General features: G+C 41.4%; 6 protein-coding genes across 7 annotated transcripts in view; 2 read left to right on the top strand and 4 right to left on the bottom strand.

Moving 5' to 3' along the window:
- Window positions 1-27,140: 27,140 nt before the first annotated feature.
- lrrc69 (leucine rich repeat containing 69) lies at window positions 27,141-29,029 on the bottom strand (the record flags this gene model as incomplete). The annotated part of the gene is given in 9 exon segments (XM_080862367.1): window positions 27,141-27,248; window positions 27,412-27,501; window positions 27,503-27,592; window positions 27,682-27,774; window positions 27,919-28,086; window positions 28,089-28,254; window positions 28,391-28,460; window positions 28,575-28,701; window positions 28,835-29,029. Coding segments are annotated over 9 exon segments (1,107 nt in total).
- A 275-nt stretch (window positions 29,030-29,304) lies between these two features.
- otud6b (OTU deubiquitinase 6B) lies at window positions 29,305-34,628 on the bottom strand. The gene is made up of 8 exons (XM_080862289.1): window positions 34,363-34,628; window positions 33,088-33,236; window positions 31,625-31,726; window positions 31,184-31,384; window positions 30,574-30,694; window positions 30,421-30,482; window positions 30,204-30,310; window positions 29,305-29,941 (listed from the first exon to the last, which is right to left on the bottom strand). The coding sequence occupies exons 1-8, from the start codon at window positions 34,430-34,432 to the stop codon at window positions 29,857-29,859; spliced, it is 897 nt and encodes a 298-aa protein (XP_080718415.1). The 5' UTR covers window positions 34,433-34,628; the 3' UTR covers window positions 29,305-29,856.
- Window positions 34,629-35,551: 923 nt separating this feature from the next.
- Window positions 35,552-42,974, top strand: rab5aa (RAB5A, member RAS oncogene family, a). Of its 2 annotated transcripts, none has more exons than XM_080864089.1 (6): window positions 35,552-35,712; window positions 38,950-39,167; window positions 39,398-39,549; window positions 39,665-39,787; window positions 40,272-40,365; window positions 40,794-42,974. In XM_080864089.1, exons 2-6 carry the CDS (start codon window positions 39,002-39,004, stop codon window positions 40,907-40,909), a joined length of 651 nt encoding a protein of 216 aa, XP_080720215.1. In that variant the 5' UTR covers window positions 35,552-35,712; window positions 38,950-39,001; the 3' UTR covers window positions 40,910-42,974. The 2 variants fall into 2 exon arrangements, with proteins under 2 accessions (XP_080720215.1, XP_080720214.1); XM_080864088.1 differs by having other exon boundaries at window positions 35,553-35,712; window positions 38,947-39,167.
- Window positions 42,975-43,128: 154 nt separating this feature from the next.
- kat2b (K(lysine) acetyltransferase 2B) lies at window positions 43,129-52,919 on the top strand. The gene is made up of 18 exons (XM_080864086.1): window positions 43,129-44,249; window positions 45,072-45,198; window positions 45,293-45,438; window positions 45,530-45,616; window positions 45,718-45,899; window positions 45,990-46,181; window positions 46,349-46,452; window positions 46,587-46,712; window positions 47,466-47,599; window positions 48,538-48,746; window positions 48,840-48,966; window positions 49,066-49,176; window positions 49,270-49,413; window positions 49,515-49,629; window positions 50,567-50,597; window positions 50,803-50,866; window positions 50,958-51,042; window positions 51,305-52,919. The coding sequence occupies exons 1-18, from the start codon at window positions 44,049-44,051 to the stop codon at window positions 51,496-51,498; spliced, it is 2,379 nt and encodes a 792-aa protein (XP_080720212.1). The 5' UTR covers window positions 43,129-44,048; the 3' UTR covers window positions 51,499-52,919.
- Window positions 52,920-53,010: 91 nt separating this feature from the next.
- On the bottom strand, window positions 53,011-57,242 carry sgo1 (shugoshin 1). The gene is made up of 9 exons (XM_080864087.1): window positions 56,765-57,242; window positions 56,017-56,225; window positions 55,825-55,868; window positions 55,672-55,733; window positions 54,580-55,446; window positions 54,320-54,451; window positions 53,960-54,130; window positions 53,555-53,738; window positions 53,011-53,463 (listed from the first exon to the last, which is right to left on the bottom strand). The coding sequence occupies exons 1-9, from the start codon at window positions 56,907-56,909 to the stop codon at window positions 53,304-53,306; spliced, it is 1,974 nt and encodes a 657-aa protein (XP_080720213.1). The 5' UTR covers window positions 56,910-57,242; the 3' UTR covers window positions 53,011-53,303.
- A 5,013-nt stretch (window positions 57,243-62,255) lies between these two features.
- The window catches only part of LOC308385125 (zinc finger protein 385D-like), a 16,794-nt gene continuing 12,909 nt past the window's right edge, over window positions 62,256-66,140 (bottom strand). The window contains exons 5-8 of the mRNA XM_080863899.1: window positions 65,483-65,731; window positions 65,215-65,396; window positions 63,372-63,473; window positions 62,256-63,029 (exon numbers count right to left, since the gene is read on the bottom strand). Of these exons, the coding sequence (XP_080720025.1) occupies window positions 62,787-63,029; window positions 63,372-63,473; window positions 65,215-65,396; window positions 65,483-65,731 (776 nt within the window). The 3' untranslated portion in view covers window positions 62,256-62,786. The remainder of the gene's footprint in view (window positions 63,030-63,371; window positions 63,474-65,214; window positions 65,397-65,482; window positions 65,732-66,140) is intronic.

The raw sequence follows: 66,140 nt of genomic DNA, 5'->3' as shown, positions 1-66,140 counted from the left end.
ACTAATTTATTCAAATCAGAATGTTGCATATAATTAAATTTTTGCTTGATGCATAAAGTTAAAAGATTAAAACTGATAAAACAAGTTAAAAAAAAAGAGACTTTTCCATTTGATTACATTTTGTATGATGGATTATGCAGAAAAAGTAGAATTGGGCTGAAAGATCTATCGCTTTATCACCTATTCAGGTTGTAAATCGTGTTTTTAAAAAGTAACTAAGTAACTAAGTAATTAATTACTTTTGAAAATAAGTAATCAGTCAAGTAACGGGATTACTTTTTGGGGAAGTAATCAGTAATTAGTTACTGATTACTTTCCTCAAGTAACTTGACCAACACTGCTAGGAAGGAATAAAATATAAGAATATAAAATATAAAAAATGAAATAACTGTACAACACAAATTAGAATGAAGGGTAAATTTAACTGGGAAAGAATAAGATAAAATATATAAATTAAAGTTGAAAATAAAATAACTGTACAACAAAATACACAATACGCAGTATAGAACTATATAAGAATGCATGAAGAAATATAAATAAATATATATATACACACACAATAACAGCAGCTGTACAAGTATTAACTGGAAATGAAGAATATAGTGACCAGTGTTGTGCAATCCACATTATGTCTTGTGCAGTGCAAATATGCTTAAAGTGATTTAAGTGATGAAGTGAAAACAATGTCCAGAATGTCCAGTGTGTGTGTAAGAACTATATGTGTGGGTCAGTACTGTGTGGTGGTGTGATTGAGAGACCGTATCGCCTGCGGGAAGAAGCTCCTCCTCAGTCTCTCTGTGTTGGTCTTTAGGGAGCGGAATCGCTTTCCTGACCTCAACAGAGAGAACAGTCTGTTGTTGGGATGGCTGAGGTCCTTCACGATCTTCCTGGCCTTGGTCCAGCACTGCCTGCTGTAGATTGAGTGCAGGTCAGGGAGCTCGGAACGGATGGTGCGCTCAGCTGATCGCACAACCCTCTGTAGAGCTCGTCTGTCCTGCATGGTGCTGTTCCCGAACCAGGTTAAGATGTTTCCCGCCAGGATGCTCTCTATGGTGCACGAGTAAAAGTTCCTGAGCACCTTGGAGGGCAGTTGGAAGTCTCTCAAGCGTCTGAGGTGGTAGAGACGCTGACGGGCCTTTTTCACCACGGTGTTGATGTGACAGGACCATGACAGGTCCTGTGTGATGTGAACTCCGAGGTATTTGAAGCTGTCCACTCTCTCCACTGGGCACTCGTTGATGACAGGGGTCTGGTAGTTCCTCTCCTGCTTAGTGCTGAAGTCCACTATCAGCTCCTTTGTCTTACTGACGTTTAGAAGGAGGTTGTTCCTCTGGCACCAGTTCTCCAGATTCCTAATCTCCTTCAGGTAGGCCGTCTCGTTGTTATCAGAGATCAGGCCCACCACGACGGTGTCGTCAGCAAACTTGATGATGGTGGTGGAGCTGGTAGTGGCCACACAGTCATATGTGTACAGAGACTACAGCAGGGGGCTCAGAACACACCCCTGGGGGGCTCCAGTGCTGAGAGTGGTGGAGGCTGAGACATGTCCGCCCATCCTTACTGCCTGTGGTCTGCCAGTTAGGAAGTTGGAGATCCACTGACACATAGATGAGCTGAGTCCCAGATGCTCCAGCTTGGTGGTGAGTGTGGAGGGAATTATGGTGTTAAATGCAGAGCTGTAGTCTATGAAGAGCATTTTAACATAATTCCCCCTTCTAGTGTCCAAGTGAGTGAGTGATGTGTGGAGGAGATGAGAGATGGCATCGTCTGTGGAACGATTTGGACGGTAAGCGAACTGTAGTGGGTCCAGTGTGTCTGGTAGTGAAGAAATGATGAAGTCTCTGACCAGGCGTTCAAAGCACTTCATCACTACTGAGGTGAGGGCTACAAGGCGATAGTCATTGAGAGAAGCAGGGTGGGGTTTCTTCAGGACAGGAACAATGATGGACTCTTTGAAGCATGTGGGGATCACCGACTGAGATAAAGAGATGTTGAATATCTCAGTGAACACAGGAGCTAGCTGGTATGCGCAGTCTCTGAGGATACGACCTGGGATGCCGTCTGGTCCTGCTGCTTTCCTGGTGTTCACTCTCATAAAGGCTCTCCTTACTTCATGCTCGGAGATGACGAGCACGTTTCCGGTGCTGGCAGTATCTTCCTGTCCGCAGCCGTTAGCGCCGCTAGCACTAGCATTGTTGGAGTCCTTAGCTGCAGCCTCGAAGCGAGCATAGAAAGTGTTCAGCTCGTCTGCCAGAGTCACGGCCGCATTCGTCATACCGGTTGTTGGTGCTTTATAGTCCGTTATTGTCCTTAGTCCCCGCCACAGGCTCCTAGAGTCACTCTGTTGGAGTTGTGACTCTAGTTTCCTCCCGTAGCGCTACTTCGCCTCTTTCACCGCCCTCCGCACGTTATATGACGTGGCTTTGTACGGGTCCATGTCCCCCGTCGTGAGTCCCGTGTTGTAGGCAGCGGTGCGGGATCTCAGAGCGTCGCGGATGGTTTTATCCACCCACAGCTTCTGGTTGGGAAACGTTGTGATAGTCTTTGTCTCCACGGTATCATCCGCTCGTTTCCCGATGAATCCCACAACCGCTTCCGTAAACACATTGACATCATCATCAGAGCTGTTTCTGAACATGCCCCAGTCTGCGTCATCGAGTGCGTCCTTTAACGCGGCCACCAATTGATCAGTCCAGCGCGCGATCTTCCTCTGAACCGGAACTTCCTGTTTCAGCCTTTGTTTGTATTTTGGCATGACGAAGATGGCGGCGTGTTCGGATTTGCCAAACGGAGGGCGGGATTGTGCCTTGTAGCCGTCCTGTGTGGACATCTCCTTAAAGCCAGCTTTAACAAGCATTTTTTGTTGTTGTTAAAACTAGAGATGGCACGATACCACTTTTTTATGTCCGATACCGATACCGATATCATAAATTTGGATATCTGCCGATACCGATATGAATCCGATATAGTGTTTTTTAATCAACAAAACTGTTTTTTTAAATATCTTGCTGCATTTTGTATAAGTTCATACTCAAGTTTAAAACAACAACTACACTAAAGCTATTCTGTTATACCTGTATGCAAAAAAAATGTTTCATAGTTCAGCAATACTGATCAATCTAATAAACTTAGACCTACACCATCCTCCCTATTCTGGTATTTTAAAGAGTACTTAGCGTAAATATTAAGCAACCTAACTAATAGGGTTCCAATTCCCAGCAACAAAAATAAATAAATAAAAAATAGGGAACCACCCCTCACACTCCACCTCATGATGCTTAATCGACGTAATCAACCTTAATTTGATGCAGTGTGAAAAAAAAATGCACAGAAATCAATTATTTTTCAAGAAATATTAAATAGATTCAACATCTTTCTTCAACAAAATTGCAGACTGCACAGATGGTACCTTCCCAAAGGAAAAAGTACTATAGCTTACTAGGGTATATTAGACTTAATAGTTACTATATACAGTAATTGACTTCTATTCATTTTACATCAAATTAAAACTTTGGGTGTCAGATAATTATTTATTAAAAGCTCGACATTTTAAATGAGAATAAGAAAGAAAAGTATGTTTTTGTGCCCCCCTTTCCCTGTTAATGCCCTATCGGCCCCCCTGGCTAAACTTTGCTAGATCCGCCCCTGCACAGTTACCAGCCGTCAGCTACGTAGAAAAAGATCCTCGAGTAGAAAGAAATATTAAATACATTCTAACAACAGCTTATCAAGCTTAAACGTGCTGCTGTTGTTCAGCCGCTGGTTTCCTCTTTCTGGTGCAAAGTGGGCCAAAAACAAACAAAAGAGACGGACTCGCAACAGAAAAGCCGATCAGCTGATCATTAAGCAGTTTCATGATTGAAGTAGCAGCAGGAGAGGCAGTCGCTTGTTAAGCTTAACGCAGGAATGCTTTACATTCAGAGATGGACTTACACACTTGCTTTACTTCTCTCGGGGATAACTTTGTCGGAGATGAAATGCTGGGTTGCTAGTGAAGCTCCACATGCTATCCAGACCACCGACAGGTCCCGCATGCCACAGCCGCTCTATCACGTGATGCATACTGCTCCGACGTGCTAACGTTCTGAGGTGAGTTACGGCGTGTTGCAAGTTTTGTGAGGTGCTTTCGTGATATTTAATGGATCGGATTACATTTTTTATTTTTCTCCGATATCCGATCCAGTAATTTAGGTCAGTATCGGACCGATACCGTTACGTAATATCGAATCGGTCCATCTCTAGTTAAAACAGCTGGTCTCCATAATGATGACCTTATCTTGGAGTAAGAAGTAGACCTTTGACATTTGAAAGAAGCAGACATTTAGATCCATTGTATTCCTGTTGTGTAGTTCCTAACAAACAGCACCATACAACAAATTAAATTCCTGTCCACTGCTGTTTCCACAGGTCGTGCACTTCTTGATTTTGTAACCCAGCTGGGTTTTTAGCCACAGCAGGGTTGAAGACAGAAGTGTAGGATCATGTCGGAGTACAGAAGTTCAAAGATTCACCGATTATACAGAGGGAGATGTTGCACCCGTCTGAAAAGATTAGACTAGTGAAAAAAAAGCTTGGACATGGCTGTGTGATGATACGAGCGGTGCACGAGTATGCTGGGGTCTTTAGGAGGGCGACTGGCTCTTTGAGAAGACACTGCTGCACTGCTGCAACAGATGAGAAGGATGAGAAGGATACCGTTAGGTCATATTCAGCATATCTTGAGTCATATTAGAACTATAAGGCAGCCGTTCCTGTCCTATTATAACATTGCGTCTAAAGTTCATACACAGCCAACTTTAGCTCAAGGTGTGCTTTACACGCTGCTAAAATGTGGAGTGGAGGTCTAGAAGTAATACACCTGCCAGTGTATATCTTCTGTCAGTACTTCACCCATTCAGTCTGCCCAAGTCACGTCTTGTGCCTCGAGTTTTCTTAGTTTATTGCGTGTTTTGCATCTTTGAGTGCCTGACAAGCTGAAACATGAACAGATTTGAGTGTCAGGGCTTGTATTAAAATATAAGCAATTAATTGCAGTTTAAAACCTATTTTTCTATTTTGTTAACTTTTAATTTGTTCAGCTGTCGTTTTTAAAGTGGAAATCCCAGGAGTGCAAAGTGGAAAAATAGTTATTTCTAAGTTCTCTGTAGCGAAACTCCAAAAGTGACTTCTTCATTTCTCCACACAGATGGCTTTTCGGTGGTTAATAAGGGGCACATTTCTTTTACTGTGTCTTTAAAATGTACATAGAAAACAACAGCTTGTTCCTACTTAATTGTGACATGATATAAGTCTGTAAATATTTTTTGTTATGATCTTTTATTTGGTAGCTTGCTATTATAATATTTCACACGTTGGTTCATTTTATTTACTAGACGCCACAGTCACAACTTAACGGTGCCCTTTGCTGATTGCACCCACTCAAGACAATGCCACCACATACTCTCAAGTGCATTTCTGAGGCATCCAAAATAAGGTCAGTGGTCACTTAAAATAGCTTCAGTGTTCATTTTCACACACGCAACCTCAATTTGCACAGTGCAAATGAGGAGAACAGGAAGTCGGGCAAAGTAGAACCTATCCAATTTTCAAAATAAAAGACATCACGCAGCCTAAACATGCTACACAGAGAAATACAGCAAATTAGACATTTCTTATAAATTGTGGTCCAACAGAATCTTTTTTTTTTTTGTAAACTAAGGAAAATGGCCTGAAAAAAAATTATGGTTCTCCTAGAAAAGATGGAACTTATTTCAGTGACCATTGCGGGTTTTTCTTACTTTAACGGAGAGTAACCATCCTGAAGAGTTTCTACAGTAAATGTTGATTGTTGATACTGAAACAGTATACTGTTTTACTTCTTGATCATAAATACAATATATATTATCAAAAACCTTTCTTATAATGTGTGTGATAGTGATGTCCATGTCATTATCTGTCTGTATAACATCCACGACTCATGGCATTGTGTTTTTGGGGTATTCCTTCTTTGCATTCTTGCGTTAACACCATATTTCAGGAATTTCTTGAAAATGGGAACAAATGTTTACATGGATTTCAGGATGAAATGATCAGAGAGTTCGTTGTGATCTTAAAGAAAATGATTTAGACTTTAGCCCGATTCATGAATGAGATATGGCAGCAACACCTCAAGAACATGTCTTAAAATGTGGTAGATATGTCCACTTAAAGGTGGGCTGATTAAATTTTGGTGGTAAAAGGTCAAGGTTAGTGTGATTTCACGTGGCCATAACTGAAAAATTTATAGGCCAATTATGATGGGAAAAAATTCATACAAATGAAAAACTTTTAATATTCAAAAAGTGAACTTTGTAGGACATCACAGTGATTTATTTTATAAAGCACCACATAGGGCTGTGACCATATTTACAGTTGGACTGACACTGAAGATTCTGACCTGCAGATTCAGGGCATCCTGGTAAGAACGTTCTCCTGGTTTGCTTGGCCTTAGCCCAAAAGCAAAAGTAGAAACTGCAGTCAATAATTTAGTTTCATAAGTATGTAAAGCCAAAGATTTTGTTATTAGAAGCTGCAGGCTAAAAAAAAAATAACATCTTAAGCATTTGCAATGTAATAAATCTTTAAATCAGTCTACATGCACTAGTTTAAATATAACATTCTTGCTTTAATGAAGGCAAATGTTATGTGTAAACATAACTGGGTACTGATTTTGCTTTTTCTCCACTCTTCCTCTCTCATTTATTAACACTGTTGCCAACAGAAATGTGTGTTATATCTTTCAGCACGGGTTCCTCCCAATTCAGCTCCAGAGCAAGAAAAGCAATAAAATGTTAAAAGCAAACCTTTGGATTCTCACTTTAACCACAAACGTATTTTTATTTTTAGAATAAAGTCTAAAAAGACACAAAACAGAATAAAGTCAAGGCAGTAATTCTAGCCCTATCTTAAATGACAGACTCTGACTGATGTGAGAAATCATATTGTGCTTTGTTTAACAAGTATGAAACACAAAAAGCTTCAACAATTTTGTGTTTTTAAGCAACAAGTTTGATTTATTGGAGCTGGTAACTGATGACTCGTAGGTGTGGATGTGAACATGAGTGGTTGCTGGGCTGTCCGTGTCGGCCCTGTGATGGACCGGCGTCTGCTAGCGTAGGCTCCAGCTCCCTTGCTACTCCCGTTGAATAAGCAGTTAAGAAAATGGATGGGAGGACTGAGGTGCTGATGTGAACTGGTCAGAAACAGGTGCAATAAGTAACTCTGCCCTTAGACAGTAAGACATGTGGTAAAAATTTTACTGACTCTAAATTAAACATATTATCTCCGCCTGCATCAGACTCTTGGAAGAACAAAGAGCAGCTGCTGCAAGTGACAAATGAGCACAAGTAGGTAAGAAAACGAAATGATTAATTTTCAGGGCGCCACACAGCCTCGGGTGGCCAAGTGTTGGGGCTCGCTGTGATGTTTAAAAGAGGACAAACAGTAATCAAAACCAGCTGGAGCCAATTTGTGGCCTTGTAAGCATTGATTATCATCCCATTAATATGTGACCTGTATATCTATGTGTTTATTAATACAGTGTAAGAAACGAGCTGCAGTGATTATCCAGTGTGGGAGACAGAGCATCTCATCTTCTTGAAAGACTAATCAAACAGCTGGTGTAACAGCCCCCTCTGCTATGCATTAAAATGTCACCAAACATAGTGACAGGGCTCAGTGAAGTGTTAAAACTAAAGTAGAAGGATATACATTACAACAAAGAAGTTACCGTATGAGCCTTTGGTGGAGATTTTGTTATGTGCTGCTCTAACACTAGTGCAATTAACCCTGAGCTAACCTCAGGTTTTTGCACGGCACGATACTGCCGGACGTCAAAGAGCTGGAATCAGGTCCCATTCAAAACAAATGACAGTGAAGCCACAAAGCAGCTCGTCAGCTCTGGAAGCTCTTCCTTTTTTACGACCTCGTCCCCTATCCTTATCTCTGTGTTCAACCACTTTGGAGTTGATAAAGCTCAGGGATGAGTTGGACTGCTGTGATATTCCTGCCACATTCTTCTACACAAAGTTCATTGTGACCAGAGCTCTTTTCTTCTTCCACCCACCACCCACCCTCATCTTCCTCTGGCTCTTTCCCTGTCTTTTCTCACTCTCTCTTATCAAGCCAGGCAGAAGCAGTCAGCAACTTGAATTAAGCGCTAGTTGGGGGGGGGAGCTGCTTGGAGCCGATAACAATACAAAATGGATTTTCTCAAACAGAGAAAAACAGCTGTCTCCATTATTTGAATGCTTCACCTTTCCCCGCTCCATTAATTGGCTCTTTGATCACAGGCAGAGGTGCACAGTGACTGATAAGGAGTAGGTTATTAGTAAAGTAGCCTGGAGGACCGGGAGGCGACCGGCCGTGGCGGGCTGCAGGAGATGAGATAAAGGCGTGGTAATGCCGGTGTGAGAGAGTGCCGGTGAGTGATAGGGCTGTGCCGCCTGGCCCTCTCGCCCCTGCTTGGTTCACGGGCGGAGGGAGAAAGACTAGCAGCAGGACGAAGTGTGATATAGCCGCTAATGCAGGATTGTGAATCAGCTCGTGGGGGATGGAGCGTGGGATTTGATTCTGGAACGGCTCGTTCCTTTAAGTGGTAGATCTCTCCCCTCCTGTACGTCCCTGAACTCACCCACTCCTCACAAAATCAAACTGTGCGACAGGAAATTTCCTCTGTGCTTTTCACATTGGCCTGATATGTGGTAAATATTACATCTATGATAGACCAGGAGGAAGAAAAATTAAGAGAGGGGGGTGACATTACCCCCATCTGAGGCCTTTAAAAAATGGGTGGCTCCTTTGATGCTGTGCTGAGCTAAATTCACTGCATTAAATCTGATGGAATTTTCACTATAAGCCTGTTTATGTATTTTCTCACACCCATGGACAAGGGGCGATTTGACACACTTCTCAGTGGAGGAAAGGAATCTTCAAGAAGTCACTATCGTATAATCCCCATCTCCCCCCTCCCCTCCCCCGACACACACACACACCTCTCTCCCTCCCTCCCTCCCTCTCTGTTCAAGAAATAGGACCGGAGGGGACAAGCAGGGTATTTGTGTGTTGTAAAGTGTGGTAAGAAAAGAGGGGAAGTGTTGATATTAAATTACCGAACACAAGGTTATCTAGTTCCTGCACATGGCTAGGCTGCCCTGGGCCAAGGGTAATCTGCTAATAGCGTTCACAACGAATGACATTATTAAGGAACTGGGCCCATGTGTCAGGCCTCTCTCTGTCTGTCTCTCTCTGTGTCTGTCTGCCGCTCGCTCGCTCTCAAACACACACACAAGGCAAAACAGCGGAGAGGGAAAGAAAAATCGCAAAAGAGACAGGGGCCAGAGATAGATGAGCAGAGCTGGTGGAAGAGATAGGAGTTGAGGAATCAGAGACGCAGAGAGAGGACGAGGAAGCGCGGGGAAGTCTAAAGGGTAAAGGATATGACGCTGAAATGCTCTCCTTTTATCAGCAGGGTTATAATGCCCAAATCGCAAAAGTTCAAAATGATTTATGACTCAGTGAAAGCAAATAACTCCAAACCTGTGAGTATTGTGTTGAGCACTGTGAGCTGCAAACCACTTTGGTTAAGCAAAGCCTGCATTATGTTTAGGTGATCCAGCAGAATGGGACAGAGAAAGTCCTTGCAGTAAAAGACAAAATCAAACACCAGTTCCACAGACACTCTGTATCTTGCTGTGCGCAGGGAACGCACAGCCTTACATCTCCTCAACGCTACAGTGTATTCAGCTGTGGAGGACAAAAGCAATTGCAGCTATCAATGTTAAGTAATGGCCTCCATACACTGCCCAGCAGGTGAAGTAGAAAAAATACACAAAGCCTCTTATGTCCCCAGGGAACAGTGAAAACTCAACACAAGTAGTCAATGAAAAAAAAAACTCTTTCCTTTTCATTTCTTTACACTCCATCCCACCTCCTGCAATCTCACCCTTAACCGTGACAGCATCCTGTAATCCACCATGTGGTTGTTCTGGTTCAAACAAACACAGTTGTTTCACACAGATGTAGATGTACATTCAGTTCATGCACACATGCTGATTCAGTGCACAGGTAGGCAGCTTGAACAGATCATACAGTGAACATATAGTAACTGCTTTTAGCCCATTTTCAGTCATACAAATGCTGAAAACAAAGTTCTGGTCAGTTAAAAAAAACAAGTTTTTTCTAAGGAATATAGAGAATCTAAGATATGTAAACAATGAAATTTGGACATACATTCCTGTACAACAGACTACACCGGAGATGGCCTCACATCTCACCTGGCTCTGGTGATAATAAGATACCCAAGATTCCCGTTCTAAATTCTCCACATGCCCTGAGAATCACCTATTTGGTGTCCACCAAGCATCCCTGTCAGATACCTGAACCAATTTAATGAGCTCTTCTTTGGCTCAAGTTTGAGATCCATCCAAATAACCAAGCTCTTCACCTGATCTCCAAGAATAAACCCAGATGCTCTAGATCTCTTCTTCACTCTTCCTCCACATGTGAACAAGAACAACCTAGCTTTTCTAATTGAAGCATTAACTTATCTCTAATCCAGCGGGCAAGCCACCCTTTGTCAAAGCTTTGAACTTGAACCCAAGAGCAATCTTGAGCTCACTGCTCCTCAGACCAAAAAGAAAAACCTTATCATTTAATTATTAGGGTTTTTATTCCAAAGGTTTCCCGCAAACTACAATTTTCAAAAGAAGAAAAATTCTAGAAACCAAGCAAATTCACTGGGAGCAGGGACATCAAACCCACGCTGGATCCTGGATTATGGAGGACATGATTAACGGTGAGCAAATGGCAGCCTGCCCATTGTACCTAGCTGGGCTTAGCCCAAACAAGCCACACAAGCTCCACCTCCTGTGGGAAGTAGAAGCCATAGGGGTGCTTTGTGAATAAAGCGGCAGTCAAAGGAGGCCTTGGTAGTCAAACTGGCTTCATGTTCAAAATCAGCTTGAAATAATTTTTAAAAGGAAAGATCTTAACCTTTTGCAGATTTTATAGTATCCATGGACTTTCCGTGACATTTCCAAAAGATAAACAGGACAAACAAGCTATTTAACTTTAGGAACATGCAGACCTTCCACCTGCTCTCAGTAAGCAAACATTTCTCTGAAACTCTTTGACATTGTCTTCTTGAGAATGAGCGAGTATGTGTTTTTACTGTTTGCACGTGTGGCTGTGTGTGTGTGGGCGGGTGTTTTAAGTGCCAAACTGAAGATCTTGCTAGGATGTGAAGTCAGGAGGTCTCTTCCCATGCAGGCAGCCAGTAGAGAGGAGGTGATTGATGGCTAATGAGGGCTGAACGACGAGTCGAGGCCAAACACACAGTATACTGCCTACTGTGGCTTTACCACATGATGGATAGCATGCTGGGATACAGTACCCACACATACACATGATGCAGTTCCAAGTGTGTGTGGAAAGGCTTCTTTGTGTGGTCTTAGTGGATGTGTCAGCATCAGACATGCATACTGATATCGAAAGTTGTTTTTTTCAGTTCGGGTAGTCTTGGGCGCATGCCCTTTATTTCACTGTTTCATGAACCAGCAAAATAAATAAATAAAAAATCATATCTGGAAGTTAAAACAAATCTTGTGGTACCTCTGGAGCATTTCTGCTATGTTGTATCTTGTCTTCAGCCCATTTGGTTATAATCTAAGCCCACTGAGCCAAATCACATCCAGAAAGTTCACCGCAACACTCAGTGGGACATCACAGCCCATCAGTCATCTCGAACCCCACTGTTTCCTGCTCAGTGAATCCATCCCCATTCAAAAATTCCACAGACCTCACCTATATACACAGTGTGAAGCCTTGTATAAACCCTGCAACATATGGAGCGCTAGGAAACCATGTTTTATCCTCCAGGTTGGCTCAGTGATTAATTGTTCTGTGTGGAGTCCTGACCTTGACAGAGTTCCCTGCATATCTAAGAAAATACACAGACAATGACACTCACAAGAGTAGCCCTACTAATTATTAGTTTCATCATTGCTTGTGATGTTTTTGTCCGACGGCTGAATCTATCAAATGTATTATAAACCATAAGATAGCTTACATTGTTTTTCCTAGCGACATCGACATGGCATTTAAAGAATTTTGTTGCTAAGAGATAAAATATATATATATATCCATCCATCCATTCGCTTCCGCTTATCCTTTTCAGGGTCGCGGGGGGCGCTGGAGCCTATCCCAGCTGTCATATATATATGTACCCCGCCAAATCTATATATATATATAGATTTGTTAAAATGCCTCAAATTAATAAAAATGGTTAACACTATTTTTTTTAAAGTGGCTAGAAAATAATCAACAAATGTCATAATAACTAATCAATCGTGGCTGTCTGCGACCTCAAGCTGAAGAAACTTGACATTATTCAAGTTACATCAACTCTTGACATTATTCAGCGTATTTAAACTTTCTTTTTCTTAATTGCGAACAGCAGTAGGGAGACGTATCCATTACTGTGATTTAAAGGTGATGGCAGTATATTTATCTGAAAGGTGCCTGCTGCTAGAACAAGTGCGATCAACCTTTTTCTGAGGCTTGAGACTTGAGAATTTGTGGTTAAACATTGGTTGCATTGTTCTGAGCCTTTTACCGCGTTGTGAAAGTGACTGACAGTTGAACAGTAAGCCACCGTGCCTTTGAGTGCCTGCGATGTATCTCTCTGAAGCCCAAATGAAGCACTGCTTATGCAACACATTTCTTTTGAGCTTTACCGCTTCTTTTTTGTTGTCTTTCTTTTGTGCGAATCGCCATGCTGCTTTCTCCTTTCAACTCTTGTCCGTCAACGGAGACAGTAGAGAGCACAGAGCAAAGTTTACGCTCGGAGGGAGAAGCAGCTGTGACCAAGAGGGTGTGATGAAATTGAGCTCACCACCACAGCAACAGTGAAGATTAGTAGTTCTGTTGCAATGGACAGGAAGAAGCCATAAGCACCCTTTACATCCCCTGGCCCCACTTCCATCCACCCATCCCTGGTCTACTGAGTCCCCAACTCTCCTTTCCCAGCACACTCTCCATGGCTTCCACAGCTGTTATGCACCTGGATGCTAGCCTAGAAGAGAGGCAGCAATGCATGCCATCAATCTCTGTAAGGGGGCACATGTGGTGTGTGCACACATGTGTGAGTGTGTGTTCACTTCCAGAAAGCCAAAGGACATGATGGGCGATGGTTTGTGGGTAAAACTGAATGACAGAGATGTAGTTTTGTGTTGTTCGATTGCCCCTGTAATCAGTGTTATTTAATCCTAAATAAAAATCACAACTATGTCTACCAAAGGAAACTTAAGAACACCATGTTATTGCATTAAAAAATGTCTGTATTTATTTCGAGCCTGAAAGCGGGAGGTAAGATGTAAAAATAATAAAACCCAAGAGTGAGATGTGGTTTGGCATCAACCAGCATACATGCAAAGGTTAGGGAAAAGAAGAAATGTAATTTATTGATCTGTATGAACCTCTGAGATACCACAGATGAAAGAAATGTTTTTAAAAAATATGAACTCCTAGAACTTTTAAATTCGAGTGAAGGTCTCAAGGTTTATAAGCCCGAGAATTGTGGCAACACGGGTTGCTACAATAATGGATGCAAAAGACATTCAGTCTGAAAACTATGAATGTTTACTGTATTGAAACGCTTTTTAAGGTCAGTTGGGAAACTTTTAAGCATCACAAAACAAAGTACCTCCTCTGCAAGTCTGCTGAGTGCATTGATTCAGATCCACAGTGAAACAAAGCAGCAGTCTAAATAGACTGTTAAAAAAGTTCAAATATAGGTTTGTTTAATCAATTTTAAATCATGCTTTTTATTTGTTTTTGTTTCTAATGTCTCTGTAAAGCACTTTGAATCACCTTGTTGTTGAATTGTGCTATACAAATAAACTTGCCTTGCCTTCCCTGGTAGCAGAATGACATGGGTGCTAAGCAACCCTGCTTTTATGCAGGAATATAAACAGCTGGCAACCAGTTCAATAGAGACCCCTATTGCAAATACATCACAGACGACTTGGAGTCATCATCGCACTGACTCTGAGTGTAACATGTTGGCAATTTGTCTGTGTTTATAAATTAGGCAGCAGTTATTTGCAACCCTTGACTACTTTTTCGGAGAGTGACTGTAGTCGGTTTACATGAGTCCACAATTTTTGGAGGCAAGTTGCTTCTTGTGAGGTAACTTGTGCAACTGCCTCGCAATTAAAAGTGTTTGTCCCAGCTATTTATAGCAAATGCACAAAAATCACCTGTTCATTACAGTTTGCTACATATTGCACATAATTCTCCAAGAACAACTGAGAAGGCAAAGCTTCAGGTTATCAAACAATGCATCTGAAATGCAGTCAGGCCGACTTTGCTGTGACTCAACGGAGAATGTTATAAACCTGAACCAAAAGAAAACTAAAAAAGGAAGATGTTGTTGATTAAATACAATTTAAAGTTGACAGAGGCTCTTTTAAGATTTTAGGATATCATAAAATTGTTCCAAAGTTGACAAAAAGTTGAAAAACCATAACAGAGCCAATAGAGTACTAATAGTGAAATACTTAATGAGGCTGTCTCTGTGGACAATACAAAATTAATTATTTCCAATGCCATGTATTAATAAAAATATTAAAATGTGATAGCGGCACTGCAGGAATGTCAAGCCAACATCTTAATTAAAAGCAATTTATTCCTGAACGGCTTGTTTGCAAAATCAATTTTTCATTCTAAATGTCACATTCCTCCAAGTTTTGCAATGCAGATTGGCTGAGATATTTTGTTGAAATGTACATGGGACTTCTTTGCTCTCCCATGGCACACAAATTTGATTGGTTTGAGACGGAAGGAAGATGGATGAAGATTGTCCGTGGTTTGTTGTCAAGGGACCCGGAGAGGTTGAAACGTTGCTCTATATCTGCGTGAAATGTCTATGATCAGAAATGGCAGCTCCCATATGGATTTGAATCCAGGCACAACTGGCATACTAATAAACAAACTGCACACAGGCAGGGACGTACTTAGAGGCTTGCACAGGCAACAAATGGAGGAGAAACACAGTCGGCTGAAAGAAACTAAACATCTTCTAATGGGGTCTTAGATTTGTGGCATGGTCAATTTGAATCTATGCTTATTTGCATATTTAGTTTTATGGAAAAAAAACACCAATTTTTTTCTTTCAAATTGTGAATTAAACCATTTATATACCTGTACTGAGGTTATATCTTATTATGCCAGTAAATCATGCTTTTGATGTGCTATGGATCTACTAGAAAGACTATAGCTAAAAGCTGAGCCCGTGTGCAGCAAAACCCAACTTTTGATTTCCCCTCTATTAATCTACATCTTACATTAATGTTACTAAATTGTTTATAAAACTAATTTTCATAGATCTGGCTTTACAGTGCTCCCTAGTCTGTGTGTGCTGTTTGCACCAGATTCCCCATAGGTCTGCAGTTGGTAGTACAGAATAAAGCAAATGATACTAAACTGTATTCTTCCTATGATTTCTTAATGTTATATGAAATACTGTTTCTTTATTTTATATATCAATTTGTAATCAGTTGACTTCCAGTTGTACTGAGAGTCAACAAGCAACACTCAGTAATGAAGAACATCACTTAAAAAAAACAGGAACATCACTCCTACGTACACCAAAGAGTCTTTATTCATATTTTTTTCTCAGGAGATGTGAAGTCAAACCAGAGCTGGCCTTGTATTTGATAGAAAGCAAGCAAAAGGACTCCTGTGGCTTGTGTCACTCTTTTTTTGTTGAATGAGTAAGCAATGTAAGGCGTTTGCAGCTTAACAGGTCCATGTCTGTTAAGCTGCAGAGACTGTTTTTTTTATACTTAGCTCAGTGAGAAATCGAGTTAAGGGGATTTAATGAGCTACTTGAAGCTGTTTTCACACGTGCCTTACAGCCCTAAACTTTGGACATCATCCAGTAGAGGTGTGTGTGAGAATGCAAATGTCTGTGTGATTTAATCAGACACTAAGTAGTTTAGTGATGGTATAGTCGACGCGATGTCTGATTGTGCCCATGTAAGGATACCTGAGAGCTGTCTGGTGAATTAAAAGCGCTTAAGTGGTGGAGCATGTGTGCTACCTCCTGCATGCTCTATCCAGCAGCACCCTCACCTCAACCTCCAGTACTTCCACTACTGAAAGCACAGCTGAAGGTGACTGTCTCCTGCTCATGTGACCAAGGACAAGTTCCTCTTTTACTGTCACTGGGTTCTGAGCACTGTTTGCATTTTGGAGGAGGACACAGCTTTTATACAAATGTCTCTGTGAGAATATTAAATTTAAGGATCTGCTAATGTCTAAAATCATCATTGCCTGTTGCTAAGATTTGGGCTTTTTACCAAAAGTCACCAAAAAGAAATAAAAATATCTTTAAAAACATTAAAGGTGATATAAGTCCTTTCACTTGACCATTTTAGCAGAATGTCTTTTTGTTTGTTAGACCACTTAACACTCACCTGTAAATCATTCCAGCATAAAAAAAAAAGCATCTAAGTCAAAGGATGAACCATTGCTGTGCTACACATAACAGATACTTTAATAAGGTCCAGATACTGGACCTTTAGGCACTTTGTTGCAAGCAGGCTTCACAAAAACACACACATATCCCAATTTTTTTAGCCCAATCTGTGAAAAATGCCAAAGATAACACACTTTGGCAGATGTAAAATAGTGTTTTTGCACCAACAATGTGATTCCCAAAGAGGTAGTAGCCAAAAACATGGTATATGTGTGCAATGTTTCCATAAAAAATGTGAGGAAACTGGACAAGTGGAAAAGAAAATGTGGCAGCCCTAAAAAGGTATCTCCAGCATGTGAACAGTATCTGAAAGTCTTCTCTTGAAGAAATAAGAGGAAAAAAATCCAGTAACAACCTGACACACGATCTGAGAGATGCATCTGACCCTTCAGTTGATCTACTGTTCACAGAAGCTTCATCAGAAATGGTCTCAGTGGATGGGTGGCTGTCAAGAGACTATTTCTGATGAATGGAAAGTGGGAGAAAAGGCTGAAGCAGGCCAAATTACACAAGTCCTGGGCTTAAAATCAGTGGCAACAGATCTAATGGAGTGATGAATCCAAAATTTTGGTTCAAATAGTTTGAACAGCTACTGACAGACCACTGTGAGCTTATTTCCTTGACCTCCCCACTCTGCCTGTCTGTCTTCCTCCTCTGACATCATATTTTCTTGCTACCACCCAGCTATTCTCCACTGTAACGTCTTGTATCTATGACTTCATCTGTTTATTTCCTTTTCACTATCACACCACAAATGTCATCTTGAATTCATCAATCAACTATTTACTAGTCTAATAGGCTGGACGCATCTATTCTTCGTCACTTCATCACTCCGTCCGTCTCAGTCTCGCTGTCTCTCTCTTGGATCTACAACAAATGTTTGACCAAGCTGTTCCCCACTGTATTATTCAGCACTGTGTGTGAGCCGGTATCATCAGACATGTATGCCTGACATGATGCATTGGCTCTGTTTAATTATAGAGATGCTGAATAAATATTTACAGATGGCCGATTCGTCTTCTCCAGCACAGGCCCAAAAGTGCAGCTTATGAACCGTCAGCTATGCAGAAGAAACTACTGTCATTGTTTCTATTCAGAGGCTGAGCATTAAAATGCATGCATGTTTTAAAACCAGCCGTATTCAGGTCTCAGGCGCTGCTGTGTTAACACATGCAAGTAGAAGCTGTTATGAGGATGAAATCTGTCGTTTAAACAGGTTCTTGAGGCTGTATTAACCTATAGAAGCATTGCTGTGTTATTAGCTTCAAAAGCTGGCAGGTCTTGTCAGATACGGAGGACCTACTGGCAAGGTGAAAGAGTAAATGGAATATATTAAAGTTTTAAAACTCTACACTGGAAATGATCTGACTCAACCTGGTGTGAAATCTGTTTTAACTTGACCTTTACTGCAATAACATGTCACTTTAACCCTGACTGACTATTTAAATTGTTGTAAAATTACCTTTGTAAGAGCCCTTTGTTAACTGTAGATTCTGAATTGCACCTCAGCAGGCAGATAACAGGAAATCACTGGGTATTAACATCAAAAGTTTTTAAAAAAGGAAAAATAAGACGAGAAACCTTGTTACATTCTAAATATTCTATTCATCTATAAAATGTTAAAACAATACAGTTTGAGAGGAGAAATTAGGAATTAAAATAAGGCTGGATCTGGAAGTCAAACAACCCCTTAACCCAAAGCAAAGTTATATATGATGAAGTATACAAATATAAGCAGTGTCAATCAGGTTAAATAATAAAGCAGAAGGGAAAAAATCAATATGAAATTGTTAACTTTTAAATTAAGCAACAAATGCCTGCATAGTGTCTCTAATTCTTTAGGAACCATCGCTTGATCAAAGGGCAGGTCTCGTGGTAGCTAAAGTGATCAAGTGGCTCTGTAGAAGGATGTAAGTGAAAGTACAATGTGGAAATATAATCCTCAAGAAGCTTGGAAAGACTCGTTTTTGCAAAGAATTTTGTGGGTACAGCAGATCAAAGGAAAAAAGCAAACCTCAACCCATGTTCGATCATTATTCACACAGTGTAGCGTACTATATACAAACATGTGAATGCTTAGCAGACCCGTATTTAGAAAATATGATACCCCTTTAAAGTGCAGCAAAAGTTTCCATTAGTTGCTCAAGTCGCACGCCAAAAAGTCTTTATACACCACAAAATTCTTCCTAATGCAGTCCAGCTTTAGACTTTGTGATTGACATTTATGTGAGCTCCGAGGTGCAGAGACTTGTATATCGCCTTGTTGTGCATGAGTTCCACCTTGGCCGCTGGGAGAGAACTACAGTAAAAGCACATTAAGCATTTCACATCCAAACTCGCTGGAGGGCTGCAGTGTTTCCTAATGCTCGACTTTTTATAGCACACATCAGAGCGCCTGTGTGCGTGCGTATGTAAAATATGTGCGAGAAGGTCCGCTTGCATGAGCGCCTACGCATGCTCTCGTGTGTGTGCGTATCGTTGTACTTGCCAGCTTGCTGGTGCTCCAAAGCCATCTGGTATCTGGTCAGTCTAGTGAGCTTCTGGAGGGCACCTGGCCAGCAGCTTGCTCACCTGGCTCTGCTAGCCCCTGCCAACCACCACACCTGGTCTGGCCAGCGCACACGGAAAGGGAACAGATTGCACAGTGCAGTTAAAAGTGCTCCAACACTAAAGCATGAAATATTGGATATGTTTGCAATTTGATGTATAATGTAGGATTTATAAAGAATACGTCTCTCTCTGTGAGCTGTTAAATATCAGCGACCACACAGATCTCAGTGATTTTAGAAGACGCTGCACACACTCCTATAAGATTCCATAATGACAAATGTCTACTTCTATCACATCTGTCCCAACAGTTCGTGCCAGACTGTGCCTACCCATCCATTTAGCATATGATGGCACTTCCTTCCTGCAGGTTGTCCTCTGCTATCAATTACACACTCCTCTCCCAGCAAGAAAGATGCTCTTTGTCCCCTGATGTACGCACACAAACAAACGCGCGCGCGCACCGCGGACACAGAGGGACAGACACCTGCAGAGTGTTTGTCACCTCTTCTGTTGACATCTGCGACCGCATGGCATTGTGGGAGAGACGGCCATCTGTTGTCGGCAAGGCTGGATTAGAAGGGGACAAGGGGGCGAGATGCATCATGCTGCTCTTTTCTGTTGGTCTGAGCTGTGTGAAGTGTTGTGCCGTGACGGCACATGGCGTTTGTTGTTTGAAAGTGAAATAATACAGCAACAGAAAAATGTACTTTTTAAATTATTATCATTTTTGTTATTATTATTAAATAGACTACAATTCCCCCTGCAAATGCTGCACATTTAAAAGTAACCGGAGCTTCTCTTGTGGGCATTACCACCTTTTTTTCCAGGAATTCAACATGCGTGCTAATTACACAAAAGCAGTGTCCTGTAAAGAATGTTTTGGATTCATTAAAACCACATTTAATGGTTGCTTTTTTGTCAAATTGTACTCCCTCCTAATTATCTTGGAAATGTTTAGCCCGCTTCACAGGGAGACAGCACATGAATGCTTGATTGACATGATAGTGACTGCAAAGTTTCTTCAATTATCCTGGCAAGGTTACGATGCCTGCCTCTTGTTTCACAGCAGGTCCTATTCTGAGCACAGAAGTACTAAACTCTACACTTCAGTAACCTATGAATTTCAAGCCCAATGAGATTGTATATAAAAGACAAACGTGGAGTTCGAACCATTTAAAAAAAAGATTTTGATATTTAAAACAGGTGGCTGATGTTTGTCAGTCAGTTGGAGGCTATTCAGTCCACTTTTGTCTATATTAAAGTACATCAATAACTACTGGATTGACTTCATGATTTTTCTTACAGCTTTGATCCTTGGAAGAGGAATCCTATACTGACTCAGATGATCAGTTATCTCACCATTTAGAGGCATCATCAGGTCAAAATCGTAATTTGTTATGATTCTTAATAAAATCATCAGAAATCGCATCCCTTTTAGCTGTGGTTTATGGAATGAGTAACAAAAAAGCAAATGTAAGGATGCTAATTGTCATCATGAGCATGTACTAAGTCACACGGGACTAAAAATAGGACGGCTCCCTGTGACTAGGAAATTCCATGGTTAAATTGTTGAATTGCTTTGCTAGGAGAGTAGTTGCAATGACCAGTTGTTTGTGCAGACGGTTGAGAGTGTTGCACGCTCAAAGCTCTGTGCAACCTCTTTGGACTGCAAGGCAAACAGACTTGCCTGCAGTAACTCTCAGAGAGATTAGCAAATGACTGGTTGGTTGAATTCTGGATGTAAGTAGCTGATGTGAATTTATGTCTACGCAGATGGCAACAAAACAGATGAAAAGTAACTGCTATCTTAACCCCATTCAACTGCAAACTGAAAGCAAACTAACTCCACCTTGTTGCAGTTTTATCACCATCTCGACTCACCAAAGTTGCTTTGAAGATGGCAAGTTCCTGCGAGTGGCTGCAGACCTGTTCCTCATTGCTGAATGGACCATTTCAAAGGCTATGAGATCTCAAGGTCATTGCACACAGTTACAGTCATTTAGGTCTTGTTGAGTCTCCCAACTGTTTTCCCTTTTGTGACTGTAGCATTAGCGTTCTGATGCTAGCATTTAGCTCAAAAGCAGCATCGTGCCTAATGTGCGTGAAGGACTGTAGGCTTGTTCAATATGATGTCGTGCAGAATTTTAGCCATCTTCAGTGCTGTATGGATATTTTAAAAGCAGGCATAATTACAAAGAGTTTAAATTCAAGGAATCATTTAGCCCAGACCTCAAAAACACTGACTCAGTTTAGGATAGTATAGAACCTGCTTATCTTAAAAACACGAGTTATTTAAAGTTAGTTTGAGAATTTACTGCAATTTGTATGAATATATGAATAACTATTAACGGTAGGGCTATGTCTTTTGAAAAAATGCGGACTTTACTTTGATGCCTAAAGCTTTTGCACAACACAGTACAATCCCCAGAATTTTTTCGCGCAGAGAGTCAGCATCTATTCGCTGTGCTGAGAAAATTCATTCATGTAATACCCGTATTTACAACATCAGGTTTGCTGGAAATACAAAACATATTGTTCAGAGGGATAGAAAATACAAACTGAGCAACCATTTTCATGACTATGTAAAATTCTTCAATGTTAAGAATATACATGGCATCTTACTGTTAAAACAAAGGCAAATATTTGGTTTAAATAGGCACGGATAGAGTTCACTGGCGGCAACGGTACTCTGAGCCATGTGATGTTGGGAGAATAAATTTGCTTCACAAGAAATGAAGCGTTAACAAACAAGCAACTTCAGAGGATGTGGTCTTTATCTTGAGGGATCGCTGCAGAACGAAAAACAAACACCAACAGCAGCTTTGGAAAAAGTGATACCCCGACAGGAACGAGTAACGTACGGCTGAGATAACGAAGACATTAACCCACATATTCCTGAAGGACGTTCATGTGTGCAGGACGTTCATTTGGCTGGCTGGGTTGTGGGTCTGCTCATCCAGCCGGCCTGCACACTGCAGACAGATGTTTGGCCAGCCAAGCCTGCAGCGCCACAGGCAGTGTGTGTTCTAGAAAAACCCAGAGCAGATGCTTCTACCTGGTGTCCCACCCACTTGCCGCTCCGCTCTTGTGGGTATGCTTCAGTGGCCATCACATGACCTCAAAGCCGGGTTTTCAGATTGCGCGCTGTCAGTCACACTGGTGACAAAGTGGAGCGGCTCTGGAACTGATAGATGTCCTCGGGTCGACTCAGCATGCTCGTCAAGGTGGATCTGACAGGCTGAATTCATTTGTTTTGAATAATGAAATCCGATAGTGACAATACATTAGAAAGTATAAGGTGATTAAATCTTGGAAAATTGCATCAAAATAAACATAAAAACACATCACATAGATGCTACTTCTGATAGCTATTGAGTAAGTAAGATCAAAAGATACAATGCAGCATCAACATCTCTTTCAGCCTCATTTTCCCATGTTGTTTGCTCCCCAAACATAAAAACAATCACCATCCCGAACAAACAGAAACACACAATCTTTGTCCCTCTCCACGCTCCCTGTTACCAAACCCGAGGAAACTTTTGAAGAGATTCAAAGACACTCAAGATTAAAGATTTATTTTTTCTTTTGATGTTGCTGCAGCATTTCTGTCTGATTTCTGCAGCAAATGCAGTCTGGTAATGGTGGTTGTTTTTGGGGTTTTTTGCAGTGTGGCTGGTGGTGACCCAGAACTGCCAGAGACAGGGAGCTGGCCTGACGGCTGGGTTCTTGTCTTACACCCCCTCTAATGAGGAACGGTTCAGTAATGGTATCACTTCCTTGTAACCTCCAAGGACAGACAGTTTACTTGCTTCATTTACAATATTCTATGGTGAGAGAAAGAAGAGAAAAAACAAAAGAGTAGTAAGAAGCCTGGATGGCTTTGTTTTGCAGCATTTCTTGACAGTCGGGTGCACTTCAAGTCTAGCTCGTCTACATTATTACTTTTTACTTTCTCGCCTGTATAAGGGAACTTCTTTTGTTGCATTATGTCGATTTGGATAAAGAGATTCTACAGTTATTGTCTTGTACATCTGGTGTCTTTGCCATTTTTTTCCTATTGCTATGCAACAATGAATGCAATGAAACTTTCTCCCTTTTCACCAAGGAATCTTTGGTCGCACTGATAAAATTTAAAAGTCAAACATGTCTTTGAATGTTTTGATTTGATGCGTAGATTCCAATAAAGCTTTGAATTCCAATAACAGCTCATTGTTCTTGCTTTTATTAACTGCTCTATCTCTTAGACTCGTCAGGCATATCTCAGTGTGCTGTGTGCATCAGTGCATCTCTCTCCCATCTGGTCGAGAGCCAGCAGAGAATCACACTGCCCCCTAGTGCCCGTACTCATTAGTAACACAACAGGATTGTTGGGGCAGCTGTCAACCAGACAATGCTCTGGTACTCTGCCAGTGGCTCGATACCAAGATCTGTCATGGGCAGCAATGCACAACAATAGAATCTAGTGATTGGAGTGGTGCACACCCCTGGCTATGACACCGGTCCACCGCTCGCTATCGAATGCCTGTTGTTCCCCTCTCTCCATTCACAAGACCCCTACTTCAGCAATCAGTGCTACACATTTCAATAGACCCTGTGCTGCTGCCCCAAGGAGAGAAGATGAGGAATCCACGTGAGCTATTGTCAAATAATTCTGGCAAAGACCACAATCTTGGCTTTGCTGGATCTCTGAAAATGACCGAATGACGGGGCATATCACATCGTGGTGTTTGTTTCTGGAGTGAGCTGGAAATCCTTTGCTTTAAAGGGAGCTATTATGGTCATTTCCAGTTCCACATTTTGAATGTTGGACACTGTCAAAGTAGCTTTGCATGACTCACAGTTAAAAGTCTTGTTTAAATTCCATTGGACCTAGATGCATCCCCTCAATTAAAAAAGCATCACACTTTAGCACCATTTAAAACCAACTTTATTCTGATTGGCTGCCCCTAGCAAACAGAAGGCTTCAACGGCAGGTGGGAGGGGCTTCTATCCCTGAGAAGATAAGATTAAGGATATAAACTCTGAAGCCAGAGAGAGCCGAGAGAAGAAAAAACAAATCTGAAACTGAGCATTTAAAGGAGTCTGATTACTGGTACAAACACTTATTATTGGCTATGTTTAATATGAGCATCCACCATTGTAACAATATGACAGAAACTAAGCGAAAGCATAATATGTCCAGTTTAAGCATAATATATTTAAGATACTAAAAGGTGGGGATTCATATACAGAAGGGATAATAGTAGTGATGTATTGAGCTTTAACACCAAATAAACAATTAGTATCTAATCTTATATTTCAGTTTACATATCACTTGTCTTTCTGGCCCCAAGATACAATGTAAGCTCAAACATCCAAAGTAAATGCTCCAAATGACAAGACAGACTAAATACCTCCAAACAAACGATGCAAGACTACAGAAGGCGCTTTAACAAAGGAAGTATGTAATGAACCTAAGGTGCCTTGTCCCCAATATATCATCCTGAGTGAATTTGCCAACATCACTCTCTTTACCTCCAAGCATGGTAAATGAGAATTTATGCCCCCGCTACTTTATCATTCTTTACTTTTTTTCACCCCCATGAGGTAGCCATGCCATGCGAGACGGATATTTTCACCAAAGGCAATATCCCCTCGCAGTAATTATATCAGAGCGAGAGAATGGCTCATTAACATATGTTAGGCATGTCAGGAATTTACAAGCGCCTTTTGTAGATGCCTCTCATCAGTGTGCTGCTCCCATCCGTATGGTATCTCCTTTGAGGATGTAACCTCCTCATTTCCATACACGTCAATCATGCTGCGCGTGATGTTAAGAAACATGCAGCACACTCTGTATGTGGCAATCATAAGGAAGAGCTCAGTGATATGGAAAAGGAATGCATGTGCACACGGGTGGGGGGGTGTGTGTGACTATGCGTTTTGTGAAACAACATGATGAAAACAACGCTATGTGGGGAAAAAATATTGTGATGATGTGCCATCGGTGCAGAGCGAGTGAAGTGAGCGTGTCTGCTCCTCTGTAGTGCGTTAAAGGGATGTGTGTGTGTGTGTGTGTGTGTGTGTGTATGTGTGTGTTTGTACGTGCAAAGACACGCATAAAGCTTGACACCAGAGACCAGACACCAGACCCACTAACAGACAAGTCCTGAGGCCACTGAGCGAGTGCGGCTGCTGCTGCACTGCTGCAGGACCCAACATCTGCTGCCTGCAAGAAGGCACACACTGTTGCCCTTTCACCCATTAGTATGATGCCAGCTGCAATGACCTATTTATCAGTTGTGGCCTTATAAAGTACTCAAATATATACATAGATTTTTGTCCATTGTGAAGATGTAAATAATGATATAAAGCTGGTCAATAGTTTTAGTTTCGTAGCCCTAACCTAATACTAGCTCCATAGTGTAGTAGCAGTGTCTCCTGGAAGAGGAACAGCACTCTTCCTCTCTCTATTGCGCCCACTGGTCGAGCGGCCAGTAAGGCTTCAGAGAGCGACAGAGAGCAGCAGTGCGCTGTGGGAGAGAAAAGGTAAAAGACCTTGTGCTGCACCTAACTTTCTCTCTGAGTGATCATTTTGCATGTAAGTGTAGCTGAGATCACAGCACCCGTGTGCAGTAATAAAATCACGAGGCGTTGTGGCCTTACACGATAGTTCAAGACTGACTTGCGTGGTGTTCAGTTCTGTGACCTGGCCCTCGTACTCTCCCAATAAACTAATTAGGTTGACTGAAAAAGGAAATAAAAGCATGTCCACTCGAGCAACTTCACATTTCTTTCTTTCTTTTTAAAACGGATGTGGTACGTGAAAATGACTCAAGAATACGGATCCATTAGCTGAGATTTTTTTAAAAGCAACCCAACTACAGCAAAGCAGGGGTCTGACAGATAAACCTATAAAGAGAGAGAGAGGGAGAGAGATAAAAGCGTTTGGTCCAGTCCTGCCTTTTTGCTCCAGCAAATTTCGTAACAATGACTGAAGACACAACGTTCATTTCCATCACCGTCCGCGCTCTCCATCTCTCCCTTTCATTCTCATTCATTGTCATTGCTTTTTTCCTTTAAGTGCACTTTCGCCCACACCACTTGGAAATTGATTGAAACAAAATGTCACAATTATGCCCTGTAGCTCGCCGCTTCAATTATTCATCAATTAGGGGCTAGGCTCCTTTTTTTCTCTCCTCTGAGCTGATTTTTCATTCAGTTTGCTCGAGATGTATGGCTCCCCTGCTGTTAACCAGTCCAAAGTCATTAGTTTCTGGGTTTGCAATTAAACCTGATGCATTATGCATGAGGCTCCGACTCAGCAGACACACGCAGCAGCGGCCGCAGCAGCTAGCGAACGAGCTAGTAAGCTCTGGAGGCGTGGATGGGAAATTAATTTGCTAGAAATGAAGTTCTCTCTAGCCCTCCCTCCCTCTCTCTATCTTTCTCTTGTCTGGCAGGTTGGAACAGATGCCACTTTCTGTAGAAGCCGATAGAGATGGGGCAGCTATAGCTGTGCAGTTTGATCAGCGCTGATGGGAAAAGGATGTGCCAAGGTGGACACAGACAGAAAAATAAAATATTCCATTGCTAAATGTAAACGGGTCTTCATATAGATTTTGCGCGGGTTAAACCCAGTGAAGGACTCCACAGAATTATCTCTTTACTGAGAAAAACAGGTGTGACAGGTATTCTCTCACAAAGGTTTTATGTTCAAGTATTTGTAAATAAAGTTGTTTTGTTTTTTAAATTGTGTTGTTTTATCTGTTTTCAAGGATTTTACATCGTTGTAGCTGGCATAAAGCCTGCATTTTAGAGCCCCATTGAAACGAGGGTCCCATCAATGTTCATTTGCTGCCATCTAGTGGCTACAGAGTGAAATGTCAAATAAATTTAAAGGACAAAATCACTGAGGAATGAATCCATGTATGCTTCCAGACCTACACACATCACTTTGATATTCATTGAAACATTTTGTGCCTTCAGTTTAAGAGATGAAACAAAATGTATGAGATGAAAAAGAAGACTGGATCTTTAAATAAACTTGTATTTATCTTGTAGCAACACCAAAGTAGGCGTGTCCTTCTGTGTTAAAGCACCTGTATGAACAGAGAAGGGCACGCACTAGAATAGTGAGCATACTCCTCATTTTCATGTCCTGTAACACAAAGGCAACAGAGCTCATTTACCTACTTCAGTCATTATGTATGTAGCATTTTTCAGCCGTATTGCATACTAATGTATATCTGCTTTAGCAGGTGTCACAGAATTATGTTGTTGAAATTATGCAACTAGAATAGGGAAAAAAACAATGGATTCACCTTCTTTAGATTTACATAATGCACACAATGCAACCAGGTGGTGAGGAAGGGGCTGCAGCAGACCGCACAAGAACTGGCGGTATCCAGCAGACGTCTTTAGATTTGGATAGTGGGGAAGCATCACATGGATTAGAGAGAACCTGTTTCTGTCCTCCCGCAATACAAACCTAACAACCACTTCCTACTGGTACAAAAGGAAACAGTGATATGGAAACAAAGCCAGCATTAAAGGAGCAAAATATCTATTTTTTTTAAAAGACTGACATTTACCTTTAATATAAGTACTTCAGCATACTGCACCGAAGTCATGAGCTCACACTGCACAAACCTGTTCCCTTCACAGTGCAGTTCCGTTACGGCCAAGTTATTTCACAGTACAAAAGTAGAAGCAGAGATACAGCTTGACACAAATATCTTAAAAGCTACCTTATCAGTATAGGAACACTATTTTCAGTCAAAAATTAACTTCAGGGAAATTTAGATCGTGTGAGTGGCCAATCAAATTACTGATTTTCCTAAAACTCTTGATTGGCTGACTAAAACAAGAAAAGAAAAGAAAAGAAAAGAAAAGAAAAGAAAAGAAAAGAAAAGAAAAGACATGGAAAACTCAACAGGTAACTGGTGTGGGATTTTATGAGAACCCTCCTCTGGTAGGCTGGTCAAGTAGTTTCTGGCTGCAAAAACAGCTTTGTCAGCTCTTTGCACTGGTACAGCTGCCGAGGAAGCCAGGACAGCTTGTTGAAGTTTAGGTTTATCTCAGACAAGCGAGTGAGATGACCAAGCTTTGCAGGAACTTCCTCCAGCTTATTGTCCAGCACGCTGAGGTGTTCAAGCATAGTCAGACTTGAATTTGAGAGGAGGGGGGGTTTACATGCAGCATTTTCACAATGTGTGCACACGTGTATCAGAATTAAACTGTCATTAAATGATTTGTTGACTTCAGAACCTATAATTGCAGATATAGGGAGTCATAACGCACCTTTTAATCCCTGGCGGAAGTCTGTGAATCTGGTTGTGGTTCAAATTGAGGACAAGGTTCTTGAAGCCACCTGTAAAACATGAATATTGCACAGACACACACACACACACACACACACACACACACACACACACACAGATGACTGGAGCTTTGTATTAATCATACAAAACCAGTAAGAGCCTACCTATCACATCAGGTGGCACTACAGTAATTTGGTTTCTGAACAGGTACCGCTTTTTCAAGGACTCCAGATGGCCCAGAACAGCGGGAAACTCCTTCAAGGCATTATTTCCTAAATTCAGCTCAGCCAGCTTTCGGGCGTTGCAGGAGGAAAAGTATTTAATCACAAATCTGCGTGATGTGTAAAACATTTCAAGTGGCACCTTGGCAATTTTCCAGCAAATAGATAAGCTGCGAGCAAACAAACGAAGCGAGAAGACTCACTTGATGTAAGGAGAGCAGCTCAGTGGGAAGGCCTGTGATGGAGTTGTTGTTTAACAGGAGGACTGACAGGTTTGTGAGTCTGGAAACGCACTTGGGAACTTCCTTTATGTGCGTCGAGCTTAAATTTAAAGAGGCTGCTCCGGCATATAAAACTCTTATCACCCACTTTCTAGCCGCCGATTCCCTTTTAGCCATTTCTTTACGCCTATCGTAACGTTCTGTGGAGTTACCGTGGCAACAGCACGCTCTTTGACAAGTCAAAGATCTGATCCGGAGCAGCTGCGACCTCTGGTGGACACAGCTGGATATTAAACTGTTAAATATGGGTGGGTTGATTATAATGGCCAGTTTTACCATGACAGTGAGGGTTTTTCATTTTTAATGCATGGTATATAAATTGTGGTGCCTATGAGGAATACAAGGATGCTCATTAGAAACATTCAGAATAAAGCTGTGACACACACACACACTCATGGTATTGTATGCATTTATGTAACTTGGTATCATTTACACGTTTAACAGCTCATTTCAGCCAAACAACACTGAAAACAACCACTCGTTGTCCACATTTGGTTGGTAGTCACACATGATAAGCAGCTCCTGAATCCTCAACTGCATGAGTGGAACTGTATTTTTTTTCTTTAAAAAAAAAAAAGATTCAGCGATGCCTCTGAAAATGAGCTAAAAGGTAACCCTGTAATCATTAGGATTAGCCAGGGGTGACCCATGTAAAATCTTTTCACACATTCTGTTCAATTGTGTTTTTTTATTATCATTATCATGATTAACACAATGTTATCGTTTATACATTAGAAGTTATGTATTCATTTAGGTTTCACTCTCCGTATCTGACTTCAACACAGACATTTAACCGATGTGAAAACAGAAGCATTCTCTGTTGAGCTCAGCAATGTCTCGCTTGACCAGGGGTCTCCCTTCAAATATGTCATATTTTAGGGTGCTTTGTGTTAGAAGTTTGAACACTCTCTGCATTACGCCAACAGCCTTATGTTAACTCTCTCTCAGCTGTCCTCAGCATTGACTGGGTCCTTTAGCTGTTCCACAGAATTGTAGTGCTCTCCTAGACCATAAGCATGCCGCATATAGCTACAAGCAAAGAGACAGAGAAAAGGTTATTGTATAGGAGGAAAAAATAACGCAGTATATCAGTTTCCTAGCTTTGACATGCAGTTACACGAAAATCCAAACAGTCAGATTGGATTTAGACTGGCAGTAGTGAAAAATGTGTTTGTAAATTTGTGATTGCAAATTTAAAATGTTTAAATGTTTACTACAACTACATTCATTTGCACATTTTTACTGACAGTGTTGTACTCTGAGCAAAAAACATATTTGGAAACATTCTTACACAAGTGTGATGGGTTCGCCGTCATATTCCTCCCCAATTTTTATGGTAGGAGAGTCCGCCTGGATCACCTCGATCGGCAAATGAAGAACTTGCGTCAAAGCTCGAAGCTGCAAAATTTGAAAAATTAAAAAAAATCCATTATTAAAATGAATTGAAAAGTACAACAAAACACTTCACTGTGTATAGTACAGTATATGACAGTTAAGGAGGAACTCACTTCCAGTTGTCCACCCCAAGCTGATGTGTGCTCCACATCACTGCAGTATTTCTCAAACTCATCTGGAAGCAAAAGACAAACATGTCAATTGAATATTAACAAATATAGCAGTGAAAGTTTTACTTTCATTACCAAAAACACAGATGGTCTCACCTGTTGTGTACATGTCACCTGTGCTTGGGTTGGTGAGGAAAGGCAGGAAGTCGTCAGGATGGCCTCTCATGTGCTCGGCAGTGCGGGATCGCAGTTCCTTCACACTTGTGGGTAATTGGAGCTAAAACAGAACAGAATGCAGTAGAAAATGTGTTCTGTGTGTCTAAACTTGACAGTTTCTCATTGAGTCATTTTCTGTATGACAAGCTGTACAGACTCCAAACACGGAAGGTGTCAAAGATTGTCAGCAATGCTCAATTTCTTATGTAATTCCTGACTCAGTATATAAACTACAGCTACAGTTATTATTCAATTCAATTTTGTTTATACAGCACCAAATCACAACAACAGTCGCCTCAAGACAATTGATATTGTAAGGTGGACCCTACAATAACGCATACAGAGAAGAACCCAACAATCATATGACTCCCTATGAGCAAGCACTTTGGCGACAGTGGGAAGGAAAAATTCCATTTTAACAGGAAGAAACCTCCAGGCTTTAGAGGGCCAGGGCTCAGGAAGGGCGACCATCTGCCATGACCAGTTGGGTGAGAGAAAGACGACAGGACAAAAGACATGCTGCGGAAGATGCCTCTATAACAACATGTACCTTTGATCGCCGTGTCAGCTGATCTTCAATAGCACGGTACATGCAGTGGCCATCAGAGGAGATCTCCTTGATCTGAAGCTTTTGCTGGGCGAGTTTTTGGACCAGCTTTAAACCCTCCTGATGTCTCACACCCTGCAGGTTCTGCACCTCAGCCTCTGCTATCCTGATCTCCCTCTCCTTCTCCTGTGCAGCCTTTTTGTCCTATACGAAATCATTTAAAGGTCAAAAGCAGGTAAATACGGGTGATTTATTAGACTCCAACTTATATCTAGCAGGCAGGACTGATCATCAGAGACCTCTCTAAAGCAGAGACATCATGAATGTGAACTGTGGTAAACAAGGACGATTGACTATGAGTTCTAAGTGTTCTTCTTCAGGAAAACCTAAAATGTAAATGCATAAAGGTTCGACAACACACAAGTCTTTAAAGTTGCACCTCACCCTTCTCTTCTGGGCTTTGGTTACTCGCGGCTGTTTCGCCTCCTCTTGTTCTCCATCTTCCACCTTTACAGTCTCCACTCCATTTATGACCTCTTCCACCTTCTAATATTGAGTAAAGAGAGAAATGGTTATGTCGTAAACTAGGGTTGGGTTTTGATAATCGATTTATCGATTAAAATCGATTCTGGCTTGGATAACGTGATATCGATTCATTAAAATCCTGAATCAATTTTTTTATATTAATTTTTTTTTCCAGAAACGCCAGAATCTCAGGTTAAACCTCACAAAATTTCAACAACCACCAAACATTTAAAACAGTAAATGAGAGCAGGAACATGGATTCTGCACAAAGACGTAAAAACAAAGCGCGGACCCGCAGATCAGAATCAGTGAGATGTCGCCTTTCTCACCCGACGGCACGGACATGGTCGGGGCTGAAAGCCGACAGCTCGCTGATTCCGATGTTTCGGCGGGTCCACGCTTTGTGTTTACGCCCTTTTTGGGCTGATTCTAAAGCTGTTAGTTTTATCTCTCTCCAAACAATATTGACCGAACCAGCAGCAAAAGAAGATCCAAACTAAGCTCCACATAAACATCGTCATGAATTCCCTCTGACTTTTGCTGTTTTGCTTCCACCACGATAAAAATCACACTTCATGCACAACTCTCACTCTCTCTGTATACTTCAAGAACAGTTTCCCATCTAAAAATCTGTTTTCTGCATTATTCGCTTGCTTGTTACGCACAAGTCTACCGTTGTTTACAGCGCTGTTGGCCGCTGTTTTTTTTCCTTTTACTTACTTCCGAAAAGAAAGCCTCATTTCTGCTGTTCAACAGACTTCTGAACAAATGTAAACTTTTTTAAATTGTGCAAAATGCAAAACGTTTAGCCGTGTCTCTAATAAAACCGCTGTCATATGTTGATTAATGGTTTTCTTTCGTTTTTGATGTACTGCAGAATATTTTTATAAAATCCCAGGCCAGCAAAACCCACCTTCATGTTTTTCTGTGTTTTATCTTCAGCTACTTTGACACAAAGGCATCTGCTGTGATGTTTACACCTTTGATAAAGTCTTGCGTGTGTCAGCTTCCTTTATATAGATACAAAAATATGTAAAAAATATGTAAATGTACTGATCTGAATTATAATATTTCTAACTGTCTGAGGCAAAACTTCCCAGATTTAAATCGAATTGAATCGAATCGTGGATCGAATCAATATCGTCACTGACCTAGAAATCAGTGACGATACCCAGCCCTATTGTAAACTGCAGCTGATACAGCACAAAGACTAGAATCATTTACATACTGAATGTATACTGAACACATACAAAAACCTTTTAACAGCTGTGTTCTTTCCCTTTCCATCTTACACTTGTTACCCCATTATGAAAGAGTGCTTCTACATTAATTACTAATCAAACTCTACCCGATTTGTCGACCATGTAAACATAATAAGTCACCTTTGTGTCAGCTGTTGCTTTGAGCTGCCTGAATTCCTCCTCATGTTTCTGACTCAGGTCAGCCTCAAGTTTGGAGATCTCCTCTGTCAGCTGTTTCCTCCTCTTCTTGTCATTTTTGGGGACTGCATTTTTCATGCCCTGGACTTTAGCTGAAAATGACACAAAGCAGACCATCAAACAAAACAGTACAACACAACAATACAGATGATGCTGCATACTGGTTAGAAAAGTTATACATGCACAAAACTGCCAACATAGTGAAGGATACACTGTCATAGATAGCACTAATGCACCTAAAAAAAAAGATTAAAATGTTTCTGCACCTGTCTACACCAACTGCACAAACAGCTGATTTTACATTATCAGACATTATTAATTATTTTGCAACATGTGGCATGTGAAAGAAATGTTTTGATATCAGTGGTCAGCTAAAGCAGCAACTCATTTTACATCATGAGCTACATACAGCCAACTTTCATAGTAAGTGAGCCAGACCAGTGAAACACCTTCTTTCAGCCAGTGTAAAGCAGTTAAACCACAAATTGAATCCTTGAGACATCTAAAAATAAGACAAAGAAGTGCAATTTCAAAAAATATCTCAGTTTTTCTACATGATAAAGAAATACTGCAGTAGCAAATGAAATAAATCTTTCAAAATGACTCTTTGGGTTTAAACCGTAGGAAACAAAGGTGTAAAATTACAGAAGCATTTCTGGTGGCTAACTTGCAAGACTTTTCCTTTAAAACAGAAAGCTTTGTTAATTGACAAAATTCTATTTTTATTTCTTTTCTGTTGTTTAATTACTTATCTATTACCTAATTACTTGGATGTAGTATGAAATGCCATGGTGAAGATCTTTTTCATTCGGAAAAACTATAAAGCTTATTAAAATACAAATCACATTTTCCAAAGCCGGTGGGGCCGGATTGGTGTGTTTGTCAGACCGAATCCGGCCCTCGTGCCTTATGTTGGACACCCCCTGGGCTAAAGTCATCAAATCCTTAAACGTTTCTCCCAACAGTGATCTGTGTATTAGAGGTTTATTACTCTAAAAGCAAAACAAACCACGCGATAAGGCTGGCAGTTGCCTCACAATAGTAACCACAGAAACGTCTGCGGTGACCATTATTTATTTACTTGATGGTCACTTAATAGCGGCTAAAGTAAGACTAAACACTCCGACACATAAACAACACACGGGCACGCTAACCAGCTACCAGCAAAGGCTGAGATGTTAGCCCACCAAACAAAAGAGCACTGTTAAAAGTAGCTACCCTGCAGATCCTTCTTCTCCTTGCGGTGCTGCTTTGCCAGGAGCTCCTCTGGTGTCTCCACCTCCTCCATGACTGGATGCTGCTGTTAAGGTCAACCACTAACAGTGCTTACGAGGTACATGAACCTGACTACCATATGTGTTATTAATGACTTGTTATAAAATGTAGCTCATCATTAGCACAAGATAAAAGCACACAAATACAGTGAACGATAAATAAAACGTGCTGATATGGCCTTATCCGGAAGAGAGGGTGGGGCTTCTTCTTCTTCGCCAAAGATAAACTCCGAGATTGTCTCTATACCGCCACCTCTCGGTATGTTGTGTACTACATTTCCAGGCTGTCTCGGGACTACGTTCTTTATTTTAATACATTTTATTAAATATATTTTAAATAAATATATTTTCTAGACACGTCGTGTTCATTTAATCTCATCTTCATCTAAGAGTGGACAGGAAAAAGTGTTTCCTCTTTCTTCGTATCTTGTTTTTAGATCTTTACCACTGGTTTGCAACCTGGGGAATAACAATAACCCTCTGAGACAGAAAGAAAACAAATATTTTGAATATGAGGGTTTGTGGTTATACTGAACAAGGTATGTGGACCTACCGGGAGGGAGGAGAAGAGGAAGACCTGAAAGGACATTTGTGGATGCAGTGAAGGAGTGAATACAGAGGGCCTTTGTGACAGAGGAGGATGCTAGAAGTAGGGTGAAATGGAGGCAGATGATCTACTAAAGGGAGCAGATGAAAGAAGAAGAAACGCCAAGAAGATCCAGTGGGTTTAAAATAGATTGCATGCTTCTTTTCAAAAGGGTATAACAATACTTGTCTGTAAATATTAATTTCAAATTAAAGGGGAAAAAATGTATGTGACTATTTAAATGCCTTTGTCCTCGTGACAAGGTCATCTTTAACCCATAGAAAAAGGTATCTATATTGTACCGAGTCTGTCTATCTAAATATCAGCTGTGTCTGATTTCCTTTTGTTAAATTATCCAGTATGATCCAATACGCATGAAAATATTATTTGTAATTTTTATTATTAATGTCTGATTTTATTTGTATCTCATTAAAAACAGATATCGAGAGCTGATCATAATATACAGTCAATCAAATTTTGCCTGTTAGCGGGCGTGTCGTGTGACGTGGCACGGGGAGCGGAAGAGCTTGTTTGTGTTTTGGTTCTAAGGGGAAGTTGCGAGAAGAAAGAAAGGAGGAGACGTGACAGGATTGTTGAAATTGTTTTCTCGGTCCCCCCCTCCCCTGACACCAGCTCATCACAGTGTCCCGGGTTCTGTGTGCGAACTGCAGCGGTGCTATTTAAAGTTGTACATCGCCTGGCTCTCGGGTAACGTACTTGTCACGAATCTACGAGTTGTGGTTTGCAGCTGGCTCGGTGACATGACGCCGCCGTTTGTTTAGTTGTCATCGGTGACTTCGTTAGCTAGCTATGTCGCTAGCTAGGTGCAGCTAATGTCGATGGTGTTTGGTGGCATGGGGGATGCAGAAATGCGGGCCTTTGTCCTGTCGAGTCCGCTTGTTCTCTTGTATACCAATAGCAAAAAGCTTATAATGTCTTGTATAGCAGGTAGCATGGTAGGCTTACAGTGACTTTGCTAATAGGTGGACTGGGTTCAGTGGGTGTAATGCTAACAGTGACAGCAAGCTAACGTTAGTGTTTGTTAATTGAGGGGCTCAGCTATTCCCCTTGAATCAACATTAGCTAAACAGCACCGGCAATCAGGGTTTCAATTCGAAAGAAAAAAACAATGGCGTTAGTTTTATGCAGATAGCTGTCGTGTTGTTTTTATGTCCTTACAGCAGTCGGGAGACTAATGACACCAGACAGCTAGGAATGCTAAGCTTTGCTAACAGCATAAACGCTAACAAGCTAGAGAACAAAAACACTTTGGGGAAAATGGCGGCCCCCTCTAACATCAAAACAGACCGATAGCCACTGCTAACATAGAGCGAGTGTGTTTATAGTCAACTAAGTATCGAGGGTTCAAGCCAAATATGCACGTCGTAGTCATGTAATGCGCAGCGTTTGTTGACAAATCGTGTCATGAGTGTGGGTAAATACAGTCACTGTTCTCATTCCAGTTCCTGGAGCTTGTTTGTTTTCTTGCTGCGCGTCTTCAAGACTTCGTCTCAAGGATAAGTCGATTGAGATAAGGTTGAAATGTTTTGGCATGACCTCGCCGGTCAATTTATTGACTCGTTTCCCCAAAGCTCTTTATTTGAAATAGACCCAGAAATCTGGTGGCTGTTATCTTTACATTAATAAACTCTGTTATATGAATGCCTTCAGCCTTTAGTGTTGCGACACAAGTAAGAACGGTTTGCCACAGATGTGGGCTAGTGACGCACAGGTTTATAGTGTGTGTGAAAAAAGTAAATGCTATTTATAGAGCTCATTTTGAAATGACTGGAGTTGACCATAAGTGCAGTACAGGCACACTCATTTTGTAATCCACGTCTCAAGAACCCAATTACAAACATGGAGCTTACATAAACAGGGAACATAATAAAATATAATATTTAAGAAAAGAAATCAGAAAACAGCTGCATTCTACCAATGCTAAACAGTCAAGTAAAACAGTAGTACAAAACATTTACAGTGTGTTTGACCAAACACTGACGGACCTGAGGCTAAACTAAAAGCAGCTAAAACAGGTATGTCATTAGAGCTGATCTAAAATCATCAGTTGTTGAACCAGTCCCCATGCGCTTAGGGGCAATAACCACAAAGTCCCAGTCGACTGTAGTTTTTAGGCAAGAAGGGGACACTGAAAGAAGAAGTTAGGGTGATGATGACAGTGATTTGGAGGCAAAAATATGGAGATAAAAAGTGAATCGCACATTTGTAATGGCAGACTTTTTTTTTTATTTGCTCTGTTGCATTTGCATTTAAGCAGTCCTGGCACAGTTACTTTATAGACTGACTTGCCTATTTTTGCAATTTTGTTCAGAGTACATTCATAGCTGTATCCTCTTAGTTATCTTGCAGATTATAAGCACATGTTAACTCTTAACTTATATAATTAAGTAGCACTTTTCTTCTTGGAGCAGTCACAGCTACTACTACTCGTTCATCCCATCACACATAAATGCATACAAGTGCTTTTTTTTCTTTACCATAGCGCCTTTTCTATCATTTGCATGCACTCTAGCTCACAATGCATGGATTGCAGGCGACTCAGGGTTCAGTGCTTTCCCCAAGGATACTTCAGCATGCAGTCTAGAGTAGCCGGGGAATCTATCCATCAACCTTTCAAGCCACAGCCACAGACACTCAAATGTGTCGTATGCTATTACGTACTGCTACCTTACAGTATACTATAATTCAGTACAACATCTTCATAAACTGCCATTGAGGCTACAGCCACCACAGATTAATGCCTCTCCTCAACAGAGTGTGACTTGTGTGGTTAACAAAGGTTGCTTTGTGCTTTATTGCACTGCACCATATATGTGAGTTTGATGCGAGGCGAAAGGCCAGTTTTTGGTCAGGCACAAGATTCCACTAAATTCACCCTGTGAGGCCAGACATAAGCCGTGATTATCTCCTTACAACAGCCGTCTGTGTTTTTTAGAAATTCTGAGCTGTTCATTCCCAAATAAGTTAGTAAGCACTACATGCACGCATGGTATGCATGCATGCAATGGTTCTCGCAGTTGTACCACACTTGTGTAATGTGGGTGGGTCTTTCCCCGGCTCTCTTTCGAGTTTGCCATGAATCACTGTTGTAGTTCATGACAAGGCTTCCTTTTCCTGGTGTTACTGTAAGTTACATTCATGAAGAAGTGTCTGAAATTTCTGCATCCCCTGTCAAAAATTGCACATGCATTCAGAACAGGCCTTTGTGTGTTTGAAATGCTCGCATGTTATTTTTACTGACTTGAAATGTTCACAGAATAATTCAGTTATTAGCGTTATAAAATTGCATTTACAGCCATAATTTGCAGATAAAAAAGATAGCTAATTGATACAGGCTATCATTTTCAATGCACTGTATATGAATTATATTTGAATTTATTGATCACATAAATTTCTTCATGTTGCCTAAACTGCAGTGTGAAAACCACCTGTTTCTTTGAAACACTCTGTGTGTGAAAACCTTCTTAATTCACAACAAATTGAAGTGATACCAGTGGGTGCATGCTTGACTTTGATGTGTGCAAGTATGAGTAAGAGATGTATCATTTTTTGTATGTAGTCTGCTCTGAGGAACTTTCATTGACCTTTATGTCCCAGTCAAAATGTCAAAAGATTGCCTAATTTAGTTACTTTTTTCTAGTAGCCTATTCATTAGTCAGATTCTAGTTTTCATAAGATTTGTAATTTTATAATGATTTTCAGAGGAAGCTGATCTTATATTTATAAATTTGTTGCATGATTTGAATATATGAGTAATGCTCATTTGTCTTAAATGTCAGACTGTAATCTATACAAAAATAACTGTTCCGTTCCTGTTATGACTTGTTAAACTGCATTTGAAGGGAAAAGAAATTACAAATCTCTTAGAGTTTAATATCTGTTTTTACTCTGTGAACATGTTTGTTCTCGTGCTTCCTGCAGCAGAAGTCCCGACAGTGAGGTTCGGCACACAGGACACCTGGGATCTGACTAGGTCATGGCCAATCGAGGAGGAGCTACGAGACCCAATGGACCAAATGCAGGGAATAAGATCTGTCAGTTTAAGCTGGTGCTGTTGGGTGAATCGGCTGTGGGGAAGTCCAGCTTAGTGCTTCGCTTTGTCAAGGGCCAGTTCCATGAATTCCAGGAAAGCACAATAGGAGGTAAGGTCATGTCATCAAATCAGGATGTTTCTGACAACCTGGCAGTTCTGTTGGTTTTTTTTGTTGTTGTTGTTTGTTTTGTTAGTTTGTTTTCCTGAGAAGTCCCCATTCAGAATACTGATGCTTTTGTGTTGACACATTTATCAGCTGTTTATATGACCTCGTAAAGATATAGTTTTGGTGTCGTTAATGATCACGCAAAAATGACTCGTCTCTTCCTATCTCCACAGCGGCCTTCCTAACCCAAACAGTGTGTCTTGATGATACAACAGTGAAATTTGAAATCTGGGACACTGCAGGCCAGGAGCGTTACCACAGTTTGGCACCAATGTATTACAGAGGAGCACAAGCTGCCATTGTGGTCTACGACATCACAAACGAGGCACGTTCATCCTCGACTAAGACCCAGGCCTTCCAGAGCACTTGTAGAGCAAGTTAAAACATGAAAGTAGCATTAGATGTTGACAAGTGGTACCGTGTCTTCATTTTTATTTCAGGAGTCCTTTGCACGGGCCAAGAACTGGGTGAAGGAGCTACAACGACAAGCTAGCCCTAATATAGTCATCGCTCTGTCAGGAAACAAAGCTGACCTGGCTAACAAAAGAGCTGTGGACTTCCAGGTCAGTCTAGACAAACCTTAGACTGTGTCTTAGGCTTTCATGATTTTACTATTATTATTATTATTATTTTTTAATCTAATTTTTCTGTGACCTTTATGTGTGGAGTTTGCATGTTCTCCCTGTGTCTGCGTGGTTTATCTCCGTGTACTCCAGCTTCCTCCCACAGTCCGAGCACATGTAGTTAGTACAGTTATTTAATTGGTGATTCTAAATCTCTCATAGGTGTGACTATGGTGTGAATGGCTGTCTGTACCTCTCTGTTAGCCCTGCGACAGGTTGGCAACCCGTCTCCAATCCCACCGCAAAACTGAGTTGGATGAGGGGAGGAAAATAGGTGGATGGGTGATCACGTTCCTAGCAGACGCTGTATTCTAGAGCCATGACTTCCGTTTTTAATTATCCCCTAATTGTGTTTCTCTTATGCCTGAAGAAATGCGTGTTGGAGGATGTATTAAAAATTCGTTTGTTTACACTGTGTCAACAGGACGCCCAATCATACGCAGATGACAACAGCTTACTTTTCATGGAGACATCGGCCAAGACGTCTATGAATGTGAATGAGATATTTATGGCCATTGGTGGGTAACTTTTAGGACTCAATTTGTAGATATTTGTTTTTCTGCATATTTCTATTATTCGGAGTTAGAACTGTTCCCTCATAGCAAGAAGGTGATGGCTTGAAGCCCAGTTTAGGGCTCCTTCTGTGTGGAGTTTGCATGTTCTCTGCTACCCTGGGCTTTCTACTGTAGCTCCAGTTTTCTTCTGCTGAAAAGTACACAAGGTTTACAAAGCTGCTGTTAGGCTTGGACAATCACAAATTCCTAAGAGGTTTCAGTTCCTGCTTAAAATGCAAGTTAAAAATTAACTGGAGGACAAGGTCAAACTAGCATGATTGATGTGTTTGTTAATGATTTTTTTTTTTTATCATTTGTAGCTTCTCTTTTCTGAACATCGTTGTATTATTTATTTGTTTGTTTGTTTGTTTGTTTGTTTTGATTTCTTCCAGCAAAGAGATTGCCAAAAAATGAGCCTCAGACTGCAGGAGCAAACACTGGGCGCAGCCGGGGAGTGGACCTGACAGAAGCTGCCCAGCCAGCCAAGGCTCCATGCTGCAGTAACTAACATGAAGAACACCCTCCTCCCTACCAACCTGTATGGCAGTAACTAATGTGGTCAATGCCCCAAATGCCACTGCAGTTACTAATGCAATGTGTCACCTACTCTCTGAAACAAGAAAATATGCCCTGCACTCGCCACCCCACTCGTCCACTTTTAACAAATTCATTGCCATCACACTGATCTTTCTTTGCGGTTCTGCCTCTTTTCCTCCATTATGGTTCTGCTGCTACCCGGGGAAGCCTCCTAACCACTTTGTCTTACTTTCTGCCATCGAGCTTGTTACATCTATCGTATTATTGATAGATCAGTGATCGCAGGTATTAGAAACATTAGAGCACCCTTCCTTGCGTTGTCATCATCTTTACACCGTGTAGACATGAGTTTCATCTGGAGGAAGTGATCACTTCTGTTTTCTGGGATAGCTTAAGTCTTTAATGTTGCATTTCTAATACCAGTCTTCTGTTTTTGTTCAATTTTTTTATAACTTTGTTGATTATTGTTTACTGTAATTTTGTCAAACTTGTGGATGCACATGCTAGCATATTTAGGCGGCCTAAAAGTTAAAGAGTTACACATTCAATCTGCAGTAGAGCAGAAAAAGTTGGTTGGAGGAGTGTGTTCTTGTTAATCTCAGAAAGAGGAAAGGTGGAGGGGGCAGAGAGAAATTGTAGATTCTGTCTCTCTTGTTGTTTCTAGGGCCCTTTATCTCGTAGCTGGGAGGGGGGGGAGAATAGTTGGTCCTTATAACCCCACTCCCTCCATTAAACCCAACGTAGCACTAGTGCATAGCTTCTCACACCACCTTGTCTCCATTCTGGGCCCGTGCCTGCTCCTAGCTGTCCTTCGTGGCATTGTGCAATGTTTCACAGTATTTACTCTGTGAGTTGTCTGCAAGGACCAGTGCTGCGCAGCAAATCCCCTTGTGTCTATAAACACAGCGCAGAGGCCTCTACGGTACACGTCAGTGTCACCAACTGCCCACTTCATGATGTGTCCGTCCATAAACCTTGTGTAGACCACCCTTTTGTTGTCATACTGCGGTCTCTTGGGTTTCTGTTTTTCAACGATTTATTCTTGTGCGGTTACTTTTTCCATTGTGTCAATGTTGCTCGACTGCTGGGTTTGCACTGGGGGTAAATCGAAGGTGATAGCAGTGAGTGGGGAGTTGCAATATGTAAAGTTGCTTCTTAATTAATATCGGAATCATAAATGTTTGACATCTTCTCTTGATTAGAAAGTGCTTTAGACACGGCGGTGTGTCATTCTGTACAAAGCCCGGCCCGGGTTTGCTGTCTGGTGACAGATTACATCCTTCGACTTATTCACACGCATTTATCCGTGTGTTTTGTTGTTTTTGGCTTTTTTTTTTAACACACATTTCCACAATTAAACACACACACGCCACTGACTTGTCGTCTCCCTCCCCACCTTCCCCTATTCCCTGTAAGACCTAAACATCACTGTACATGAACATACACACAGTCTGTTACACATCATCCACACCTTTGTCAAGCACACACTCTGTCCCACCGACACACAACCCCCCTAATTGTTACACACACATGCACACACACATACAGAGTACTTTTAGTAAATAACTCTTTTTACAGGTCTGTCTTACTCATGCCTTGCACTAATGATGTTCATGAATATATCTTGTCATGATTTCAGCCAGTGTGATATATAAATATATATATATATATATATATATAAATATATAAATATAAATAATATACTGTAAATAAGGTGTTGCAGTGTAGTCTACCTTTTTCAATTTACCAGTGACAGGACTAATGCTTGCTAGGGAGTTGTCTAGATAATCATAAAAAAGTGTACAGTTAGCAGGAAGGGGAAAAAAAACAGCTACAATCTGGGTTTGGAGTTTTGTTGCTGTTCCTTTTTTTCTTTGTCTTTTTTCTTTTTTTTTTTACACATATAAATGGTTAAATTATAATCAGTGGTGGTCTTTATAAATGTATCTAGTGTTTATTAACAACAACAAAAAAATGAAATTGCATTTATTTAGTCATCTGTCTTGTATATTTCTGTCATAAAAAATATATCCAAACATGTTTTGTTTTTTTGTTTTTTAAGATTATCTCTTTACTTTACACTTCTCCATTTTTTTCTTGTCTATGCCTTGTCCAGAACTATTCCTCCTCCTACTCCTCCCTGTAAGTAGACGTGAGCTTTCAGAGGCACAGGTTGTAAAACTCCAGAGGAGTCGGACACCACGCTGCACAGTTTTTGAGCTTTCCTCTGTCTGTCCTACTACATCTCGCTAACATTGTGACGATAATTGTAGGAACAGTAAAACAACTATCAGCTGGCACAATGGCGGTTTATGAATAGATGATTTAACACATAATAAGGATGCAAATTGTAATTTTTTTTTTTTTGTTTGTTTTGCAGTGAACACTTATTTGCAGCCAGAAACATTTAAATGCAAGCATTTTACAGTACTGTTATGTAATGACCAAATAAATACTGAAATAAATTCGATCATTTATTATTGTAATCAGGCGGTGTGCATGCATGTGCGTGCCTTTATTTCCTCTGGGCCTCAATAGCTTTTTTTATTTTATTTTTTTTACTTTTTGTCTACTACTCTATATATCTGTTTGTTTTGTCCTCTGGAGGTTATGACCCACACTTTTACTTCCCTCATACTCATCATGAAACTGATGAAAGCTTCTAATCATCATCAATCCTGAACTTTAACCTTTTTTTTATTGTTGTTTGGGTGAGCATACTTAAGACATTTCCACATGTTCACTGATATGATGTGAAAATATTTTTAAGGGTCTATAAATATATTTCTAAATGGTGTTGCTATTAATTTCAGTAATTTTTCAGTATAGTCTTGGAAGTCACCTGTGCCTGAATGAAAGTATGGATCCGCTCCCACCACGTTTGACCTTGAAATTTTGCTATAAATGGTTGCATTTTGTGACCTCTCCTCTTTGAATTGTTGTGGAGTTGGCCTATCCCATGAAGGTCCCCTAGCGGAGGAAAATGGGCCTACAGCGAGAAATTGAAAATAAGGATGAGCGCCATGTCTGATCCTCCGTTTGTGGAATAGAGCGGACGGCGCAGCGAATATTCCCCGGGCTGGCGGTCCCTTCGGGTTTCGGTGGGAATCATGGCCGACAGCGCTGGGATTCAGCAAGGTTCGCCGGCCATCGGAGCCGCGGGCCTGGTTCCGGCCGCTCCTGGAGCCGGAGGCACGGAGGGCTCAGGCGCCGCTAGAGGATCCGCACGTATCGCCGTGAAGAAGGCACAACTACGCTCCTCGCCTCGGCCCAAGAAACTGGAAAAACTCGGAGTGTATTCATCCTGCAAAGTATGCCACATCTGCAAAAGCAGGGCTTTAAAGCGGGGTAGTTTTCGGGGCTCATACTTAAAGTGTGCTGCATTTCCTGGGCTTGGTTGCAATAGTTTTCAAAATGCAAGCACAGCAAAGGAAGCCATTGCCGCACTTGAGTTTCTTGTGTTTTTTCTTTTGCATGCATGAACCAGTTACTAAAGAGGTAATACTAAAAAAATAAAATCCTGACACATTAAGTGTTTTGGAGGGGCTTTTTTTACATCTGGACTTTTCAGCAGGGGCCTTGCAGCTGCAGCCTGTTACAGTATTACTGCTTCTGTCAAGGTGGGGGGTTGGTGAACGTAAACATTGGCTTGACGCTGGTTTTGGGAGTAGCTGGCTGTGTGCACAAGGTCTGGATACGCGTGTGTGTTTGTGTGCGTGTGTGTGGTCGTGCACGAGACCGTCATAGCAGGGGGGGTAAACAGAGAGGAGTTTATTGGGCTTATGCAGCGTATGATCCGCAGAGAGGGACGGGGTCTTTGTTTTGACAGGGTGACAGCTGCTGGCGGGGGCGGAGTTTGTTGTTGTTTCAGGGCGCATGCTCAGAACAGCACCTTCAGCTGATCATGTCCCCGCCCCCTGTTACTGTAGAAAGTCGGGCATAACATCTCTCGTTTAACCTGAGAGAGCCTGGAAAAGCTTTTAAGATATTTATGTAATAAAAAAGCAAAACTTAACAAGTTGAATGGTTTTCCTTAATTGTTCTATGTAATCTGCCCCCATTTATTGCTCATTTGCTGCTTTTAATATCGTCTTTGTGCCTGCTTGTACTCATTTAACCTCTATTTATCGCAGGCTGAAGGAGCCTGTAAGTGTAATGGCTGGAAAAGTCAGAACCCCCCTCCTACACCTCCTCAAACAGAGCAGCAGTCCAACGCAGTCAACCTCCAGGAGCCCTGTCGGAGCTGCTCTCACACTTTGGGTAAGTCGGCATGCCCACCAGAGAAGCTGCATCAGAAAATAATACCAAGAAGGGTAAGCTAGATGAATTTCATTGGCTTATTTCTTCTTTCCAGGTGATCATGTGACCCATCTAGAAAATGTTTCAGAGGAGGAAATGAACAGGCTTCTTGGCATTGTTCTGGATGTGGAGTATCTGTACACGTGCATTCACAAAGAGGAGGATGCTGACACTAAACAAGTCTACTTTTCCCTCTTCAAAGTAATTTTATTGCTTTACACTCGATTTGAAGCAAGGTAGAGTTTTCAGATCTCGCTCGCTTTAAACAAACGCCATCTTTTTCCATTGTCAGCTGCTGAGGAAGTCCATCCTACAGATGGGTAAACCAATGTTAGAAGCACAGGAGAGTCCGCCGTTTGAAAAGCCCAGCATCGAGCAGGTAGAGAAATAAGTCTCCACTGCACAGACTCTTTCATCCTCTGATCTTTATCTTACTTTTGATGTATTTGTTCTTTCTTTTACTCCACGTTTCTGAAATAGGGGGTGAACAATTTTGTCCAGTACAAATTCAGCCACCTGCCATCTAAAGAACGCCAAACCATTATGGAGCTGGCTAAGATGTTTCTCAACCAGATCAACTACTGGCAGTTGGAAACGCCCTCTCAAAGACGCCAAAGGGTGCCCAATGACGACGCAGCTGGATACAAAGTCAACTACACTAGGTAGCAGAGTAGACAGATATCTTGTGCCTGCCTTTCCTGCACCAGTACAGTTACAAGCTGTAAGATAATTATGGGATATGCTTGTTCCAGATGGCTCTGCTACTGCAATGTTCCTCAGTTCTGTGACAGCCTGCCCCGCTACGAGACCACTCAGATCTTTGGGCGGACGCTTTTGCGTTCTGTCTTCACTGTGATGAGGAAACAGCTGCTGGAGCAGGCCAGACAGGAGAAGGACAAGCTCCCTCCTGAGAAACGCACACTCATTCTTACACACTTTCCCAAGTAAGAGATACAGAAGGCTCACATGCAGTTAGCCACACAGGCCTTCAAGTAGCTACACTCTGGGATGTGCTTCACATCCTCAGTATGAAACCAGACCGTAGCCACTTATGTAAAGTTGACTGCTTGTTTTAATATAGTTAAGTAGTTGTTGTGATTTCTCTGCTCAGGTTCTTGTCAATGCTGGAGGAGGAGGTTTACAGTCATAACTCTCCAATCTGGAGCCAAGACTTCTTGGCAGGGGCAGCGGGAGGGCAGATTCCTATCCACACAGGTGACACGCCCTCCCACACACCCTCGCCGAAACGCCTCTCAAGATGACACTTGTTTTTTTTATGAAAAGGTTAAAGCCTATGACTGGATAAATTCAATTTCCTCTGTGGTTTTTTTTATTTTTTTTTTGTGTAGTTATAAGTGCTGCTTCAGTGGCCAGGCCGCTGTACTACAGCACCAGTCCCGTGTCAGTGGACCCGTCCACCTGCGGCAGTGTCAGTCCTGCCAGGAAGGCAGCTTCTGTACTGGAGCCAAACCCAGGTATTGCTGACAAGCCTGTTATTACTCACGAGGTTTCAGTTAAGCCAACTTATTGCGTAACAGTACAACAACAAAAAGTGTGGACCTGAGTAAAGTCAGCCTTGTTTTACACATTTAAAAGTGGAACGGTTTCTACTTTACAGCGAAATGACTCAAGTCAGCCGTCCTTTAAGATCGTTTCTAGTTTTGGAGATTTTTATGCTTTTAGTGTAACCCTGTTTTAAATGCTGCCTCTAAGATCTGTCATCACATGAAGGTGAAGTAAACCCCAGAGCTGCTTCTAACAAACAAAGTACATATAGGTTTAAAATGAAGACTGAAGATAGTAGACTTCAGATGTCCGTCACTTGTTTACCAACCATACCAACAGTACCACATCACCCCAACAGAGCACTTTGCTCTCAGACTGCAGATTAACTTGTGGGTCCTAGGATATTTAAAAGTAGAATGGGAGGCAGAGGCTTCAGCTTTCAAACATCTCATTCTGTAGAACCAGTTTCCAGGATTTCTGTCTCCACCTGCTTTCTTCTTTTTCCCTCTAACGCCAGTAACAACAGATGGCTGCCTCTCCCACAGCCTGGTTCTGTTGGAGCTTTCTTCCTGCTAAAAGGGAGTTTTTCTATCCCACTGTTGCCAAGTGCTTGCTCAGAGGGGGTCATCTGATTGTTGGGGTTTTTTTCTCTAATATTGTTTTTACCTTACAACATAAAGCCCCTTGAGTAATGAGAGCTTTCCTCTGTGTACACTCCCCAGCTGGAGAAAAGCGTAAACCTTCTGAGCCCCTTTCCCATGAGGAAAACAAGAGACCCAGGGTGGTTGGTGACATCCCCATGGACCTCATCAATGAAGTCATGGCGACTATCGCTGATCCTGCTGCCATTCCAGAGGTAACCCATTATTGTTTAGTCACAGCATGGAGCCCAATTAGTTGGAAGTGAATTTAATCTTCATATGATAAGTATGATAAGTAGTAATTTGGGCTAAAATTCTATCATTTCTATAATTATAGCCCACTTATAAGCTGTTTGTCAGAAACTGTATCCGAGTGCTTGTGAGGCCTGATGATTTCCACTTCCTCTTCTTGTATAACGCTCCCTGTTATGTTATCTTTGCCATGTCGAAAACTTAATCGCGAGCTTCATATGAAATCTGAGCCAATCACTGCGGCGCGGTGTCATCTATGAGTGGGATAAGATAACGGCCCTTTTTACACTGTTGCTGTATGTGACAAAAAGTAAAAGTGAGAAGACACACCAGCGCATATCACTCCAGCTTCTGATACACAGCTGTTTTCTTGAAACCTTTCTGTCAGTCAAGACGTCTCACATCTGTAAATCAAGTGAAGATAAACGGAAATGGCCCGTGCTCTCTTCTTCAGTTGTTTTGGGGTTACTCCTAGTTTATTTTGAAACTGGCATCACCTGCGATGCTTTTCAATCTGACTCAAGTCTTGGATTTTTAAGAGAAATAAGAAGGCACTGCAGATTTGCAAAGGGCAGTTATGTAATCTTCACAGATACCATCCAGACCCACAGCCTCTATCAGATTTTCCAGGCTGACAGTTTATAACAAGAGTAAAAAGAATTAAAGTCATTAGATAATTGTAAATCTTCTCATCCTTCCAGCCTAATCATTTTCCTGTCAGTGTCAGATCTCATGGTAATTGGTCTTAATCTCCTTCCAAGCTGCCATAATGTGTCTGTATAGCACTTCATTTATTTTTTTTAGTCGTAGGTTAATTGTCCCTGCACAAAATGTTCAAGTCCTCTGCACATCACAGCAAATTTTGGACCATGATTTATTTGATACCTTCCTGTCTGTGCAGACTAGCCTGCTATCAGCTCACTCTGCACGTGACGAAGCCGCCCGCCTGGAGGAGCGCAGGGGCGTGATTGAATTCCACGTCATTGGGAACTCCCTAAACCAGAAGCCCAACAAGAGGATCTTGATGTGGCTCGTTGGCCTTCAGAACGTGTTCTCCCATCAGCTTCCCCGCATGCCCAAGGAGTACATCACGCGGCTGGTGTTCGATCCGTGAGTGTAACTCTGCCTCATCGTCCCACCTTAAGTTCAGAGGGTTATAGAGAAGCAGATTCCCTCTGTAAAATTCATCTTTTTTTCTGGTAGGAAACACAAAACGCTGTCCCTGATCAAGGACGGGAGAGTGATCGGAGGGATCTGTTTCCGGATGTTTCCATCGCAAGGCTTCACAGAGATTGTCTTCTGTGCCGTCACCTCCAATGAGCAGGTCAAGGTGAGAGCGTGCCCAGCTTTATTTCTCAGCTTGGTGGGTATTCAGTGATATCTGGATGGCCGGCTCTAACCCTTTCCTGGTCTGACTGTGTGGTTGCAGGGTTATGGAACACATTTGATGAACCACCTGAAAGAATATCACATAAAGCATGAAATCCTCAATTTTCTCACTTACGCTGATGAATACGCCATTGGGTACTTTAAGAAACAGGTAACATTAATAACGGCCATTAGTAACAATAATATAATAAATAGAGGCAGTGCGTGGCAGCTCCAGGATAAATTATTACTTCCTCCTTATCAGGGTTTCTCAAAAGACATAAAGGTTCCCAAGTCCAAGTATGTGGGCTACATCAAGGATTATGAAGGAGCCACACTCATGGGCTGTGAGCTCAACCCCAGCATCCCCTACACAGAGTTCTCTGTCATCATCAAGAAGCAGAAAGAGGTGTGTGGGTGACTTTTAAATGAACTCTTTAATATTTTATTGATCTAAATGCTTCTTTCTGTCCCCTCAACTAAGATTTTTTTCTCATTTGTTGCCTTCAGATAATCAAGAAGCTGATTGAGAGGAAACAGGCTCAGATCAGAAAAGTCTATCCAGGGCTGTCCTGTTTTAAGGATGGAGTCCGGCAGATTCCCATTGAGAGCATTCCTGGCATACGTATGTTATTCTTTTTCAGTGTTGGGTAACCTTGGCTTTTAAAAGTAGCTTGATACATTACAAGATTATTGGCATTAAAAAGTAATGATTGCCATTACAGCATTAATGCTGAGGAAAGTAGGCCACTTACCACATACATCCTGTGCAATTAAGCTGTCCAACTTATTGGTTATATTATCTACTGGGTTTTTATGGGCTTTATCGTACATCTACCTCTATAATCACCATCAACCTTGTTAATTTCCTCGGAGTGACAGGTTAGGCAGAACTAAAAGCTAATTAATCAAATACTTTTCGGATTTAAAGGCTGTTCTCTATGAAATCTGGATGGGTGGTTATTTTCCGTATGTATGGCTACCAGCCAAGGACTAGAGCAGGTTGCACGTGAATGCAAGAATTATGATGAATTTTTTGAATTTGTTTTGTGGCAACAAGACAAGCAGTAATTGCAATGTCACACAAGAAAAACAGTGGTTGGAGACTGCAGGGCAACCAAAATTATTGCACTCAGCTCGCTATGTGCCTGCCTTTGAAGTGGTTGCTTTGAAGAAGGGAACCAGATTGTAAACCACTTCCAGTCAGCTAACATCTCTATAGAAACATTGGTGTGTCAGGACAGTGAGAAATCAGCAATAAGACTGAGTCAGCATCATGTCTGCTATTGCAAAGACTGACTGCAAGTTGTTTAGAGTCTATCTTTTTTCCAATTAAATGGGAATTCGTTGCAGACTTTTGCCAGGTTTAGAGTGCAACACGCTCAACCTCTGCGTAACTAATTGGTCATCCAACTACTTCCAAAAAAAATTCTGCACAATCATTCGCCAGCCAGCATTTTTTTGTGGTTACACGGAAGTTGCTGACCTATTCTTCCTCTAGTGACTAGAGAATGACTCCATTCTGGTGTATGAGTGTAATATTAGTTTATTTATATCAACAGGTGAAACTGGCTGGAAGCCTGTGGGCAAAGGGTAAGATGCTCCACTAATGATTTGGCTAATGTATTCACATTATATATTTGATCATTTTTGTCAACAATGATACAGTCAGACATTGTCTCTGGCCTTCATTTATGACAAAAATTTGCAGGCAATAATAACACGCATGCACATCTGGAAATAGCACTTCGCTAGCCTCAGTTTTATATCGTTTTTTCTACCATTTTTCACTCTTCAGGAAAGAACTGAAAGACCCCGATCAACTGTATAGCACTCTGAAAACTATCCTCCAACATGTGAAGGTGAGGGATAGACACGTATAATGTGGTCTACATCTGACACACACATACACAGACAAACAGTTTTCTTAAAGGACTGCTTTATGTGTTTTAGAGTCACCAGAATGCCTGGCCTTTTATGGAGCCTGTGAAAAAAACAGAAGCACCTGGGTACTACCAAGTCATACGCTTCCCCATGGGTACGTGTGTTAACAAGCACAGTTGTCTTAAAGGGGAGGAGATGAGTTACAGTTTGTGTATTACTAATTGTCTGCACTAGTCATTGCATAGTTGTACATTGTTTTGCGGTACGACAGCAGATCATTTCTAATTAAAGTCCACATCTTTTACTGTTGTTATTCAGCTGGCATTAAAGCATGAACTAAGTGGGGTTTATTTGTTAAATGCTATACTCATCCAACCACTGAAAGGTATCATAATTGAAATTTCACATTTTTACAGACCTCAAGACAATGAGCGAGCGTCTAAAGAGCCGGTACTACACGACACGGAAGCTTTTTATGGCCGACATGCAGCGAATTTTCACAAACTGTCGTGAATACAACCCTCCAGAGAGCGAGTACTACAAGTGTGCGAACCTACTGGAGAAGTTCTTCTACACTAAGATCAAAGAGGCGGGCCTAATTGAGAAGTAAACCAGAGGAAGAGATTTGTCTTCACCTGCACAAGGATGAGGGTGTCCTGGGACAATGAACTATTGTTTTAGACAATGCAAAAGACAAGCAAAGCAAAGGACACGACTACTGATTCTGGAGTAGATAGGTTTCAGAAACATATCTTAATGTAAAAGGTGCAAACGGGTCTTGGATGAACACTTTTGTAATGTTTGATGCTTGCTGGCCTAGACCATAAATCAGTAGCTTAGAATACCCTGAAAGATGGGTCACAAGGGGAAGGCCTCATTTAAGAACTGTAAGACTGTTTCCGTTTCCAGACAAAAGCATTGTAGTTTTTGTATTTGACCATGTGTCTCAGAGGCCCATGGAAAGAAAAGAAGAGCAGTAGTAAAACATTAAGCAGAGCAGGTGTTGTTTGTGTGCTGAAAGCACTGTATCATGACAGCTGATCAGAGATTAACCACCCATCTTACTTAATCTTTGTTTTCATACTGCCTTTTCTGTGTCTGCCTCCTCCTCTCAGTTGACTCAGGTAGAGATGTCATGAGGAATTGCCGCATGCGCGGTAGATTAGTGTTACCTGTGAGAAAAGGGACTGAGAGTCCAAGTTTTCCTGTCTGTAAAACTCTACTCTTGTGAGCACGCATGACGTTAATGAAGTCAAAGTTTGTCTGTGAAGAGTTCATCCTGCCAAAAGAGGAATACATACTTTAAATTTGTACAGATTTTAATGCACTTATACCCCACTGTACATTTTAAATGTGTATATAACATATATTTTCTTTCCCAGAACTGAAAAAGGACAACAAAAAAAACCCAATCTTTTGCTTTTATCGTGTCACGTAGGGCAATTTGACTATCAAAATGCACTTTTATTTTTCCAAGTATTAGTTAACATGAATGAGAGCATCTCCTTTCCTTTAGAATTTGTTTTACATAGAAATTACACTGTTGACTAAGGACTAATTTAATTATCTAGAGTATATTCTTATTTATGTGCTGTAATTTAGAAGAATGATACTTAAGGCAAGTTCTTAATTTATTATTTCTTATTTTTGTCCGGCAGATGGAGATTGATAACTTTATACTTTGGAGATAAACGAAAAGATTGTGCAATACTATGTACTTTTACTGTTTTGTAAAAAAGGTGTTTGTACTTTTCAAGCTTTAGAAAAAAAAATACCTTTTGTAATGTCTGGAGAGATAATTTCATGCTTTCTACAGTGACATAGCATTAGCCTATTTTATAGACTGAATAAAACAGAAGTGAGGCTAATTGCGTGTGTGCACTTTTTCCTACACAAAGACCTTGCTAGCCTTAATTGGGTTCAGCTGCAAACACAGCTGAGCTTCTCAGGCCCAAAAAAACGAAACAGGGCTTTGATGAGAACCAGACTATAAATGGTTTGCATGGCCAGTGTTCCTTTGCAACTACACAACACTAAAACTGATGTCCAGACCTCATTGAGTTAAGCCCAAATTTGTTGTGTTCAGATATTAACCTGTCACAATGATGTGTAAACGCTTATATGAAGTTTATTATCATACAGTAGAAGAAACATAAGCAGAATTACAAACAAACTTCTTAAAGAATTCATAATAAACAATTTAAAATTGGGAAATGGCAAAATTAGGAAATCTGAGAAGGCTAATACTACATTCACCTAAAGACAAATAACAGAAATGAAAGCTTAAGAGACATAAACATAAAGAAATATATAAAAATTATCACAGTTGTTCTTTATCACAAAGAAATCTCACTGACAGTAATACAAGAAAAAAAAAAGTAAATTAAAAATCACTTCAAAGTCAGGCAACAACTTTCAGCGACACCCAACAAAAGACTCATTGTACTTTTCAAACGGCTGATGCACGCTCCTTGAATTCCTTGGATTCTGCACAGACCTCCTGCCAGGCTTCTGCTTGAAAATTGGAGAGCGGAGGAACTGCACATCTGTGAACTTATCTCCCCGCCGAAGTTTCCTATTGAGGAGAAATGTTGAGTTTTCTTGCAGTAACAAAGAAAATAAAAACACAGTAAACCACGTGCAGTAGAGAGCGTTTGTGAGCTTACGCGTGCAACGAGGGCTCCTTGTAGTTGACCGCCATGGTACAGCGCCGCTTGCGGATAGGAACGGGGGTGGAGCATCGAGAATCAGACGAGCCTCCACAGGAAAATTTACGATGGGCTGCAGGGGACAGATTGGTCACATCACACAGACTCAAGCCCCGCCCTGCTGGCCTTACACCAAGCCCACCTGCAGGAACGTGAAGGAAAACGTGACCCGTGAGAAAGAGGAAAAAGGAAACGGGTAAATTCACACGCATACACCAGTGCAACACAACAAAAAGGTGAATCAGCCAGCCCCTTGTGCTCAAAGATGTTGGCAACAAAAGGTTATTTATCAGAAAGAGAACACTTTCACAGTGATGTGTAAACTGGACATGCAGTTTTGGATTGAATCCTGTAACAGCTTACGTTTCTTGCATGATTTGAGCCTCTTTGGAGTTTGGTGGGGTAAAAGTGGTGGAGCTTCACCGGAGGAATCTCCAAAATTGGACAGGACATTGTCTATTCTCATCATCTCAGCTTCAATCAGAGGGCTGACAGGAAGCAAACAATCATTCTCCATTCCTTCTCCACGAGCCTCTGAAGCACCAGAACAAACAAACACACACACACACACACACACACACACACACACACACACACACACACACACACACACACACACACACACACACACACACAGTTTAATTACCATTTCATACTTTTTTGTTTATGTTTATTATGTTTTTTGTTTAATTCGTTTTTTAATGGCACAAATTAAACACCTACCTTGATAATTATCATGTTCTATCTTTACAGGGTCAGGGCTGTTAGAATAGCTAAAATCAGGTGACTGATCGAGGCGACCTGCTGCCTCTTCAGAGCCTGTAGTCTTGGGACTTGCCTCTTCATCTCTGAAGACTACAAAAAACAAAATTCAATAAAATACCAGAACGTCTTCAATTATCAAATGTTAAAGAAAAAAAGAGACCAACAACAAATAAAAAATTAAACAAAAGCTGAGATTAAAAACAAATCTAAATGCTTACCAGTGATCTCTGGTTTCGGAGGGATGTTTTCCGTCTTTCTGACTGCGCTGGAGAGCCGGCCTCTTCGAGTGGTGATGCCCTTGGTCTTGTTAGGGGAAGCTGGTCTCTGTCTGGTCTTGTGAGGAACATAAAGGCTGTCTTCTGATTCAGAAGATGGAGATGAAGAGCTGGATTCACTGTGCTTGGAAATCACAGGTGAAGTTTCAGCCTGGGCCTGTCCTGTTTCTTGAGCCTCCTCACTCAAGGGTGTAATTTGCTGATTATCCTCAGCCTTGGCCCTGAATGGCGTGATGTGGACGGTCTCTTCACAGTCAAAGTCAAATGTGTCATTAAATCCCAGTGAAGTGTTGAGTTTATTGCCCTGTGCTGGAGGTGCCGTTTTGGCCCGTGTGGCTGATCGGTCCCGACTCTTTGACCTGGTTCTGGGTTTGGTATTCTCCCATGGTTTCTTTAATGGGGCACGCTCTGGTTTGCGCCCTCTCTCGGGTTTTCTTGAAACCTGTTCTGGTTTGGAGGACAGCTGCTGTTGCTGTGTCTGCTTCCTGGCGACCTGTTGTCTGCTTTTTTTGGGTGGCACTGGTTCAGGAGTAGAGTGCTGTAACTCCTCAGCGAAACCTGGATCTGCCATCTCTTGTTCTTCTAATTTTTGCATTTGACTGAGATTTTCACTGTCACTGCGAATAGGACTTGGGATCCAAGACCCAAAGCCAGGAACTGGACCTTCCTCACCCAGAATCCTCTGTTCTTGCAAACGTTCAGACCTCCTCCTGTTTTTATCTGTACGCTGACGCCGCACTCCTACTGTAGATGGCAAGGTCACCTGTTTTTCACACTGAGGATCCCCATTCTTGTTAGAGAGCTGAGGGTCTATGAAGAAACAAACGAACACGCACACACACATTAAATAATTTCAATGTCTTGACTGTAGGATTAAGATAGATGCAAATGTCAGAAGAATAAGATTGAGACAATGTCCAAAGTTACTATATTAAAAGAAAGACCTCCAATAAGTAATATATTTGGTTAATAAGTTAACAGTCATGGATAATACATAACAAAAAATCTGGGATATTGAAGTATTTTTATGCATACCTGCACAAACTGGTGAAGATTCACAGATGATGTGGTCCAGGTTCTGGCTGGTCCGCTTTCTTCTGTAATTTAAGAGGAAGCAAATCTCAATATTTCACTCAGTTTAAGGCATATAACATTTTTTATGTAAGTCATTAAGTTTTAAAACCTTACCTAACTGAATGCATGTTGTGCTTGGCATCAGTAGAAGGTTTAGTCTAAACGAAGCAAATAAATAATTCATACATTTTCTTTTACATTCAAAGTGCAGTGTCTCAAAATAATTCATATGGTCTACTAATAACTTAGGACATTCCTAATTTAAAAAATAAAATAAAAAAAAATCTGACAGCTGACAGTGCGTACCTCTGAAGCATTCGCCTGCAGAGCCTCCTGTTCTTTCAGCTTTCTCTTGAGCAGAAGCAGGTGAAGGAAGAGTGCCTGCTGCTCTCTTTTCAGCTGCAGGATCACTGCATTAGCCTGCCTCACTTTCTCCTTTTCAGCCTGCAAGGCCACAGCCAGCGCCTTGTTGTTCACCTGCACACCCATCAGGATGGTGTGCGTGGAGGTACTTCCTGAGAAAAGAAAAACGGAATCCAGTAAATGTCAGCATCATTATCAGAATATTAACACACCGTCTCACTGTGTGGTATGCTGGCTGCTCAGCTGCTGACAAAAAAGCTCTACTGAAGGCCATTAACACAGCTGTAAACGACAGCTCTCAGCCTGGCCACAATCTGTTTGAGTTGCAGCCCTCAGGCAGACACTCATTAAAAACTTGGGTTTCACAGATTCTATTTCTATTACCACAATTAATTTATATTTACATTCTGTTTATTTATTATACTTATCCCCCATGCCAGAAATCTTCACCTGCAGATTGGAAATCAGCTGACCCAGGAGCTTTATGTTCCAACTACCTTTTTTTAAACAATCTTATAGTGTGTTTCAGTAACTTCATGGATTAGTAAATGCAAGAATGTGGGTTTAACATGGATGCAGCAAACTGGAGAGGCATTCCCAATCTCGTTATTTCAATAACAACAAATTTTTTCTATTCTATTAGGTAACTTTATTGGGGGTGGGCAGAATTGACAAAAGATTATTTACTTACCACTTGTTTTGTTCATCATCCTTGACCGGCCCCCGCTGGGGGCTGAGGCACTGGCCAGACGTTTGTTCCTCTTCTCCTTCATTTTCTCCTTGATGTCCTCCAGACTTTGCTGGAAGGACTTCTTCTGGGTCCGTTCTCTCACCATGACTCGGGATCGGTTATTACGGCGAAGTTCAGTGTGCAGTTCAAAAGCTTAACGCAGTAGCAAAACGGTATATCGGAGCAAAACAAACGAGGAAGCTAATGTGCGAGCTAGCCGTTAACGTTTGTCAACGCACTTTTCACTAACTGCAGTCTGGCATTGTATTCGAAAACAGCACCAAATGAAACCTACCGGAATAAATATTTAAATCACCAACACAATCCGTTTATATGATACCACTCGAGCAAAAAACACATTTAGCGCTTAAAATGAGGAAACAAAATAATAATTTTTTTTAATCGCAGCCTCCGTCCTCCGAGAGTTGCCGTTCGAATTGAGAACTTCGACTGCTGATTGGTAAGAATTTCAGACGACGTCACTTCCTCCGCATGAAACGGTCGTCCGCTAGATGGCGCTAATGTATAATAGAAAACAAACCGCGTTTCCTCGCAGAGGAGACGTAATTTATTTAGTATTCATTATTCGTCTGCATATTCTGCTCCATTGAGACTAAACAGGAGACTACGGCACACAAGTACAATTATCTAATTATAATCCCTGCCGCTTCAAGCTGTCCCTTTTCACCCATATCATCCCTGTCAGCTGGAAACAAAGCAAAGAAAAAAAAACATCCACAACTGGGAAATAGAGCCATAGTAAACGTCTGTTTTTTCACAAGTAGGAATTAGATTAAGACCCATTAAGGATCAGGCTCATTCAACCAAAATGAGCATTTATAGCCTAATTGACTGCTGAAGATAAGAGCATTCAGAGCTCAGTAGAGTGCTCAGCTGCATGTGGATGGAGCTGATAACTGTGTTCATCCTAAACCCTCTGGCAAGCAGTGTTTGAGTCATATTATTTTGAGTTTTTCCTGAAACTGCGGTGGCTTTTTCAGTGTACGATTGTACAGCAGCTAAGAAAGACAGTCAATGATTAGATCAATGTATTTTTTTTATTGAGCTAGCAGGTCTTTTGACAGTCTCTTCCAGTATACAGACTCCTGTCTTCTTCTCTGTGACATGAGGCCCATAATAAGTGCATACCTTTATGCACACTGTCTCTCTCTCACACACACATGCACACATAGAGATCTGCCTCTCTCACAGTCACCCTGCACCCATAAGTACCCATCATTAACCCAGGTTTTGCTCAATAAATGTTCCATAAATACTGGATTACTTGGTATTACATAGTCATGAGCTGATTTAATTTTCCAAGCCACACAGGGGATGTCTTGCTTGGCATGGGATGGGGAGGAAACCTGGACCTTTCTGGCATTGCACTGCAGCTAATTCATTTGGACCTTCTGCAAGTGAGGAGGATGCCAGCCAAGCAAACCGAGACTAGAGCGAAGGTTTGGTAAGGTTTGGGTGTTGTCACTGTCACCCACTAAAAAAAATGACTTCAGAAAAGTTGGCTCAGCTGTAAACAGGCACCTGATATTGGACAAGACCATGGATCATTAACAGTCCTCCGTTTAGCTGACCTTTCTCACAAATGTTTGGTTCTTTGTGAATTCTAAGCGGGATTATTTCAACATTACCTGCATGAGGACATGTAGCAATCAAGTTTAATTACAAACAAAATAAATTACACTTATTTTGAAAGAATGTAGCTGATGCCATTTTAGTGTTGGGGTGGAACTGAGTGAGTGTGTGTAAGCCTTACAGTCCTGTGGTGACTCATTGGTGTTTACTTAAAAGGTGTATTATTCTTGCTAAAAGAAAGCAAATGTTACAGCTGTTGCCTCACAGCAGGGGAAATACTGAGTGGTGTTTGTGCGTGTGTGTGTTTTTTTAGAGAGTCTGACTGCATTAAAGAGCAAAAGAAAAAGAGAGAGAAACGTATAAAGTCAGACGGATAGACAGCCAGAGGGACTCCGCGGGTTTTAGCTCAGCTTGCTTTAATTGGACAAATCCATCACACAGTCTTTTCATGCAGCTCCTCGCTACCCGCATGTCAGCTGCCTGGAGAGAAACTTATTATCACAGGTAGAGGAAAAGGGATAGGAGGAAGTGATTAAAATAAAAATAGAGTGAGTGCTGTGGCTGACTGTGAAATTAGGGTACAATAAAGATAATAAAAAGCAAGACGAGACATCAACACACACGAATAGGTTGCCTTTTTTAATATAACAGTAGCCAGTAGGAGTCTGTCAACCTTTTGTGACGTAATACGGTTATAAAGAGATCATAAACTCATCTCTGTCCACTCAGATCTCTAGCTCCTACATCCGTGTCCAGACATCCTGACTGGCCAATGAAACCATCATCTGCCTTTCTACCAGATGAAAAGTATTAACTCTAATCTGTGAGCTCGCCTCTACTGGGGCCAAAAATACAAAGTCCCATTTTTTAATATGGAAAATGTGCTTATGGTGCCATAATCACAATTTATGGTAATGAAATCATAACATAGGTTGTGTAATCAAAGCCTAAAATTAAACTTTGTAGAGGTTGTTTTATAGGCCTCAGACTGATCCGATACTGGTGGAGTAGGTGGCCTCTTTCTTTCTTTCTTTCTTTCTTTCTTTCTTTCTTTCTTTCTTTCTTTCTTTCTTTCTTTCTTTCTTTCTTTCTTTCTTTCTTTCTTTCTTTCTTTCTTTCTTTCTTTCAGCAATGCAGAAGGATTCCAGCAGTTTTCCTTCTATGGATGCAAAACCAGCTGCTGCACTACTAACAAACATAACTGCAGCAGCACTCCTTCACACTCACATCCCATTGAACACAGACGACAGCAGGACCGGGCCCCAGACACACAATCAGCTCTCAGTGGGTTGCACCTTGGCCATTATGCCTTACAGCCTGCTCTTGAACACCCTGCCGAGACATTAACTTCACAGCCAACATCCGTTCCCTTTACTGATCTGCTGCGCCATGCCATACTGCTGCACTGCCTCCACAGGACCGGAAAGCCTTGCAGGGACCTAACATATCCTGTCTGGGGCTGCAACAGCCACAGATGCATCTTAAGCAAGAGGCCAAATTGAAGGCTTTGTCTGAACTTTTAACTTGTGCTCACTAGATTGCCATGGAGGTATGCTGACCCAGACAGATGGTGCTTATGCTGCAGCGCCCTCTCAGCCTGCTCACCTTTTGTCTGCCCACTCGAGCTGGAGAGACATTGCTCCCACAGGGCAGCTTGCAAAGGTCTTGTGGTGTAGGAGTGCCAGCCTTTAGATGTGCAATACTTTGACTGGATTTAAAGCCCACAGATTGCTGTTAACCACCTGGTCAAATACCATGAGGTCTCTGAACAGGCCTGTCGTAATTCTTTTTTTTATAATAGGTGAAAAAAAGAAAATTCAGATCCCTGAAAATGCCATGTTCAAGTGGGCCAGTCATATCTGTAGTGTTACAGGGTCAGTCTTTTAAATAATGTGATCAGTGTGTGTGTAAGTATTCCCTGCAACACCCCTAAATCTCTTGTTTTACTCTTGGCACTACATGATGTCATAGAGAAGGGCTGCTAACTAACCCTCTGAGTAGAGAGACCACACTCACCTGCTGTTTAAATCTTCTGACTGAGAGGGGCAGCCAATCAATTAAAACTGTGGCCTTAAAGTAATAAGAACTTAAAAAGTTTTGTTTGACATAGCAGGTGAATGAGGTGTGTGCATCCAGAGCTTTTACAACACAAATCAGGATTTTTTATTTTTTATTTTTTTTGATCAAAGTTTCTCTGGTTGAATGCAAGAATTGAAATACGGCGCTAGAAACGAGAACAACAGGTCCACTTTCATGTAGACTGTGCGGTTGGTTTTGTTACACAAATAAATCCTTGTGTCTCTAAACTTCACCAATTAGCCCATTTGTTGGTCTCAGTTGTTTAATGAGTTGCAAAAGCTCAAGCGTCAAAACTGCACTTTGTTTAATAGGTGTTGTGTGCAAGGTGTGTTTTTGTTGCCAAGTGAGACATTTCCCTTCACAGAGTCCTGATAAACATCCACGATAACCCCATAAAATGGTGAATTGTGTGATGGAGACACAACTATACTGGCACCTCCATACAGAGATGAGAGTAGGATTGGTCTTCTTCTATGATTCAAAGGCTATGAAGCAAATCAGTGAATTTACCAAGGTATGCTTCTCTTCTTTCAACAAACTCTGGTCTAATACAATAATAAGAAAAACGTAAGTATTTTAAGCTTGAATGGTGATTCCTGTCACTCATACTCATTGTATACACAACCTCCTTTGTTCTTACTTATTTGAACTGAGTTGAAATGTGTCAAAAGGTTGCGTTCACACGCCAAGAGCTTATTATAGCCTTTTTATGAACGTGAACAGCAAGCAGCCTTCACATGGCATGCATAGCTCTGCATTGTACTTTTGTAGTCGTTCCAGGTAGCACAGAATAAAAAATTCCCTGGATGCCAAGTCAGGCTTTTGTACTGTTGACATATGTTTATGTGTGCACGTGCACCTGCCAGAAAGCTGGTGGAGAACATAGACGTGAACATGTGAGATAACCAAAGAAAGATGGCAAAAGGTGAAGGAGAAAAGGCGGTGAAGGCTGGCCAGGGAGTGAGCCAGGCAGTTAGGGGGCCAGTGGAGGTCTGAATTCCAATAGCGTGTGGAGAATTGAGCATCCCCCACACAGATGTTCACAGTCATCACCCAGGCAATTTATAATAATATTAACTGCCGTGACAATGGGAAGAGTCAGGAGGCAGTGACATATTGGATGATAACTCTCCGAACTGGCCGGTAAGGTTATTTGCTTTGGAGCAACTGCAGGAGACAGAAGTAAAACATCTAACAAATTAATCCAGTTTGGTGTCTGATGAAAGAAAATATGACGAGGGGTACTCTTGCAGCACACACACACACACTCACTGTATCCATACTAAGTGCACCAAACTGACCATATTGCTTGCAGCTGCAGTGTAGTAAACCTTATCAGAAAGACAGACAATAACATCGGTAACATTCCTGCACTGATTTATCTCAGAGATTGAAGCTGGAGGATATGTGGAGGGGCCTTCGGAGACATCCTGCCATGGATGTGTCCTTTTTACCTGAAACAAAAAAAACCTAGGAAAAATTTTCTGTGTGCTGCCAAGTATCAAAGGAGATTAACTGAGCTTAAGTCGTAGTCAGATACTGAGATTTATGATCTGGAGAGGAGGCGACACCTGGCTGCGTCAACAATTCCGGCACATACACGGAGACACGTACACAAGGAGTTGAAATGAGAAAGTCAAATGTTTTTTGTCTTGGGTACGCTCTCATCTTTTTGATGCTTAAAATTTCCATCCGACAAAGACATGAACTTGAATCGTTATTGCACTTATTTATTTGATAAATTGCACATTTTTGGAGCATTTTCACAATAACCTCGTGAGAATGCATTAAGCCTCAGACAGAAAGAAAAGTAGGAACATTGTGCAATTGATGTGAGCGTCCCCAGGAATTTTTTATTAAATTGGAAAGTAATAATTAAGCATGCTCTGAATAGCATTCGTGTGCACGTACAAACACACACAGATATATTCATCATGGAAGTTCGCTATCCTTCATCTTTGTTTTATATATATATATATACACACACATATATATATATATATTTCGAGAGAGGGAATTTCTTTAATGCGTCAAAGATTATTAGCAAAAGTGCTACAATATAAAGCAAAAACTTGCACTTCTGTGATGAATACGTCTGTCCACGCACCCGGTAGCATTCACACACTCTCTCACATTTCAAAATACTCTGTTTTCGCCCATCTGCTACCTCAATCTGACCCACTCTGGTCCGTGACACCCATGGTGTCTGTTGGCATGTGAAGTACAAAGGGCACTGGCTTATATCACATCTTGTTCGGGCCTCATGTCTGCTTTTAGCTGTAGTTCAGAAGCAATAGAGACATCGGCCGGGTCAGTAGGGGGAAAACAGAACAGATGTGTGCGTTGTGCAGATGGGTCCGGGTGCCGGATGAAGCAGGGCCTGGGGGAGGGATTGACTGTGAAACAGGGCGGGGTTCGAGTTTGATGCAGGTGGGAGAGGGAATGGGGGCAAAGATGCCATGGCAGCAGCGGCGGCAACAGAGAGCTGACGCTGGAGGACACAAGACGCCAGAGGCTTGGTCAGATCTTGGTTCTTTTGTAAAGTCAGCCTTATCTGAGGATGAAAGACAGGCAGACAAAGTAGTATCAAGTTGATTGTTTTTCCTGGGAAATTAAACAGTTTAAAGTAGGAAAGTACAAGCTGTTCCATTTATCACCAGGCATTTTTATTAATAATCCACTCTCTGTTCCAGTGAAATCCTGCCCTTTTGTCCAACTCATCATGTCAAGGGGTTAGAATTCAGAAAATTTATTATCCTTGAGCTATTGCTGACTATTTGTTTCACTGGCAGTAGGGAGTGGAGCTTCCTGGAAGAAGCCCATGAGGATCAACTCATGTACATAAAACAAAATGATGAGGGGGTGAAAGTAAGTCAAGCAATAACATGGTACTCACTGCCTGGAAACTCTGGTGACGCTGGGTGAGGGTGTAGGGGCTGAATTTAGGCTTGGCTGGTTTACCTGCCGCTCTATCCTTGTGTCTCCTGCTGCTGATGTGCTGGAGTCGAGGAAAGAGACACGTAGATAAGCACGCAGCAAAATAAACCCACACAGACACGGGCTGCAGCAGAAAGATGGCATGGGTGAAAGAAGAAGATGATGCTTGGTAATCTGAATAATGTGAAAAAGAAATTAAAGGCAAGCAGGAATCAAAGCTCCTATTTTTGGCAATTCAGGCAGACTGTTTGTATTTTGTTGACTCTGAATTTGAGACTCCAAATATTTATGAGGGGCGGGTTAGGAAATCTTTTAAAATTTGACTGACAAGCACAAACAGATGGCTGTGGCCAACGCGCCACACAATCAGCAGCAAGCTGCTAAATATTCATGAGCACCTGGCCAAAGTTAACTTTTAAACAGTCGGCGGTGAAGACCAACGCTATGCATTCACATCACGAACAGAGATGCTAACATCATATTCAAATGCTCAGTGAAATAGCAAAGGCTTAGTAGCTTTGTGCTCTTTATCTTGAGGGATCTGTGATTTTAACTCACCTGCAGCGACAGGTGTGAGCCGTTCACACTGTGATTGAGAATAAAATTTGCATGGCCCTGAGTTTCCCGTCTTTAATGCATGATGGATAAAGTGACGATGGATCGCGGTGGCTTTGTACTTCCTGAACTCTTTGAATAGCAAATCTGTGTGACAGCTGACCTTTTAATAACTTTACATGCACAAGAGGAACTAACCAGTAAGTTAGTGCAACAGTTAGTTTTCTTATGTTACCTTCCATTGGTCACTCCCTGAGGGCAGGAACAAAACAACTACTGGCAATCAGTGTGCAATAAAATAAGGTCATTGCATGGTGTGACTGCGAAAAACAAGGGATCACTTCTTGGATAAATCTAATTAAATAAATTTGCTTTCTTCCTTAAACCATACAATTGAAGTTTTGCTTTACATTATATCATGTGATTCCTGTAATGACCACCAGACACTTGTGCATTGCAATGTGCGTTAAGATAAATATCTAATCAGCCAATCGCATGGCAGCAACTGTGTGCATTTAGGTATGCGGAGCTCAAATCATCTCAAACTGGTTTCATGGACATGACAAGAGTTGTACTCAAACAACCTCCACAGTCACCAGATCAAAATCTAAAAGCACACTTTTGGGATGTGGTAGAAAGGGAAATTAGCATCATGGATGTGTAGCTGGAAAATCTGCAGCAACTGTGCACCTGACCAAAATGCTTCCTGCAGCTTTATGAATCTATGCCATGAAGATTCAATTCAGGTCCAAACACAAAGCGAGTCTAATCTGGTACTAGCAAGGAGTACCTAGTAAAGTGAATGTATATTTCTCATCATGTGAGTAGTTTTTCATGAACCATCTCTGTTTTTTCTTTTTTAGGTAAAAGCAAATGCAGCGGAATATTAACATATATATACAAAGTTTTTTGTATTAATCATGTTGTAATAGTAATTAATTGATGTTTGTATTAAAAATCTATAAACCACCTTTCATGGTAATACATTTTTAAGATTCTATATAATGTCAAACACAGAAGTGCTTTAGCCATGATATAGATATATTACAATATATATTAGCAATAATATAGATATGTAAGTATATTACAGAAATGGGTCTATTATGGTATGTTATAATGTACACGGTATGAAGTATGTTATGAATATTCTATAACTATAAGTATGTACAGGCTGTAGTGAGTACAAGCTATGTACAGGATATGAACAGGATATAAATATGAAATAAAAAACTTATTGCACGGATCACCTGTTTGAGCTGAGTCTCAGAGTTGATGTGCACGTCGCAGATCTCACAGTGGAAAGTTTTATTCTGGAGTCCTGTCGATGACTCAGATGGTGCAGCCATCTTGCCTTTGACCCCCATCCTGGGGAAGGATTTGATGGCTCCATCGCCACTTCTGGCCTCGAGCATGGTCTTGTGCTTGGTGCCTGAGCAGATATAAAGTCAGATCAACAAAGTATAGAAACACGCTTCATGTGGGCAAAGTCTGGCCGTGGCAGCGACTGCCTCTCACCACTGTTGTGGGCCTGAAGCTGGGAGGCTGAGTTGACAGCCACCTTGCAGAGAGAGCAGTACAGAAGACGAATAGCTTTTGCTTCTTCGGTCTCCTCTCCTGGAGCTTCTGCCTCTCCATCTTTTGGTGCCTCTTTCTCTGTTGTCCTTGAAATGGGTGACAAGGAAGGGTCAGAAGGTGCTTTCACAGTTTCAGTGGAGCCACTGGTTGATGGTGCCATTTCTGAGGTAGGGTTCAGCGATGAAGGCTCTAAAACAAAGGAGGGGAAAGTAAGGTTATACTTTAATATTTGACTGTTTGGATATTCATCGTCTGGGTAGATATTCAGTTCTTAACTGTGATATTTGAATGTGCTTGCTTGAATGTGTATTTTTTTTCTGTAGACTGAAGAAATAAATGGATTTGTGGTGATTTAGTTAAGACACTGTAGCCATCTTAGCAACATAATTTCTAGATTTAGTATACATTTATCAACTTTTATGGCCAGTGAAGAATCTCAGTCTACGAGGTCTTGCTCTCCACGGCTCGCTCTCCCTCGCTCTGTGCTCTGTTCACAGAGCGGCACAGCGCAGCAGCACCTTAAAGCTTTTAAACTTACGCGTGTGGTGATTTTGTCAGACAGTGTTGGGGTATTAAATTCAGATGGGAAACTTTGAAT

Source organism: Rhamphochromis sp. 'chilingali', assembly GCF_963969265.1.
Source record: "Rhamphochromis sp. 'chilingali' genome assembly, chromosome: 17".
Classification (NCBI taxonomy): Eukaryota; Metazoa; Chordata; class Actinopteri; order Cichliformes; family Cichlidae; genus Rhamphochromis; species Rhamphochromis sp. 'chilingali'.
Note: the sequence above shows the minus strand (reverse complement) of the source record. Positions and strands in the feature narration are given on the sequence as shown.

Excerpts from the sequence above, each read along its gene's own strand:
- otud6b (XM_080862289.1), bottom strand. The coding sequence starts at position 34,432 with ATGGAGGAGGTGGAGACACCAGAGGAGCTCCTGGCAAAGCAGCACCGC. Across the intron at positions 31,385-31,624 it reads CCAAAGCCCAGAAGAGAAGG|GACAAAAAGGCTGCACAGGA; the intron begins GTGAGGTGCAAC and ends GATTTCGTATAG. Across the intron at positions 30,695-31,183 it reads AGCTGACACGGCGATCAAAG|CTCCAATTACCCACAAGTGT; the intron begins GTACATGTTGTT and ends GTTCTGTTTTAG.
- rab5aa (XM_080864089.1), top strand. The coding sequence starts at position 39,002 with ATGGCCAATCGAGGAGGAGCTACGAGACCCAATGGACCAAATGCAGGG. Across the intron at positions 39,550-39,664 it reads TCTACGACATCACAAACGAG|GAGTCCTTTGCACGGGCCAA; the intron begins GCACGTTCATCC and ends TTTTTATTTCAG. Across the intron at positions 39,788-40,271 it reads AAAGAGCTGTGGACTTCCAG|GACGCCCAATCATACGCAGA; the intron begins GTCAGTCTAGAC and ends CTGTGTCAACAG.
- kat2b (XM_080864086.1), top strand. The coding sequence starts at position 44,049 with ATGGCCGACAGCGCTGGGATTCAGCAAGGTTCGCCGGCCATCGGAGCC. Across the intron at positions 45,199-45,292 it reads GAGCTGCTCTCACACTTTGG|GTGATCATGTGACCCATCTA; the intron begins GTAAGTCGGCAT and ends TCTTCTTTCCAG. Across the intron at positions 47,600-48,537 it reads ATCCTGCTGCCATTCCAGAG|ACTAGCCTGCTATCAGCTCA; the intron begins GTAACCCATTAT and ends CTGTCTGTGCAG.
- sgo1 (XM_080864087.1), bottom strand. The coding sequence starts at position 56,909 with ATGGTGAGAGAACGGACCCAGAAGAAGTCCTTCCAGCAAAGTCTGGAG. Across the intron at positions 55,734-55,824 it reads CACAACATGCATTCAGTTAG|AAGAAAGCGGACCAGCCAGA; the intron begins GTAAGGTTTTAA and ends CTTAAATTACAG. Across the intron at positions 53,739-53,959 it reads GCTCAAATCATGCAAGAAAC|GTGGGCTTGGTGTAAGGCCA; the intron begins GTAAGCTGTTAC and ends ACGTTCCTGCAG.